This window comes from Pelmatolapia mariae, linkage group LG18, assembly GCF_036321145.2.
Source record: "Pelmatolapia mariae isolate MD_Pm_ZW linkage group LG18, Pm_UMD_F_2, whole genome shotgun sequence".
Lineage (NCBI taxonomy): Eukaryota > Metazoa > Chordata > Actinopteri > Cichliformes > Cichlidae > Pelmatolapia > Pelmatolapia mariae.
The window spans coordinates 14,225,591-14,297,679 of NC_086243.1; the positions used below are offsets into that span (position 1 = coordinate 14,225,591).

The following is a 72,089-nucleotide window of genomic DNA, read 5'->3' on the forward strand; positions in this document are numbered from 1 at the left end:
TGATTTCAAGACTAAATTTCCTGTTTAATCTTATCTTAATGTGAATCACTGGAATTGTCTCTCAACTGACAATATCCTTTTAATTCAAATGGACCCACAAACTGCCATATCCTCGGAAAATAGCATGCAATTTTGCCATCTCTACATTATGTAAAGATAGGTGTTTATGGTTGCCTGAATTGATCCATCTTACCTGTGCAATCTGGGTTGCTTCCTCCTGTATTGACTGCATATGGGATGTGGGCAAGCCATTAGTTGAAGACAATGGGAGCAGGAAACCATCCATAGGTAATCCATTTGTGTCGGCATTCTGAGAAGGAAGTATTGCATTAACTGACAACAGACACCTTAACCCTTCAAGATTATAAGACTCTTCTTCAATCTTCTACCTTGGCCTATTCTAAATCATGAATGTTCTTAAAAAGTCTGCAAAATATGTCAATAGATCTTAAGAAATAGAAAAAAGATACACCTCTTTATTTTCAGCCTACATGTCTCACTTACAAGAGTAAAAAGACATATTACAGTGGAATTCCACAGGTTTTTATCATATCTTGATGTACTTCTTACTACTTAAAATGTTTTATTATTGCTGCAACAAAATCAAGTTTTAAACAAACAAGAGATGAATTCTGATTAATAGAAATCGAGCAAGTGTTTCACAGTACTGTAGGTTATTTCTTTTAAGATCCAAAAGAATAATATTACAGAAAAAAACATACATGCTTAAATTTTGTCAAAGCAAGAATGCATGATCAGCTTTTTTAAAGTCAGAACTATGCAAGTTATTGAATTTGAGTATAAATAAATTTCCATATTTTGTAACTTTTACATAAACCACATCAACCACAACTGTCCATGGTCTTACCTGTCTGAGATCCTCACTGTTGACATAATTCAGGGTTATCACGACTGTGTCATCACCATCTGCTCTGACAAGATCCTCTTCAGGATTCCATAGAACCGTATCCGCTTCGTCTATGTCTGGAAGACGAAATTCCAAATCTTCTGGAAGTTTGTGCCGGGACTCTAGTTTGAAGGATTTGTTAGGAACTATACTGGTCAGATCAATAATTTCAGAGCAGTGGTCAGGGAAATCATGATCACTTGAGTCAGTCTGCTGCCGCTGTCCCACGACAGTGTTTTTAATGTCTGTTGGGGTTGAATGCATATGATGTGATTTTCCTAGACTTTGTGTTGTCACTGCCTCACAGAGTGATTTCAGTTTTTTTGGATTGTGTTCCATCTGGAAATTGTGAATCTGTGAACCAGAACACAAACACAAGAAACAAACGAACATAATTCAATTCTTTTTTCAGCAGCCAATCATTTACTACATGTTAATGAATACAAAGCTGTAAGTCTTTCACAGTTGTATTAAATGTACCTTACCACACAAGTCAACAACAAATTCCTGGAATAATTTCATCCTAAAGAAGTGCAAGTATTCGTAGATGTACATAAAGCACTTGAATAAGACAACTCTTTATTGCCGTTGCACAGTCATACCTAGTACAATAGTACAACGAAATTAGAAAATGTCCCAGGTTACCACCAAGCACTACTAAACAACAAAAAACAACACAACAAAATACAGTAACTTTAAAGTGATCATTATTTGTAATAATATCTTTGTTATTTTAACAAACCTGTTTGCCACTGTCACTGTCAGATGAATCTCCATGGTCAAGTAGATCTGGGACAAAATCATCTGTCTCACTGTCAGATCCAAGTAATGTCACCGGTGAATCTTCTTCAGTTATGCTGACAGAAAAATCCTCTTCAGATGAGGACTGAACTGTTGACGGTGTTTCATCTTTCGTGCAAATGTAAAATCTCAGGAGCTTCAATTTGGTTTGTTCATAAAGTTTGCCAACAGTGTCATCTAAAGGAATCGGATTTCTTTTAAAATCACAGACATCAATGACAAAGTCTTCAACTCTCCCTTTTGGCAAGTTCCCATCTGGAAAAAACAGGTCCTTTCCCATTTCCAAAATCATAGCTACAGTTGTAGTTTTTTCCACAGTTGCATGTCTTGTTCCTCCACCATTTCTGGTTCTCACTTGACGGTATTCATTACTGCTTAAATGAAGCCATCCGATTTCAATTTTTCTGCAGGTCTTCTCTCCTGCAGTATTTCTCTGTCTTGCCATCCCTTCACCTTGCTTGTAGAACACACCTGATGAGCCACACAGCACTCCTTTGGTTTTTGATCTTACTTTCCGTGCCGCAATTTTATCTCTTAGGTTCTGCAGAAGAGTCTCTTTATCTGTGCTGTACTTAGTTTGTTGACAGAAGGACTGGACAGCTACTCTGTCACCATATGTACTTATGTATTGTGCCATTTGTCCATCAGTCATGACGGACAGCACTGCCTTATCCACCTGCAGACATAAAACATTAGAGAAATGCTATTAATGACATCGAGTTTATACTTTTATTCTAGGAAGCCACACTAGCACACATGGAATACTAACTGTATTAGAAATAGAGTTCTTAATCACTGTTCATGATCATTATCAAAAGTTACTTTGTCAATTTGTGTCTTATTACTTTACTGTTGCTGTGTTAGTATTAGTATAGTAATAGTAGTAGATATTTATATACTACGTTACTAAAAACTATTTTGCTAGTAAGGTATAAGTAAGGTAAGTTCCACCAAGTATTTTGTGCCATGGTGTCCATGTTACCATGGTAATGGCACAGCCAGATAACAACATCCAAATTCATGGGCTGCAACCTCTTTTTTAAAAAAAACAAAAAAAAAAACAAAACAAAACTTTATTTATCACATTTTAGACATACAAGCTGTGTCCAAATTCATGGGCTGCATCCTCCTGAAGACGCTTTTGTAGACCGATTACGTCACAGCGATGCGCCGATGGCTGTCCAAATTCGTAGACTCCTCCGAATGCAGCCGACAAATGCGTCCTCCTTTTCACCGAATTTGAAGGATGGGTCGGGCGTGTGCTTCGTGGCCCACCATATCCCAGAATTCATAGCGTGGCCCAGCCAAACTCCAGTTTCCTGCAATGGTGGCCGCTACTAAGTTTTAAAATTACTGTTATTAATCTTTCTGGGTCACAAAATAAACTTTTAACATATTTTCAGGCGAGAACGTGGGTGTGTAAACTTGAAATATCTGCTTGGTTTATCAAGATATCACATATTTGCAAGTGCTTCGACGTTTTCGGAGACGTGTGTTACCCGCCAGCTCGATAGCTAGCCGAGAGCTCGAGGGTCACTGAAGCCACCGAGAACGGCACAACTCCCGGCACATCATTTTCAGATCACCGCGGACTTTTGCTACTCAGGTTAAACGTAATATATAAAACACTTAGACAACCTAAAAATGTTATTGTTGTCTTTTTTCAGTGTTTTATTTGTTTGTGAGTAAACCGGTTTGGCTGAGATTAAAGTTATTAGATTAAATTTGATAAAATAAAACTTTATTAATCCCCCGGGTGGGTTCCTCCTTGGTTTTTACTAGAGATGGCACGATACCACTTTTTTATGTCCGATACCGATACCGATATCAAAAATTTGGATATCTACCGATACCGATATGAATCCGATATAGTGTGTTTTTTAATCAATAAAACTGTTTTTTAATATATTGCTGCATTTTGTATAAGTTTATACTCAAGTTTAAATAAACAACAACACTAAAGCTATTCTGTTATACCTGTATGTAAAAATACACTGCACCCAAAATATTTCATAGTTCAGCAACACTGATCAATCTAATAAACTTAAACCTACTCCATCCTCCCTATTCTGGTATTTTAAAGAGTACGTAGCAGAAATATTAAGCAAACTAACAAATAGGGTTGCAAACTCCCAGCAAAAAAAAATAGGGAACCACCCCCCACCCTCCACCTCATGATGCTTAATCGAAGTAATCAACTTTTATTTGATGCAGTGTGAAAAAAATGCACAGAATTAAATTATTTTTCAAGAATAATTAAATAGATTCAATATCTTTCTTCAACAGAATTGCAAACTGCACAGATGGTATCTTCCCAAAGGAAAAAGTGCTATAGCTTACTAGGGTATATTAGACTTAACAGTTAGTATATACAGTAATGGACTTCTATACATTTTACATCAGATTAAAACTTTGGGTGTAAGATTCAGATAATTATTTATTAAAAGCTAGACATTTTAAATGAGAATAAGAAAGATAAGTATGTCTTTGTGCCCCCCTTTTCCCTGTTCATGCCCTATCGGCCCCCCTGGCTAAACTTTGCTAGATCCGCCCCTGCACAGTTACCAGCCGTCAGCTACGTAGAAAAGGATCCTGGTGTAGAAAGTAATATTAAATAAATTCTAACAACAGCTTATCAAGGTTAAACGTGCTGCTGTTGTTCCGCCGCTGGTTTCCTCTTTCTGGTGCAAAGTGGGCCAAAAACAAAGAAGAGAGACGGACTCGCGACAGAAAAGCCGATCAGCTGATCATTAAGCAGTTTCATGAAGTAGCGGCAGGAGAGGGAGTGAGAGAGAGAGGCAGTCGCTAAATATATCGGTTGTTAAGCTTAATGTGGGAACGCTTTACGAACATTCAGAGATGAACTTACACACTTGCTTTACTTCTCTCTGGAATAACTTCCTCGGAGATGAAATGCTGGTTTGCTAGCGAGGCTACAAATACACACAGCCGCTCTATCACGTGATGCACACTGCTCCGACGTGCTACGGTTATTAGCCAAGTTACGCCATGTCGCAAGTTTTGTGAGGTGTTTTTTGATATTTAATGGATCGGATTACATTTTTTATTTCTCGCCGATATCCGATCCAGTAATTTAGGTCAGTATCGGACCGATACCGATACGTAATATCGGATCGGTCCATCTCTAGTTTTTACACCGCTGAATAAACGTCAAACAGAAAACTGATCAAACAGAAGTGTGAGATGGTCGAGAATTTACTCCAGTGTCCTGTTATATTTTAGATAGCAAGGAGCAGACGGCCGAGTTTATTAAACTCCACCGAGACAGCGATGACGCTAATCAGAAGGCTAGACCGTCCAATTTCCCCAGCCGTTTACTTCCGGCCTACCCGACCTTCTGAGGACCCGGCCCACGTAGACCACGAAGCCCGGGTCCTCAGGAGGATGCAGCCCATGAATTTGGACACGATTTGAAATTTCAAAACATATGTGCACTTCACGAGTTATGTTTACTGAACCTGAACATATTTACAAGAGTTAACATTAAAGGCCTGTATATACAACCGAGGTTTTTCAACAAGTTACTCGCCTTTTGAACCGCGGTGTTTATTGCTTTGTTGTTTATACATACTTTGTCTTGTTGCATGTGCATGATGTCCTCGTGTGGGACCTCTCTTGACCGCAAGAAATGTTCTAAATCCTCCTCCATGTCTGCTCCCTACCGTACCGCACCCTTCAACTGAACCGCTATCAAAAAGGAGCGGGATCTTTTGCGAGATCTCGCAAAACTTTTGCGAGATCCCGAGTTTGTTTTGCGAGATCTCGCAAAAGTTTTGAGAATTGAGACCTGAAATTTTTTGTCTGATACCTGACGACTTTTTTCCTGAGAACTGAGACCTGACATTTTTTTGTCTGATACCTGACGACTTTTTTCCTGAGAACTGAGACCTGACATTTTTTTGTCTGAGACTGAGACCTGACATTTTTTTGCCTGATACCTGACGACTTTTTTCCTGAGAACTGAGACCTGACATTTTTTTGTCTGAGACTGAGACCTGACATTTTTTTTGCCTGATACCTGACAACTTTTTTTCTGAGAACTGAGACCTGACATTTTTTTGTCTGATACCTGACGACTTTTTTCCTGAGAACTGAGACCTGACATTTTTTTTGCCTGATACCTGACGACTTTTTTCCTGAGAACTGAGACCTGACATTTTTTTGCCTGATACCTGACGACTTTTTTCCTGAGAACTGAGACCTGACATTTTTTTGTCTGAGACTGAGACCTGACATTTTTTTTGCCTGATACCTGACGACTTTTTCCTGAGAACTGAGAATGATGTAGAGGGCTCACCGAAGGGGGGGTGTTCGCGTAACCGGCCCTCCGGAGACCTAAGCGTACGCTAGCAAGGAGCATCTGAATGATGTAGAGGGAGCAAGGATGAGGAGGAGGCAAGGAGTGTCTGAAGTCCAAACGGGGGATGGTGTTCGCGTAATAGGCAGGCCAAGCAACTGCTCTTTCACTAGCGAGGCACTTGAGAGCACTGTAGAAGGGGCAAGGAAGACGGGGAGCAACGGAGATCCCAAGGTCTTCACCGAAGGGGGTGGTCGCGAAACCCACCCTCTGCAAACCTAAGCGTACTCTAGCAAGGAGCGTGACAGGGACGTAGAGGGAGCAAGGAGGACGAGGAGGCACGGAGAGCCCGAAGTCCAACTGGAGGGCGGTGTTCGCATAATAGGCAGGCCAAACAGCTGCTCTTTCACTAGCAAGGCGCAGGAGAACGATGGAGAAGGAGCAAGGAAGACAGGGAGCAACGGAGAGCCCGAGGTCCTCACTCAGGCCCATTTACGCGTAACCCAAGGCCCATCCGGCAAAGCGCTCACCTGCGAGGAGCAGGAGAACGGAGCAGAAGGAGGTCGCAGGACTAGGAGGCAAAGAGAGTCCGAGGTCCTCACTTAGGCCGGTTTACGCGAACACTGCCGAGAAGGAGACGACGATGATGATGATGATGATGATCTAAAGTTGAGAGTTGTTTTTCTCCGGCGGTTCGGGGTCCTTCCAGACCCCAGTGTTTGTCATTGTAACTTACGAATGTGCATTGGGGTTGCGAAATACCCCATCGCCATTACTAAGGGGTCACAGTGTACCCACGGAGTAGAGAGCACTACCGGTCCTTACTTAGGCCGGTTTACGCGTAACCCGGGGCCCATCCGGCAAGGTGCTCGCCTTCGAGGAGCAGGAGAACGGAGCAGAAGGAGGAAGGAGGACCAGCAGGCAGGGAGAGTCCGAGGTCCTCACTTAGACCGGTTTACGCGTAACCCGGGGCCCGTCCGGCTAAGCCCTATCCTGCGAGGAGAGGGAGAACCGAGGAGCAGGAGGTAGGAGGACTGGGATGCAGGAGGCGTCCGAGGTCCTCGCTTAGGCTGGTTTACGCGAACACTGCCCTCTGCAAAGCTAAGCGTACTCTAACGAGGAGCGTGACAAGGATGTAGAGGGAGCAAGGAGGACGAGGATGCACGGAGAGCCCGAGGTCCAACTGGAGGGCGGTGTTCGCGTAGTAGGCAGGCCAAACAGCTGCTCTTTCACTAGCGAGGCGCAGGAGAATGATGGAGAAGGAGCAAGGAAGACGAGGAGCAACGGAGAGCCCGAGGTCCTCACTTAGGCCCATTTACGCGTAACCCGAGGCCCATCCGGCAAAGCGCTCACCTGCGAGGAGCAGGAGAACGGAGCAGAAGGAGGTCGCAGGATGGAGAGGCAGGGAGAGTCCGAGGTCCTCACTTAGGCCGGTTTACGCGAACACTGCCGAGAAGGAGACATTGATGATGATGATGATGATGATCTGAAGTTGAGAGTTGTTTGCTCCGGCGGTTCGGGGTCCCTCCGGACCCCAGTGTTTGCCATCGTAACTTTCGAATGGCGGTTCGGGGTCCCTCCAGACCCCAGTGTTTGCCATCGTAACTTACGAATGTGTATTGGGGTTGCGAAATACCCCATCATGGGTACGCTTTGACCCCATAGTAATCGTGGAGTAGAGAACATACCTGCTCCTGTCGAAGGCCGTTTTACGCGTAACCCGAGGCCCATCCGGCTAAACGCTCCCCTGTGAGGAGCAGGAGAACGGAGCAGAAGGAGGAAGGAGGACTTGGAGGCAGGGAGAGTCCGAGGTCCTCACTTAGGGCCATTTACGCGAACACTGCCGAGAAGGAGACGACGACGATGATGATGATGATGATCTAAAGTTGAGAGTTGTTTCCTCCGGCGGTTCGGGGTCCTTCCAGACCCCAGTGTTTGCCATCGTAACTCACGAATGTGTATTGGGGTTGCGAAATACCCCATCGTGGGTACGCTTTGACCCCATAGTAATCGTGGAGTTGAAAACATCCCTGCTCCTCTCGAAGGCCGGTTTACGTGTAACCCGAGGCCCATCCGGCTAAACGCTCCCCTGTGAGGAGCAGGAGAACGGAGCAGAAGGAGGAAGGAGGACTTGGAGGCAGGGAGAGTCCGAGGTCCTCACTTAGACCCGTTTATGCGAACACTGCCGAGAAGGAGACGACGATGATGATGATGATGATGTGAAGTTGAGAGTTGTTTCCTCCGGCGGTTCGGGGTCTCTCCGGACCCCAGTGTTTGCCAACGTAACTTACGAATGGCGGTTCGGGGTCTCTCCAGACCCCAGTGTTTGCCATCGTAACTCACGAATGTGTATTGGGGTGGCGAAATACCCCATCGTGGGTACGCTTTGACCCCATAGTAATCGTGGAGTAGAGAACATCCCTGCTCCTCTCGAAGGCCGGTTTACGCGTAACCCGAGGCCCATCCGGCTAAACGCTCCCCTGTGAGGAGCAGGAGAACGGAACAGAAGGAGGAAGGAGGACTTGGAGGCAGGGAGAGTCCGAGGTCCTCACTTAGGCCGGTTTACGCATAACCCGGGGCCCATCCGACAAGGTGCTTGCCTTCGAGGAGCAGCAGAACGGAGCAGAAGGAGGTAGGAGGACTAGCAGGCAGGGAGAGTCCGAGGTCCCCACTTAGGCTGGTTTACGCGAACACTGCCGAGAAGGAGACGATGATGATGATGATGATGATGATATGAAGTTGAGAGTTGTTGCCGTGGCGCTTGGGGGTCCTTCCAGACCCCAGTGTTTCCCATCGTAACTTACGAACGTGCATTGGGGTTGCGAAATACCCCATCGCCATTACTAAGTGGTCACAGAGTACCCACGGAGTAGAGAGCTACCCCAGTCCTCACTTAGGCCGGTTTATGCGTAAACCGGGGCCCATCCGGCAAGGTGCTCGCCTTCGAGGAGCAGGAGAATGGAGCAGAAGGAGGAAGGAGGACCAGCAGGCATGGAAGGTCCGAGGTCCTCACTTAGGCCGGTTTACGCGTAACCCGGGGCCCGTAAGGCTAAGCCCTACCCTGCGAGGAGCAGGAGAACCGAGGAGCAGGAGGTAGGAGGACTGGGATGCAGGAGGCGTCCGAGGTCCTCACTTAGGCCGGTTTACGCGTAACCCGGGGCCCGTAAGGCTAAGCCCTACCCTGCGAGAAGCAGGAGAACCGAGCAGAAGGAGGTAGGAGGACTAGCAGGCAGGGAGAGTCCGAGGTCCTCACTGAGGCCGGTTTACGTGAACACTCTCGAGAAGGAGACGATGATGATGATGATGAAGATGATGATGTGAAGTTGAGAGTTGTTGCCTTGGCGCTTGGGGGTCCCTCCAGACCCCAAGGTTTGCCATCGTAACTTACCCGATCGATGGAGGGTTACAGCCGATTAGGTGCCTTTGTCCGACGCTGTGACGAGACCCGCTATAGCAGGGGGTCCACCTGACCCCCATCCGCCCCCACCCCGAGCCGGGGCCCTGTTTCGCGACGAGACCTGGGTCTGCGCTGCCGGGGTCTGTGTGACCCCCCCCCTTTTGTTTTTTTTTTTTGGTCCAGGCCGCACAAGGGTTAAACAAATAAGCAGGCAACACGCCCACCTGGACGGCGTAAACTGCACGCCAGTCTCCCCACACATTCCTCTCTCTGCTTCTCAATAATTCTCCACTACACACCTCTTACTCTCTCTCTCCTTTTTTAATTTTATTTTTTATTTTTATTACACCACAGAGTAGTACACCCAATTATGCCCGTCTATCTCTATGTGGCTCCAAATTCCCTCTTTATTTAATTTCACACTCGTCAGGGGACAGGCACACAACAATTTCAACCACTGAATCGAGGACTTTCACACTTTTTATCTTGACTACTATAGAACTCAACCTTAGATTTCAAAATATTCTCTTGTTCTATTCCAGAATAAATGTAAACCCGTGATTACACGGCCGTTCCAGTGTTATTCTGTAGCTATGCGGGAGTCCTCAGTTCCCAAGTCGCCACCTCGGCACCCAGACGACGCTGGACCGGCCTGTGCGTCCACAGACAGGGGGGTCACCACACCATGAACCAAATTAATTTCCACAGGTACACTAGGCGTCAACCTTTGATCTTAAAGCATTTTCTTCGCACTAATGTCCTCCTATTCACACATCAACCGTCACTGTCACTGTGTTCACGCTTCACACACAAAAACACACAAAGAGCGCATCTCACACACAGAAACACACCCAGAGCGCGTTTCACCAGCAGTAAGACACACAGAGAGCACTTTTCACCAGCGGAAGCTTACACAGAAACCTCTGAGCTCAATTTTAAAACTATTCAGAAGCACAACCGCATCATAAACCAGGTACCCCTTTCACTGCACTTATGGCCGCCACAACGGGGCAAAATCGCATCATAAAACAGAAGTGATGCATACGTCCCCGAGGCTCAAAACCGCACCATAAACCAGCGTCTGCTTTACCTTTAATCGGGGTGAAGTAAATATTTTACTTATAATTTTATGACCGCAGCCCTCGAGGCACAACCTCACCATAAACCACCGTCTAGCCTCTATTCAATGTGCTGAAACCAGCCACCACTCATGCTGCACTTATGGCCGTATCACCAGAACACGGCCGTATCATAAACCAAAACCTACGGAACGCGTCACTCGCGCACAACCGCACCACAAGCCAGCATCTGCTTAACCTTAATTTTATACTAATTTTATGGCTGTATCAACGGGGACTCACCGACACCATAAACCAACTTCAAAACCTCTATTCAATGTACTGGACTCATGGCCGCATCAACGAAAAATTCTAATATCTATTGCTACAGAAGCCAGTCTTAGACAAAGTTAAATGTGGAAGGTAAAGTGGGCTGCAACTAGCTCAACGTAGTATATTATTAGTTTCTTGGTAGAAGCAGTTTATCTGCAACTAGCTCAACGTAGTATGTTATTAGTATCTTGGTAGAAGCAGTTTATCTAACACACTGGAATTCAGCCTCAACTTATGTTGTTAGTATCCTGCGCCAAAAACCAGACACCGACAAATTTAATGTGAAAATACGTGTAACTCAGCGAACAGATTAATTTGGAAAGCCCAATATGCACATTTGGTATTTATAATACAACAGGCTGTGCTTACCTTTCTGTCTAGGCCGGCCCTCTGTTCGCCTCACCCCACGATCTCACCACAGGCCAAATCTGCACCTCCTCAGCACACCAAAGATCCGGGTCACGGCACCAAGTTGTTAAAATCTCCCAGTTGTTTTAATCTTTGGGCTGAAGGAAGGACAATACTCGGTGTATAAATGCTCAATCAACAATCATTTATTTCCATACAATTCAACACTTAAGAGCATAAGAACCATCATGATGGGGAGAGATGCTTGAAGAGGGTCACAGCATGTCTCAAAATGGTGACGGGTTACTCAGCCTTTTATAGCCTCTAGTAGCCCCCACCTAGTCGTAAAAGCCTAAACATTCACGTTTTCTCTCTTATGGCGCCTGAGTCATGACCTCGGCTCCTTGTGTCTCTGCTCTCTGTAAAGGTGGGGGTATGGAATGTGGTCTATCTTCTCCTATCCTAGACACAAGGTCTCCTGCATACAACATTTCTTTTTATGATTCAGCAGTAAAGCATGTCAAGAAAACAGTGTAACACATTCACAGCAGATCAAGGATACAGAGTGATGCACACCTATCTAATGAACTACAAAATGATTATGTTCTTTTAACACAAAAGTATAATGGGAACTAAACTATATACACAGCACACAATCTAGACTAAAGGATATTATATGATCTACAGCAGTTAACATAATTGAACTACTTTAACTACAGATATAACATAGCCTATAGCATAATAATCTCACACCATCACCAGTGTGTGAATGGGTGGATGGCTGAATGTGGTGTAAAGCACTTTGTGGTCCATATGGACTAAATAAAGCGCTATACAAATACAGGACATTTACCATTTTACCATTATGATCTCTCAGTACAATCATATTCTGGTTAGAACTGCATTAAAAACTATTGAGCCAATATTTTCAGCTTATATGGCTGAAACATTTTCAAATGATGAGTGAAACAGTAAGAGCATGTGGAGATTTTGGAAACATCCCATTAAGAAAGAGAAATCAAACATTTGAATTCATTTTAATGAGCTCAGACTTGTTGAAAATGCAGATGAGCTGGTTGTGAACTGAACTTCAGAGAAACACAACATACTGAGATTCACTGTGAAGCTTTGAGTGGAAAAAGCCAGAAAAACAACATGTGGATCCTGGAATAATGGGAGCTTCCATCTTTAAAGGACTGAAGAGGAAGAAGTTTACAAGGAATCATTTAGAAGAGTTTCAAACATCAACTGATTGAATCCATGAATGTGAAAACGTGTTTGTGAGTGAAAGAGACAGACATGTACAGACTGAACTATCTGTTCAACAGTCAGAGTGTTTCTCTAACAGGAGACACTCTTTACACTCAGCAAAGGGACACTGAGGAACCAGATGCTAACCAAAATCCAGCATAAAGAGTTTCAGTGAATGTGGTGTTGAAGGTGTGGAGGTGGATCAGAGTGTCAGAGGAGACTCCGTAAAAGGACAGAGTGCCAGCAGGACAGTCCACATACACTGCTACTCTGTTAGAGGCAGAGGAGGAGGAGGAGGAGGAGATGAGTGTTTCGCTGTTATTGTGCCAGACGGAACGCGGGCCATCATCAGAGCAGGTCAGACTCCAGGACTGCTCATTGTGTCCAAACCAAGAGTCCTTACCCTCTCTTTTCCTTCTGATTCTTGTGTAACTTGCAGATATATAAATGTATCCTTTCCACTCGACCTCCCAGTAACAGCGACCAGTCAGACCATTTCCACACAGCAGCTGATGACAAACATCAAATCTGTCTGGATGATCAGGATATGACTGAACCTCCTTCACACGTGTCACCTTCCTGTTGTTGTCAGACAGTTTGAGGTTTGTGTGCACTGTGTTTGTGTCGATTGTGAGTTGACAGGAATCTGATGGAGAGAACAAACACAATCCAGCTGCAGTTATTGATCCATCATCTGTTCATTGATTGACACTTTGATGATGACTCCTGACATGATGAAGATGGTTGAATGTGTGCTGCTTTGTTTTCATGAATCAAATTAAAAACACACTTACACTTCCTCAGACCTGGTCTCAACCATCGGACTCCAGCAGGCTCCACCCTGAAAGGAGGAGGGGGGTCAGAGCAGCACAGTCAGCATGCACACATGGACATTACATGGCTCTCATACACACACTGTTACACACTGATAAAGGAACAGTCCAACATTTTTACAAATAAATATAAATAAAGGAGCAATCCAAAATTTTCACAAATACACTTCAATCCATATGTGGATTAAACTGCTGATGATTTCAACTGATCCTGGATCTGTCAGTACACCACTGTATTGAATGAAATATAACTGATTCAAACTGTACATCGTGAGAGTTGCAAAGCCGTTGCAATTTGGGAACATTGCATACAAAAATTGTCAAGTCAAGAAATACACTTTCACAGATTGGAGAGTGTTACGACCCCTGGCCTCGGAAGAAGTGAGCCAGCCTTCCTCCAAGCTACTTCAAGCGTGCCAACACCCACAGACGATTGGCTGGGACCCTGTGGTTTGCACCTCTAGGGAGAGGGACCAATCAGCGGCTGATTGGTAACTAAGTAAGTAAGTAAAATTTATATAGCACTTTTTGCAGATAAAAATCACAGTGCTTTACAACAAAGAAAATGAAAAATGAAAAGAATGTGAATACAGCAAATAATGTAAAACAGTAAAATACAACAAATTAATTAAAAGCTTGCCTACGTAAAAATGTCTTCAGCTGCTTTTTAAAAGAATCAATTGCTTGCTTTATTGGCCATATGTAGGTTGCCCCACAGAGGAATAGAAGGAATAGTAGTCCGAAGGAAAACACAGCAGTCGTCCTGCACAGCGCTACCATTCCAGCGCGGCGCGCAGACCCGCCGTCTTCCCCCACAGGAAAAAAAAAGCATCGAAGGCGTTTGGAAAGGGAGGGGGATGAATGCGTGCTCATCAGTGTAAGTGTGTGTGTATGCGTGTCCAGAGTTCAGCGGAGACAGTGTCCTTCGCCCTGCCAGGCCAAGTAAACAGTCTACCAGCCAACCCAGGTGGCCTTGCATGGAATGGGGAGGAACAGTCTAAACACAGTCTTATCTGGGATTGTTTTGATCGGCTCCAGCCTTGAGCCCGCAGCTGGCGCCGGAGGGGTAGCCGCATTAAGATGGCGATTTCTTTCCAACAACTCATGAAAATTTCGAGCTGTTTTAGCTTTAGCACCTCGACACCGACACTGGTCTCTCCATCTCCCGTTGGATAGCCGCCAGTTTCTCCATGATGTTGTTTACCTGCAATTCCGTGGTCTTGTCAATCCTTTGCTCACAAAGCAGATTCTGAGACCTCACGACCACAGCCAACTGATCCGTGATGTTTTCCAGCTTCCGCCCATAGTTGTTGATTTGAGCTGATTCTTCCCTGATGTGTCCCAGTATCCGCTCAGAGATGTTATTCTGAGTATTCACTGCAGCCGCAATAGCCTCCAAGCTTTTGACCATGTCCCCGTCTGTGAGCCTTTTCTGAGAAGCCGCGTCTCGTCCAGTCAATCCAATCTCAGCGGGCAGCTTTGTGGGGGTTTGAGCAGCCGGTTCCGCTGTCTTAATTCTCCGATAAGCCAGGGCCAAGCCAGCTCCGATCAGCAAGAACCCTGTTATCATGGTTCCGAATAGGTAGATATCTTCAGCGTCCTCGATCGACAGTCCCGCCAGGCACACGATCCTCCATTTCTGCCACCCGTCCATCGTGTATCCAGCAGGGAAAGTCCCTCCAGGGCACTCAGGCTCTCCCGAGCCCAAACTTCTCGTTGAGAAGAGGGTGTCAATAGCATTCAGAGACCAGTTGATCAAATCCATAGTTCTCTTTAGGTTTTAGACACAGACTGTGAGAGAGTGTTCCAGGGAAGTAAGAAACTCAGACAAGACAAGGACACAAGAAGCTAAGCAGGGAAGATAAGGGCAGGAGAGGAGAAAAGTGCGACCGCCTTCGTTGAGAGCTGAGAGTCAAGATGGGGTCTGTACAGCATAAAACCAGTGGGAGAGAATTCCACTGACTGAAAGGCCCAATCACAACGAGTTATAAATCTAGTGCGTGGGGTCACCAACAGTCTCTGACCTGATGACCTTAGAGCTCGGGAAGAAGAATGCGGTTTCAGCATGTCAGGTATGTAATGGGGGGATCTTCCATGTAGGGCCCTAAAGGTTAAAACTAAAATTTTAAAATGAAACCTAAAACTTACAGGCAACCAGTGAAGGGAGGCCAAAACTGGAGCGATATAAGATCTTCGCTTGGTGCCTGTTAAAAACCATGCTTGCAGTGTTCTGCACAGTCAGGGATCCAGGGTATAATAATAATAATCCATATTATATCCACAGCTACTTTCACCCTGGAGAGAAACTAGTGAGGGAGACCATCAGGACCAAGCTGGGGGTCCTGGGTCCAGAGGTTTGGAGAAACTTCTTCCCTTTCTTTCATCACAGCTGTCCTGTGCCAGAAGTTCTGTTGACCCACTGAGAGAGGCATCATTTAAGAAACAACAGGAAGACCGAAGCTCATCGCATTGATCAAGCAGGACTCATGATCTTCACCAGCAGCTCCCTCACAGGGAAATCTTCAGCACTCCTCCGTAGGCCCGCCCCAGGAGATGGATAAACCCAGCATTTCATGAACACTGTGATGGAGACCTTTGGTTTGTGTAATGTTATAAATACTCGGATACTCCCCAGAGGCTCCAGTTTTTTACATAAAGATATTATATTCAGTCCTGTAGAAAGTTATATATTTAAAAATATACGATGCTCTCTGGTTACTCTGGTATGAATAACTCTGAATCACTTTATGGTAAATAACACACTATCTGCAAAAAACTGTGAAAGAATTCCAGAAGACAAGTTTGTAGTTCAACATACAAGTGACGACCTTTGACCTTCATCAGGTTTTATTTAATTGTGTCCGAGAAAATCTCATATGCTCTTCATGCAGCTGAGTACATCAAGTGTTTAAAACGGAAGCTGTGCAGGTCTGAGATCAGCAGCTTTGTGAAACACCAAACTGAGGTCCTGTTAATGCTGATATATAGTGACACTGTTACATGAGTGATTAATCCTTTTATTGATAAAGCTAAAGACAAAAAAACAAAACAGCTGCAGCTTTCACTGACAGCACATGTGGTACTTTAACCTTTGTACTGTTTTCATCAGTTAATTTTGCAGTTAACATGTGAACATGTTGGATGATCTGTCTCACTTGGTGGTGCTGAGGTCTGAATCTGAGGGCAGCTCCTCTAATCACAAAGAGAACAGAACCATCAAACTCAAATTTTATCCCTCAAAATTGAAATAAAGCTGATTCTTCTGTCCTCACACACTCACGATCTGAAGTTCTTCTCTTACATTTTTTCAGTATTACAGTACACTACAGTACTTTTATCCATAGTTTCTGATTAATGAGGAGTTACTGAAGTACAAGCTTTTAAAAAAATGTTACTGTCTTTACAGATGTGGCAAGACACTGAAAACATGCTGTTGTTTGCACATATTTAATATTCAGCTCTGCACAGGAGCTGCAGCAGGGTGCAGCCTGTTGTTTTTAAAGTATAATACTTGTAATAAAAGTGCAGTAAGAGTAATTAGTGACTGAGCAGCCCGGGGCGTTTCTCTTGATTTCTTTAGTCAGGGTAAATTCATTCACCTGCACTGATTAGCTAAACGAACCCTGACAGCCGAGTGCTCATTTTAGCTAGCTAGGTCTCAGGAGGTAGCTAAGGACAGTAGTTACGGATTAGCTTACAAACACGATTAACTTACCGAAAAAGTGCAGCGGGGCCTTGGGTCCTTCGGTCGGGTAGTCCAGTTTTCTGAAGAACACCTCAGGCTGTCAGGTTAAAACAGTCGGTCGTGTTTTCGTAACGTAAACGCTGGTCCTGCTCCCAGAGCCTACGCTCTATCTGCTATTCCCGAACAGAGATACGCAAGTTTCTCCGTGACTGCAGCTGCCAGTCAAAGTTGCTATGATGACGTTTCACCCCAATTTAACATCACCGCGGTAGGAATTAGAATCAAACTTGTGGGAAAGGAGACTCCTTGGACATCAATCAGCGTGATGAGAACTATTGATAACAGAATCTTTGGAAAAAAATTATCAAAGGAGAATAAATTAATTTTAGTCTGACCCCAGTCCCATCCGCTGTCGCGTCGTCCATGTGTTATACAGTCAATGAGTGTAACCCATATCAACTACACACTGTCACATGACCCACGTCAGCTGATTTGAGGTCCCGCTCCTTCCAGGTTCGACTCCTGCTGTGGCTGTAAGCTTATGGCGTTTAGAACGGCGTTGGAAAACAAAGCGTTTTCTCCCCTCAATTTGTATATGAAATCTTTTCACCTCACTGGTAAGTGTCTTTAACATCTACCAAAACCAACCTTTTAGTTGTCAGTAACGTGTCGATTGTTTCTGCAATTAAAAAAATGACTTTGTTCGGCGGAGTTCCCATCGTGAGTATAACTCCTGTTCAAAAACTTCTGTTTTTGAACACTTTTATTTATTTAAGCACTAAAATGGGCTTTCTTTGAAACAAAGTGCAATTGGCTGATTATTGGTATGTGTTGCCTTGAATTCGGCTATGCTTGTTTTTCTTTATTGTCGTTTTGTACTTGTTTGTAGTGAACGCTACTGGAATGTATAGATTATGCTACGTAGCCAAAATGATTAGTAACTTGTACCTTTGTGAAATATGATGATGATGATTCTTCACATTGTTGCATAGAATTGCAGAAAACTGTATTTGTTTACCGGTAAACTGAATTGAACTTGATGTGCTAATGGACATTTTTCTGGCCAACAGGTCAGATTTTTTTTCACCTTGAATTGATCTTCTTCATATTGAAGTGGCGAGCCCGTAGGACCATTCTTTTCCCCTCTTTTCCCCCACTTTGCAGTCTTTGGATTAGGGACATATTTCCCCATTACATGAAGCTGGAACCTAAGGAGGAATTCCTTAAAAGCCAACTTTAAAAAGAAACTTTAAAAAAAAAAAAAAGGACGAAAAGGACTCTTAACAAAAGGACTCTTGCACAGAGAATCACAGCATTAATTTATTAATTAATTGTGGGTAATTATGTTGTGTTTTGTATTTATTATTTTTGTTCCATTTCCCATTTTTATTCAATATATTTTTAGTTTTTCCTAAACAAGAATTTGCAGTCTCTGGTCTCGTCATTCACACCATCTAGCCCTTAATAACTTTGTGTTACACGTGGCGAGCCAACCAGGAGCCTGATGTGTGAATGAGTGTTTTTTGTGTTATTTGATTTAATTGAATATTTGGTATTTTCTGTAGTTTTGAGAAGGTCCGCGACAAGCAAAACATGAAGTTTATTCAGAAAATTGGGGTCAATGTTGCACATTCTGTCATTGTTTCTGGTGCCACAAACACTGAGAAAGATGAGGAAATTCTTAATTATTTGAAACAATATGGTTGTATAAAAAAGGTTATTTTCATGGATGACACGAATAGCGTGTTTTACAAAAACCTGATCGTTGAATATTTTGATAGTTCTGTGTTAACTGCTCTCAATACATTTTTCCCGTATACTCATCAGTCAAAGAATTACTCTGCTTTGATGTTTTGTGTAAAATCGCTTGCCGCGGAATGCACAGCCACAGCGGGAGTCCAGACCCCTGCAGATTACCTCGGCGAGCTCAAGCCACTTGCACGCCACAGTGGCAGGGATTTTGCAGATATTCTGAAGGAAATGATGGGACAAATCAGTGAGCATCTGGAAGGAATGGAATAAGACAGTGACTTAGAATCATGGAGCCTGCACCATCTCTGCCTGGGCAGCAGGGGTTGCCAATACTGATTGGTGCAAACACACTGGACTTGGATTATGAGAAAGCATTCTCAGACCAACAACCCTCCTTTCCAGCCCCACACGAAGGAGCGGGGGGGAAAGGAGGGGTGCTGAAAATTCTCGAGCAACGATGACGGACCACAGACCATCCCAGCTGGAAAAACTGTTGCCTTGGAGGGGTCAATTTTCGGACATTGCCTCCAGGCCGAGAAGGCTGTTTTGGTGGAACATCTGACTTCGTTGCCTCTGCCAGGTGGCTTAATGGTCCCGTCTTGTGTCATGGATTTCCCTTCTCAACAGCCATACCACTTACCTGTGGTAATCTGCAGCCAGTCTGATCATGATGTAACCCTCCCAACCAAAGTCATCATTGCTGAGATCAGTGCCATTCAGTCCATTCAGTGTCAAAAAAGGAGTCATGACAGTATGCCTCCTAACCCTGTAACTTCTGGATTCAACTTCAACTTTGTTAACTCCCCCTTAACATCGGAATGGAAGAGTCGTATTGCTGAAAAGTTAAACGCCCTCCATGATGTCTTCGCCAAACACAACCTTGACTTTGGGAAAACCGACAAAGTAAAACATCAGATCAAGCTCTCTGACCCTACTCCCTTCAAACAGCTCCCAAGACCAATCCATCAAGATCTAGATGTCGTGCGCCAAAACCTGAAGGAGCTGGTTGAACCTGGGGTCATCAGAGAGTCAGACTCACCCTTTGCATCACCCATTGTCGTGGTACGAAAGAAAAATGGGAGTGTGCGGCTCTGCATTGATTACTGGAAACTAAATCTGCAGACCATCAAAGATGCATATGCATTGCCAAAGTTGGAGGATACCTTTACAGCTCTCTCTGGATCAGAATGGTTTTCAGTCCTTGACCTTAAATCTGGTTATTATCAGATTGAAATGGAGGAGGCAGAAAAGAGCAAAACAGCATTTGTATGTCCACTTGGATTCTATGAGTTCAACAGAAAGCCCCAGAGAATCACAAATGCACCCAGTACCTTCCAACGACTAATGGAAAAGTGCATGGGAGAAATGAACTTGAAAGAAGTCTTGGTCTTCATTGACGACTTGGTTATTTTTGCACCAACGCTTGAAGAGCATGAGAGGAGACGACTGAAAGTTCTTCCGTGTCTGAAGGAATTTGGACTCAAGCTCTCAGTTGAAAAGTGCATGTTCTTCCAGAAATCCATTAAATACCTGGGGCATGTTGTGTCAAAGGACGGTGTGCAGACAGATCCAGATAAAATCGAGACCCTTAAGTCCTGGCCAGTTCCAAAGAACCTTAAAGAACTCCGCTCTTTCCTGGGTTTTGCAGGATTTTACCGCAGGTTCATCCAAGGCTACTCCAACATCGTCAAACCTTTGCATGACCTTACTGCTGGATATCCTCCATCTCAGCTGAAACTCAGAGCCACCATCAAGTGAGACCAATATCTGGATCCTAATGAACCACTTGCCAGTCGCTGGACTCCTGCATGTCAACAAGCCTTTGCCACCATTATCAAAAAACTCACCACAGCACCAGTACTTGCTTTCGCCGATCCCCAGAAGCCTTACCTCCTCCATACAGATGCTAGTTCTACTGTGCTGGGAGCTATTCTGTACCAGGAGCAACAAGGACAAAACCGGATGATTTCCTATGCAAGTCGTGGTCTGTCGAGGTGTGAGTCAAAATATCCAGCTCACAAACTGGAATTTCTGGCTCTTAAGTGGGCTGTTACGGAGAAGTTTCACTCCCAGAACTGCCCCTTCTACTCCGAGACCAACATCGCCTGGAGCTCCAAAATGCCATTGTCGTGAGAAGGAGGCAAGTTGGGGATCAGCTCTATTACCAGCTAGTGTTAGAACTGCATGACAAGATGGATCATTTGGGCATCGAACGTACACTCGTCCTCGTACGTCGAAGATTCTACTGGCCAAAAATGGCCAATGATGTGTGGAACAAAGTGAAGACATGTGAGAGATGCACCAAACAGAAAGCCTTACCTGAAAGAGCAGCACCCCTGGTGAACATTCGAACTTATCGAAATTTGGAACTGGTTTGCATGGATTTTTTATCACTGGAACCTGACAGGAGCAGAACCAAAGACATCCTTGTAATAACAGATCACTTTACCAAGTATGCTGTCGCTGTCTCCACTCCAAACCAAAAAGCAAAGACTGCCGCCAAATGATGTCTCTGGGACAATTTCCTGGTACATTATGGTATCCCAGAAAAGCTCCACAGTGATCAAGGACCTGACTTTGGGTCACGCACAATAAAAGAACTCTGCAAAATGGCTGGAATTCACAAAATCCGAGCTACACCATACCATCCACAAGGTAATCCAGTCGAGCGTTTTAACAGAACACTCCTGAATATGCTCGGAACGCTCACCACTGAAGAGAAAATTCAATGGAAATATTTTGTTATGCCCTTGGTCCACGCATACAACTGCACCCGGAGTGATATTACTGGCTACTCACCATATAAGCTCATGTTTGGTCGACAACCTCGCCTCCCGACTGACCTTGTCTTTGGTCTGCCTGTGGACGATGATCAGCCCACTCATTCACAGTATGTCCAGAACCTGAAGTAAAATCTAGAAAACAGCTATGCCATTGGAAATGCAGAGAAGCTCATGGGAAGAAACAAGAGCCGTTTCGACCAACATATCACCCCCCCCCCCCCCCACCCCCCCGAACTAGATGTTGGTGACAGGGTGCTGGTACGTAATGTGAAACTCTGGGGCAAACACAAAATTGCAGACAAATGGGAACCAGACATGTACATGGTGGTAAAAAGAGCAGACAATCTTCCAGTGTACACTGTCCGACCAGAGAACAAATCCAAACCAATTCGTACTCTACACAGAGATCTCCTCTTACCCATGTGGATCCTTGCCGGATTCCGCTGGAACCAACCGAACAACTGTAAAACCAACCAGTAAGCAGTCACTCAACCTTTCTGATGAGGACCGTGCACAACCTCAGTCAGAACATGAGGACGACATTATACCGCATCAATGGTTTGATCCTGTCTCAGAGCCTTTGCAATTCACCACTCTCAGCAATCTGCCAAAACCTTCCTCTACCGTTCCAGCCACTGAAACTTTACCATCTGATACGCCATTCAGTGAACCTGCTACGCTCCCTTTGCCTCCTGTTGAGCCAGCAGAGAGCGAGACCCCTGACTCAGAAACCCCTGTCGAGAAGGAAGCTCCTGATACTGTGGAATCAGAGGAGAGTCTGTCCTCTGCTGAACCTACCAATGTTGAATTGCCAACTGAGCCCAATATGTCCTCTACTGCTGATCTACCACCTGCTCTGAAGTAGAACCTGTGAGAACATCAACTTGGACCAGGAAACCACCAGACCGGTTACAATACTCTAAGCTTGGTCAGCCCATCTTTAAGACTATTCAGGCACTAGTCCATAGCTTAACCACCACCTTCACTCATGCACTGGAGGAGGAAGATGACCATCTACTTGCTGCCACTGAGCAACCTGTCATCCGGAACTAGCCACCATGTACAGGGACGTACATGAGATCGAGCCCTCATGTACGTCCCTGTACATGATGGCTAGTTTTTTGTACAGCATACACCACATTGTTAAGTTTGTGTTTAGGAGTTTTATCTTTGGGATGAACCAGTTTCTGTCTGGGTGTGTTGCTGGGTCTGAAATGCACTGTGATGTCGTGCTTGGAGAAAACTCTCCTAAGTTTTTCTGATACACTGGCTACATAGGGGATGACAATGTTGTTGCGTTTGTCCTTCTTATCCTCCCTAGTTTGTGTCTGATCTTCTTTTCTGGGAATCTTTGCAGACTTGATGAAAGCCCATCTAGGATAGCCGCATGTTTTAAGCGTTTCCTTTACACGTGTTCCTTCTTTTTCCCTTCAGGCTTAGAGGGAACATGTTCTGCCTGGTGGTGTAGGGTCCTAATTACTCCAAGTTTGTGTTCCAGAGGGTGATGAGAGTCAAAGAGGAGGCACTGGTCCGTGTGTGTGGGCTTCCGGTAAACTTCAATGTTGAGGGTTCCATTCTCTTCACTGCGCACAGCGCAGTCCAGGAAGGGCAAAAATTTCTGCATGTATGGTTGTTCATTTCATATCTCCATGAAGCAAACAGGAAGTGAGTAAAAAACACAAGAAAATATTTCCAGCTCTTTTATTCGACATTCTCTCCATACCTGAGAGTGTCCAGTCTCCAGCGTGGATCCTTCAGTCCAGCTGAAAGCAGCTTCATTCCTGAGTCTCCTGGATGATTGTAGCTCAGGTCCAACACTGTAAGATGGGAAGGGTTGGAGCTCAGAGCTGAGGCCAGAGAAGTACAGCCTTCCTCTGTGATCAGACAGCCTGACAGACTGCAGACACACAAAAACACTTCACTTTAGGTTTGTGTTTTCTTGTCCTTTTTTTCAGATATGACCCTCATTCATTGCATCCATTCAATTCAAGTTAGCTTTATAAAGCAACAACTGACAGCAGTGGTTTCATGTTGTACAGAAGTAAACTCTACAATATTACAGAGAACACCCATACAATCTGACATTTTCTTAGAGCAGCACTTGGCTTCAGTGGGAAGGCAGAATTGCCTTTAACCACAAAGAGACCCCCAACAGAATTAGGATGAGGGAAAAGAGAAAAAGAAAAAAAAATAGATTTGTTCTCTTTGTATATCAGTGCTGACCTCAGGAAGAGTTTACTGGTGACTAGTGGTGCAACGGATCACAGTTGATCTGTAATCCAAACCGATCCCACTCCACGGTTCGGCACGCACATGAACCGAAGATTTGAAAAAGAAGAAAAAAAAAGTATGTGTATGGTGCGCGTGGTGGGTCTGTCAAGCGATAGTTATGGCCAGCGCTAACGGTCCAAGTGGAGGAGCAGAGGTGTTTGCGGTATTTAAGCAGCCCTTTGCTGCCCGATCTGACCGGGCTAAAACTATTACAAAAGCTATTGGGGTGTTTAGCTGCAGACGGGAGGCCGTATTCAGTTGTGCAAAACAAGGGGTTTAAACTATGATGAACGTGCTTGAGCCACGCTATGATACCCCGTTAGCATCCACTTTAGTGGCAAGATCGTTCCAAGCATGTATGAGTAGGAAAAGATTTAAGTTGTGGCTGAACTGTCCCAGGCATCTTCTGTTTCCCTAACTACTACAAATTGGTGGACCTCCAGGGCAAGCTACGTGACCGTGACAGCTCATTATATGACAGCAGAGTGCGATATAATGAGCGGTATGTATTATTGTAGGGTCTACCTTACAATATAAAGCGCCTTGAGGCGACTGTTGTTGTGATTTGGCACTTTATAAATAAAATTGAATTGAATTAAATTGAGTGGTAGATACAAAGACTGTACTGCCCTATATTGTACCATAATTTTTTTTTTAAATAATTGCGTGGAATAAGTCTTGAGTTGAATGTTTTTAACAGGCAAAAAATACTTCAAGAAGTAAATAAGTAAATGTTAAATTTGTCTTTTTTCTTTTTTTGCTGATCCGAAAATTGATCCGATCCGTGATTTAAAATTAAAACCGCAGCTTTACGTGTTCACTTTTTTTTTAAACTACTGGTCATACAGACAATATTGATTTGTAAATGATTAACTAACAATCTTGTCAACACAGAGTTCTTTATTTTGAGCTCATTTCTACAAGAAAGTTAAGTTACCGTATTTTTTAGACCATAAAGCGCACCGGATTATAAGGAGCATTAAGCAAAACAAAACAGTCAGATAAGTCAAACTTTACTCAACTCATCCTTCTTCCTTCCTCCACTTCCATACCATTGAATTATTAATTTTGAATTCTCTCGTAGCTGCTATATTCCCATGTTCTACTGCGTGAATGATACAGTTTCAAATCTGCTTCGTAAGCATGTCTCTTAACAGGTGACATTTTGGTTTCCTTATAATATTACCGTATTGTGTGTGTATGTTAGAGCACATTACATATTATTCAGTTAGGTTCCTGACTACAGTAGCCTTAATGCTCCGACAATCCATCAAGGGGTGTGGCTTCATACCTTACCAAAGTCGTACTAAAACATTTTGACAGATTTTTGAGCGCCGTGTACCACATAAAATCGGTTCGCGGTCAGTAAGCACAACCAGAATTCATACATATGGCGCACTTTTGAGAAGATTAAAGGATTTTAAGTGCGCCTCATAACCCAAAAAATACGGTACTGAAAAAGTTCTTGTGCTTAAAGTGCTTCACTGAGCTGAAATTTAAGCTTAAAATATCTCAAGATATATAAAATAAAAAGAAAGTCTGAATTAAAAGTGCCTCAAAGGCTTTGAACTGAACATCTCAATATCTGAACATCTTACCCTCGGCATGGGCATCTGAGAGGTTTGCCCTTGACTATCTCCGATTGGTTTAAACCATGATATCGGCATAATGTTGTCTGTTGTTGACTACACAGAGACTTTCAGAGTTGCGGAGACAGTTTTTTTTTGTTAACTCGAACGGCTGGTAGTACCGGTGCAAACTAGGACTTTTAGGGGAGGAACATTGGCGTAATGTGCAGGTGTCGCCTCGTGCTGTTGGACTACTGTGGGTATTCCCTATATCCTTCCCCCTTCTGCACGTCTGTGCAGAGACAAGTGCGTGACACACAAATCTATAGAACAGCAGCAGAGCAGAGTCGGTGCATTTAGCTACTCTAAGCAACACCTTCATGATTGGTTTAGGCCACGATATGGGCATAATGTTGTCTGTTGTTGACCACACTGAGACTTTCAGAGTTGCAACCTAAGTTTTTTCTTCACACCATTGAGAAATAAGGGTCGCATATTCGACCAAATTGGTCGCACTCTATTGCCTTGTGGTATCATGATATCTTTAGCATATGATGGAGCATAAATAATTCAATTCAATTCAATTCAATTTTATTTATACAGCGCCAAATCACAACAAAAGTCGCCTCAAGGCGCTTTATATTGTACAGTAGATCGCACAATAATAAATACAGAGAAAAACCCAACAATCATATCATATGACCCCCTATGAGCAAGCACTTTGGCGACAGTGGGAAGGAAAAACTCCCTTTTAACAGGAAGAAACCTCCGGCAGAACCAGGCTCAGGGAGGGGCGGCCATCTGCTGCGACCGGTTGGGGTGAAAGAAGGAAAACAGGATGAAAGACATGCTGTGGACGAGAGACAGAGATTAATAACAGATATGATTCGATGCAGAGAGGTCTATTAACACATAGTGAGTGAGAAGGTGACTGGAAAGGAAAAACTCAATGCATCATGGGAATCCCCGGCAGCCTACGTCTATTGCAGCATAACTAAGGGAGGATTCAGGGTCACCTGGTCCAGCCCTAACTATATGCTTTAGCAAAAAGGAAAGTTTTAAGCCTAATCTTAAAAGTAGAGATAGTGTCTGTCTCCCGAATCCAAACTGGAAGCTGGTTCCACAGAAGAGGGGCCTGAAAACTGAAGGCTCTCCCTCCCATTCTACTTTTAAATACTCTAGGAACAGCAAGTAAGCCTGCAGAGCGAGAGCGAAGTGCTCTAATAGGGTGATATGGTACTACAAGGTCATTAAGATAAGATGGGGCCTGATTATTTAAGACCTTGTAAGTGAGGAGCAGGATTTTGAATTCAATTCTGGATTTAACAGGAAGCCAATGAAGGGAAGCCAATACAGGAGAAATATGCTCTCTCTTTCTAGTCCCTGTCAGTACTCTTGCTGCAGCATTTTGGATTAACTGAAGACTTTTCAGCGAGTTTTTAGGACATCCTGATAATAACGAATTACAGTAGTCCAGCCTGGAAGTAATGAAGGCATGAACTAGTTTTTCAGCATCACTCTGAGACAGGATATTTCTAATTTTAGAGATGTTGCGCAAATGGAAGAAAGCGGTCTTACATATTTGTTTAATATGTGCCTTGAAGGACATGTCCTGGTCAAAAATGACTCCAAGGTTCCTCACAGCATTACTGGAGGCCAAGGTAATGCCATCCATAGTAAGGATCTGCTTAGATGCCATATTTCTAAGATTTTCAGGACCAAGTACAATAACCTCAGTTTTATCTGAATTAAGAAGCAGGAAGTTAGCGGCCATCCAGGTCTTTATGTCTTTAAGACATTCCTGCAGTTTAACTAATTGGTGTGTGTTACCTGGCTTCATGGATAGATAGAGCTGCGTATCATCTGCATAGCAGTGAAAATTTATGCTATGTCTTCTAATGATGCTGCCTAGGGGAAGCATGTATAATGTAAATAGAATTGGTCCTAGCACTGAACCCTGTGGAACACCATAATTGACCTTAGTGGGTGAAGAGGACTCTCCATTTACTTGAACAAATTGGAGTCTATTAGATAGATATGATACAAACCACTGCAGTGCAGTACCTGTAATACCTACAGCATGTTCTAATCGCTCTAATAAGATATTATGGTCAACAGTATCGAACGCAGCACTAAGGTCTAGCAGGACAAGCACAGAGATGAGTCCACTGTCAGAGGCCATAAGAAGATCATTTGTAACCTTCACTAAAGCTGTTTCTGTGCTGTGATGAGCTCTGAAACCTGACTGAAACTCTTCAAATAAGCCATTCCTCTGCAGATGATCTGTTAGCTGTTTGACAACTACTCTTTCAAGGATTTTTGATATGAAAGGAAGGTTGGATATTGGCCTATAATTAGCTAAGACAGCTGGGTCTAGAGATGGCTTTTTGAGTAAAGGTTTAACTACAGCCACCTTGAAGGCCTGTGGTACATAGCCGATTATTAGAGATAGATTGATCATATTTAAGATTGAAGAATTAATTAATGGCAGGACTTCTTTGAGCAGTTTTGTAGGAATGGGGTCTAAAAGACACGTTGATGGTTTAGAGGAAGTAATTATTGAAGTTAACTCAGAAAGATCAATTGGAGAAAAAGACTAACTTAACATCAATGGTACTAAAAGTAGCTGTAGATAATATTACATCTGTGGGATGATTATTGGTAATTTTTTCTCTAATGATAAAAATTTTATTTCTGAAGAAGTTCATGAAGTCATTACTAGTTAACGTTAAAGGGATTGTTGGCTCAGTAGAGCTCTGACTTTTTGTCAGCCTGGCTACAGTGCTGAAGAGAAACCTGGGGTTGTTCTTAAAGGTTAAAATATCAATACTACAGTCTAAATATCAGGAGAGCAAATCAATATGCTTTCAGATGTGTGGCTACATGTTGGTGACCTTTTCCTGGATTCTGGAATCCAGGAAAAGGAGGGGATTAACAACCCCAGGGATTAATAAGCAGGGCTTTGTATATGGGAAAAATTATTTGAAATTTAACTTTCAATTAGATGGTGAATCAATGAAGAGAAGCTAACGTGGGAGAAATCTGGTCACTTTTTCTAGTATTTCAGCACTCTTGTTGCACCATGTTGGATGAACTCAAGGTTTAAGCCTGTGAGTAACAAGTGTATGAGTTTCTCAACACCACTCTCAGAAAATATTTTTACATTTTTATCAAAACTGATCACAGAGAGAAGAAATTACTAGTTTTTATCTTTAATGTGCACATTAGATGACATAGCATGATCAAAAGGACCCCAAGATTCATGGACTGTTATGAGAATCTTCACAGAAAACAACAACAACAAGTTTTCAATAACAAAATAAACATGAATAAAAAGAAGGAGGGTGTGTTCCAACTACAGGAGAATCACACTCCTCAGCCTCCATGGGAAAGTCTTTGCCAGGGTGCTGGAAAGGAGAGTCTGTCTGTTGCTCGAACCTCAGATACAGGTGGAACAATGCGGTTTTCGTCCTGGTCGCGGAAAACTGGACTGGCTCTTTATCCTCTCGAGGATACTTGAGGGCGCATGGAAGTTTGCCCACCCAGTCTACATGTGTTTTGTGAACTTGGAGAAGGCATTCGACCGCGTCCCTCTGGGTGTCCTGTGGGAGGTGCTGCACGAGTATGGGGTGTCTGGCCCATTGCTACGGGCCATTCGATCCCTATATAACAATTGCAAGAGCTTGACAACAATAATTTGGACTGGTTCATGGTGGGTGATGGGTTCCGCCAGGGCTACCCTTTGTCACTGATTCTGTTCATAACTTTTATGGACAGGATTTCTAGGCACAGCAAAGTGGTGGAGGCCTTTCACAAAGGTAGCCTCAGAATCTCATCTCTGCTTTTTCGCGGAAGATGTGGACATGTTGGCTTCATCTGGTGATGGCCTCCAGCTCGCATTGGAACGGTTCGCAGCCGAGTGTGAAGCAGCGGGAAAGAGGATCAGCACCTCCAAATCTGAGGCCATGGTTCTCAGCCAGAAAAGCGTGGAGTGCCCCCTCTGGGTCAGGGACGAGTTCCTGCCCCAAGTGGAGGAGTTTAAGTATCTTGTGGTCTTGTGCAAGGGAGCGGGAGATCAACAGACGGATTGGTGCTGCGGCTGCAGTGATACGGATGCTGTACCAGCCCATCGTGGTGATGACAGAACTGAGCATAAAAGCTAATGTCCCTACTGTCACCTATGGTCACGAGCTGTGGGTAGTGACCAAAAAAAACGAGATTGTGGATACAAGCAGCGGAAATGTGCTTCCTCCGAAGGTTGGCTGGCCTCTCCCTTAGAGATAGGGTGAGAAGTTCAGCCATCCGGGAGGGGTTCAGAGTAGAGCCGCTGCTCCTCCACATTGAAGGAGTCAGTTGAGGTGGTTCGGGCATGCGCCCAGGAGGCATCCTTATCAGATGCCTGAAGCAAAGAAGCCCAGACCTCCCTCTCCCCAGCCCCTCCCTCTTGCCTGGCCTGGGAACGCCTTGGTGTTCCCCCGGACAAGCTAGAGGAGGTGGCTGGGGAGAGGGAGGTCTGGGCTTCTTTGCTTAGGCTGCTGCCCCCATGTGCGAGCCCAGATAAGCAGAAGAAGATGGGTGGGTGTTAAAGGAAGCTGACAATTCTGTAACCTTTAGCCATTCATTCAAAATGTAATACATATTCTAAATAATACTGAGTAAAAAAGACTGATCTCTGACCTCAAAGTTTCCAGTGTACAATGTGGACTCTTCACTGTGGCAGACAGAAGCTTAACTCCTGAATCTTTCAGGTCATTGTCACTTAGGTCCAGCTCTTTCAGACAAGATAACTGGGAGTTGAGAACCGAGGACAGAGTGTCACAGATTCTCTTTGAGAGGTTACAAAGAATTAGCCTAGAAATATGAAAAAGACACACATAAATAGGTGAATGTAAAGTATTGATAGTACATTGATGAGTTACAAGGTCTGGCAATATTGAAATGGTTCAGGACTGACTGGAATTGCTGTCTATATTTTAAAGACCTAAGAAATGTGACAATTTACTGTGATTTAAAAATTACGAAAATACTAAAACAACAAAAAATGGATGTCGCTAACATTTATTAGCTAAAAGGTTTGATTGGTTACTTCTGTAATTTGACGAAAAATAAATATCCATTTGTTTTGACCTCAGAGTTTTCAGTGTACAGCGTGGACTCTGCAGTGCAGCAGACAAAAGAAAAACTCCTGAATCTTGTATGTTGTTGTTACTCAGGTCCAGCACTCTCAGGCAAGAGACCTGGGACCTGAGAACTGAGGACAAGGCTTCACAGCTTCTCTCTGACAGGAAACAGCCACTTAGCCTAGAAATAAAGAACACAAAATCACACACACGCACGCACACACACACACACACACACACACACACACACACACACACACAGATAGACAAGGCCAAATTTAAATTGTATTCATGGTGCACTGATGAGTTACAAGGTTGGTAAAATGTAGTAGTTTTTCAGGACTAGCTGGAATTGCCATTTTAAATGCCCCACAAATGTGATGATTTACTGTGATTTAGAAATTAGGATAAAACAAAAACAGATTAATGAAATTCCTATTCATAAGCTAAAGATTTTAAGTGGTTAATTATGTAATTTGATAAAAAAAAAAAAATTTAAATATCCGTTTGTTTTGACCTCAGACTTTCCAGTGTACAGCGTGGACTCTGAAGTGCAACAGACAAAATATTAACTCCTGAATCTTGTAGGTTGTTGTTACTCATGTCGAGAAATCTCAGGCAAGACACCTTGGACCTGAGAACTGAGGACAAAGCGTCACAGCTTCTCTCTGACAGGAAACAGCCACTTAGCCTAGAAATAAAGAAAACACACACACACACACACACACACACACACACACACACACGGCCAAATTTAAATTATATTGATGAGCCTGGTAAAATGTAATGTTTTTTCAGGACTGGCTGGAATTGCTATCTTAATTTTAAATGCCCCACAAGTTTGACAAGGACAGGACAGGAAACAGCCACTCAGTCTAGAAATAATAAACACACACACACACACGTTTAACTTGAAGAAAACTAATATCAGAGTGTAGTGCAATTCATAGTTCACAAAATAGCTTAAAATTTAAGCAGAGAACAAATAAAACAACTTAGAAATTGCTCAGTAAAATCACAATTGTAGCTCTTAAAGGAAATCAGTAAGCAGCTGATGCATTTAATGACACTAGTTCAGTACCTACTGGCACAGACACACAGGACTCTTGGTCACTCATCTGTGATTATTGTTGTTAGATACATTTCAAATTAATCCTGTTTTTATTTCAAATACTGGACCCTAATGCAGACCCTCAGTTCATCCTCTATCTGAAACAAGTTTTAGCTCCTTTCCCTTTAAGCCCCACCCCCTCCAGTTGCTAGTTTAGATATTCTGTAAACCTAAACTTTAATCCTACGAAAAACAAAATTTCTAATTTCCTGATAGTCAGATCTATCTGTACATTTTAGCAGCAGGATTCACTGTGGTATTGTTTCAACAAGCTTCTGCAATGTCACAAGATTTATTTGTAATTTATTAGTAATTGTCCAATAGACCCTGTGGACGAGAAAATGCTAACTTCCTGTCTTAAGACCGGATGTTAGGGCTGCCACAAACTACTATTTTGATAGTCGACGAGTCACCGATTATTTTTGCGATTAGTCGACTAATCAGATCATGCATCCATTGGACGTACAACGTACAGCTTATTGCACCAGTATGCATCTGCTCTTATATAACTATCATTAGCTTTCAACTGTGTTTAAGGTCTATGCTAACTAAAAATAAAGACAAGACGACAGTTTATTAAACTTTTAATGAAATTTGCAGTTTGTTTCGGTGGAGTTAAATAAACTCAGCCGTCTGCTCCTTGCTATCTAAAATATAACAGGACACTGGAGTAAATTCTCGAGCATCTCACACTTCTTATAATCATTTGTATGCTTGACGTTTATTCAGCTCTGTAAAAACTATAACTTTAATCTCAGCCAAACCGATTTACTCAGGAACAAATAAAATACTGAAAAAAGCCAAACAATAACATTGTTATTGTTAACAACACAGCATGTCAACAAACCGTGAAAAAAAAGCCACAGGATATTAAAAAAAAAAAAAAAAAAAAAAAAAAAAAAATAATACATGAATGACTGCTGGTAAGGGTCTTCTATATGTTAGTATTTAAGAAGGGTATGTTGTGACTTATCTTCACAATTACAGTGGTTCCTGATAGGGCTGTTCGATATAACGATATATATCGGGTGACCATATAAAAACGTCTATCGTTTCATTTTACGCTATCGTTTGTTTCGTGGTATCGCAAAATAAACTGTTTACCGCAATATTTTTTCATCATTTTGATGGTCACTGTAGTGGCTATTAATTTCTTAAAGTTTTCTCTTTCTCTTATATTTAAAATAACCACACTACGGACGGACAAGCGCTTGTTTTTATACGTTTTCGTTAGCAACAACGACGGTAAAACCACGGCGTGTCCGCTTGTTTATTTTCCACATAAACCTTTCACAATAAAGCTCAAGAGCCTGTTGAGACTTTTCAAAATAAACTGAATCACGTGAAAGACGCAGAGTATTTACGGATGAGAAGCAAAAAAGAGCCGTCAGGTGCTAAAAAATAAACCTTAGACTCAAACGTTAGAACAGGCTTTTCCCCGCAGCACGCTGTGTAATAAATACTCACAAAGAAAACGGCGGCCGTTACAACTTATGTCTAAAAATGTATCGTTTCATGCATCAGTTAAAACACTCGACTCCAGGTACGCGACGCCCAGCTGGAAACACTTCACGCAAGTCGAGATGCCCGAGATTCACAGAATTTACAGAAAATGTTACATTTTTGTAATTTATATCGTTATAAATTAGATGATAGATGTCTTAATATCGGGATATGAGATTTTGGTCATATCGCACAGCCCTAGTTCCTGACTATAACACGGTTCACCTTTTGCAGCCTCAAAGATTCTTTTAGTGCAATTTTGCATGCTGTGTTTTTTAAAGCACATTGTTTTCTACGTCCTGATCGGCTGTAGACCATTGTTGATCTCCTCCGTGCCGTCTCTCCTGTACAATACAGAATCGCTACATCAATCGCTAGCAGTGTGACTCTGACGTGCTGTATGTTTGCAAGTTTTCTCCCCAACAAACACAACAATGTCGACAAAACCTTTTGCACTGTCATAGGCATCTGCGGTAGCACCCAAAAGGCAGAGGAAGATGACCATCACACAAAAAATGTTGGACTTCTGGGACCATACGGTGCACCGGATTATAAGGTGCATTGAGCTTAAATTAAGCAATTAAGCTTAAAGTTAAATTTATTAGTTCTAAAAGCCGTCATTATTATTTATAGGAAAACAAATATACTGTATGTTTATTTTTCAAATAAATGTTTGGGACTGAAAACAGTTTTTGATCTTCGGTTTCAATCTATAATACTGGACTTTTTTTTTTTTTTTTTTTAACGAAGGTTTGAACTTTGAGAGTGTTTAAACGAGAGAGAAAAGTGGGAAAATGTTGATGCCTGTCTGAGAAAAGTGTATAAAGTGTGTAGTGAGGGGTTTTAAAACATATAAAATGGTTGTTAAAAAAAAAAAAAAAAAAAAAGATAAAGTTGGCTACTTTGCGGATTTCACCTATTGCTGGTTATTTTTAGAACACAGCACCTGCGATAAAAGAGAGAACACTATATACAAATACTGAGAAATATAAAATTTGAATCCTTTCTCAATTTTGCTCTGAGGCGAGGGGGAAAAATATCGACAAGTCAATGAACATCATCTACAAATATATTCAGTAAATGCTCAAGACATCTTGAGAAATGTAAATCACCGCTTGATTCATCCATTTGGTTGGCTTTTTTTGGAAAACCCCACCATAAACAAGGTGCCAATATCACATCGGAAACGAAGCGCCTTACAGGAGTTTCCCCACCGGAAGTAGCATATGCTAAGGTGCACATAGTCTATAGGAGGCTTGTGCCTATTTGCTTAGTTAAATCCAGGTGGTGACTCTTTTTTTGGCCAGGCAGCGTATATGTGTGAGGAGCTGTGAGGGCACACACAGCACGCTCTGATCAGAATCAGAACCAAATGTCTGACTTTTAAAGTGTATGATTTAGTAAAAAGGGGGATTATATTAAATATATATGAATAATTTATGACTGAAAGTTTTAAAAAGAAAAGTATTTGGATTAAAAGGGATTATGCCAAAGTTAAGTGTTAATGAAATCAGAAATGAATGAAGACATGAAATGAAATAACCTTTGTCTTAATTGAAGCTGGTGAAAGTATAAGTATAATTTGGGATGCCTGGAAGTGCCTCCGTCAGTCTCTGACAAAGTACACAGAAAAGCAGAACTGGCCACCTCCTGCACATGTGAGTAGCCTTATTAGCTGATCACTTATCCCTGACTCTTATGCTGTAAATTAGAGACTCCAAGGGATCAGCGAATCAAGAAGACAAAACACTGCAACTAGAAGTGATTAGAATTGGAAGGATGACTTCTAGTGGTAGAGGTACTTGTCAGAGGAGGGGGGAGCTAAAGAAATCCAGTGAATGAGTAGTGACTTCATCTTCACTGACTGATGGAGCACAACATGAACCTGTGGAGGCTGAAAAACTGTCCTATCAAACATCTCCCCGTCAACACTCCACTTCTGTCAGCCTTTAAATGAAATCTGCTGAAGTCTGTCACGTTGTTTCCTTTTGGAGCCAAAAGGAAAACCTGTTGTTCAGTCATTCGGAAAGAGACAATATTTCTGAAAAGCACTCAAACTCACCTCAGAGTCTCCAGTTGACAGTTTGGACTCTCCAGTCCGGCACACAGAAGCTTCACTGATGAATCCCGCAGGTTGTTTCCATTCATGTCCAGCTCTGACAGATGAGAGGGATTGAACTTCAGAGCTGAGGCCACAACTTCACAGTGAGTCTCTGAGAGTCCACACAGAGTCAGTCTGTGATTGTAGAAAATATAAAATGTTTTATTATAAAAGCAGAAAATCTGCATTATAAACACAGACTGAATGTATATGAAGACAAAACAAAGTGCTGTCATAATCTGATGAACATCTTCTCTTCACATCTGTGCTTCAGCTCCTCTTACAGTGTTTGACATAACACAATGATTGAGTCTCTCTCACACCTGCAGACTTTTAATGAGAATCTTTGTTTTGCTTTAATCTGCAGATGAAGGAGGAAGATGGGATCACATTTAGGCTTCCATAATGTCCACAGTCTGTCAGTGAGATCTGATAAATCGACTAAGGAGTTTGGAAAGAAAAGCGTCTGGACTTCTTGAGTTGCTTGAAGACGTTTCACCTCTCATCCGAGAAGCTTCTTCAGTTCTAAGGGTCAGTGGTGGAGAGTCCCAGATTTAAACCTAGTGGGAGTTTCCCCCCCAAAGAGGGACAAAGGACCCCCTGATGATCCTCTACCTAATCACATGAGCCAAGGTGTGAAAGTGGGTGTGGGTCCTAAACAGCCAGAGTTTCGGGTGAGCTCATTGTGAAACCTGGCCCCACCCTATCATGTGATTTCCTGAGGTCAGATGGCCCAGGATGTGAGTGGGCGTTAAGGCGTCTGGGAAGGGATCTCAAAACTGGATTATAGATGGCAGACAGTTGGTGTCGTAAACCACCGCCTCTGTTCAAAGATGGTCGCTCACAGTAGACGTAAATGGCTTCTTTCACTCCTCTTTCAAACCATCTGTCCTCTCTGTCCAAAATGTGAACGTTGGCATCCTCGAAAGAGTGACCTTTATCCTTTAGATGCAGATGAACTGCTGAGTCTTGTCCAGTGGAGGTGGCTCTTCTATGTTGTGCCATACGCTTGTGAAGTGGCTGTTTGGTTTCTCCGATGTAGAGGTCTGGGCATTCCTCGCTGCACTGTACCGCATACACCACATTGTTAAGTTTGTTTTTAGGAGTTTTGTCTTTCGGGTGAACCAGTTTCTGTCTGAGTGTGTTGCTGGGTCTGAAGTACACTGCGATGTCGTGTTTGGAGAAAATTCTGAGTTTCTCTGATACACCGGCTACATAGGGGATGACAATGTTGTTGCGTCTGTCCTTATCCTCCCTCGCTGGTGTCTGACCTTCTTTTCTGTGCCTCTTTGCTGACTTTATAAATGCCCAATTAGGATAACCACATGTTTTAAGTGCTTTCTTTACATGTGTGTGTTCCTTCTTTTTCCCTTCCGGCTTAGAGGGAACATGTTCTGCCCGGTGGTGTAGGGTCCTGATTACTCCAAGTTTATGTTCCAGAGGGTGATGGGAGTCAAAGAGGAGGTACTGGTCCGTGTGTGTGGGCTTCCGGTAAACTTCAATGTTGAGGTTGCCATTCTCTTCAATGTGCACGGCACAGTCCAGTAAAGGCAAACAGTTATCCTTTGTGTCTTCCCTGGTGAACTTGATGTTTTTGTCCACGGCGTTAATGTGCTCCGTGAAGGATTCCACTTCTTGTCTTTTGATTTTGACCCGGGTGTCGTCTACATATCTGTACCAGTGGCTGGGTACTCTCCCTTTAAAAGAGCCAAGAGCCTTTCTTTCCACTTCCTCCATGTAAAGGTTGGCTACAATAGGTAACACGGGGGAGCCCATGGCGCAGCCATGTTTTTGTCTGTAGAAACCCTCGTTGTATTTGAAATATGTACGTCCACTGTGAGCGACCATCTTTGAACAGAGGCGGTGGTTTACGACACCAACTGTCTGCCATCTATAATCCAGTTTTGAGATCCCTCCCCAGACGCCTTAACGCCCACTCACATCCTGGGCCATCTGACCTCAGGAAATCACATGATAGGGTGGGGCCAGGTTTCACAATGAGCTCACCCGAAACTCTGGCTGATTAGGACCCACACCCACTTTCACACCTTGGCTCATGTGATTAGGTAGAGGATCATCAGGGGGTCCTTTGTCCCTCTTTGGGGGGGAAACTCCCACTAGGTTTAAATCTGGGACTCTCCACCACTGACCCTTAGAACTGAAGAAGCTTCTCGGATGAGAGGTGAAACGTCTTCAAGCAACTCAAGAAGTCCAGACGCTTCTTTATTTTAATTCTTTATTTCGATGTACATGGCTCTTGTTGTCCTCCATATGATACACACTAATTACTGTAAGCTTAATTACCTATTGGATGTAAAAGAGGTTAACAGTGACTGATTCCAAATGACTACATACTAAAAATTAATAAACATGTGTGATGACAAAAGGGACACAAATACATGAAAAACTAGTCATAAAATGTATCTTAATGCTATGTATTCATATAATGTGAACTCACCGAGCCTTTCTGCAGTTCCTCACAGCTGGAATCAGTCTCAGTCGTCCCTGCCATGATGTGTTGTACTTCTGCAGGTCCAACTCATCCAGAACCTCCTCTGACATCTGCAGCATGAAGGCCAGAGCTGAGCACTGGATCTCAGAGAGTTTTTCAGATCTGTTCTCTGACTTCAGGAACTCTTGGATCTCCTGGAATAATGAAAGGTCATTCATCTCCATCAGACAGTGGAAGGTGTTGATGCTTCTGTCAGGAGAGATTTCATCACTGTTCATCTTCTTCAGGTTGTTGATGACTCTCTGTATGATTCCTGGACTGTTCTCTGTCTGACCCAGCAGACCTCTTAAGAGTGTCTGGTTGGACTTCAAAGACAGGCCATGAAGGAAGCGAACAAACAGGTCCAGGTGGCCATTTTTACTCTGGAGGGATTTCTCCATGGCTGTGTTCAGGAAAAAAATCTGATATGACTCATTGTAGTCTATCCTAAGGAAGTCCACCACCACCTTTGCCTTTGTGTTGGTGTGACAGTGGAACATGTAGACTGCAGCCAGAAACTCCTGAATGCTCAGATGAACAAAGCAGTAAACTGGTTTCTGGAAGATCACACACTCTCTTTTGAAGATCTCTGTACAAACTCCTGAGTACACCGAGGCCTCTGTCACATCCAGACCACACTGCTCCAGGTCTTCTTGGTAGAACATGATGTTTCCTTTCTCCAGATGTTCAAACGCCAGCCTCCCCAGCTTCAGAAGAACTTCCCTGTCAGCCTCCGTCAGCTCCTGTGCACTCGTCTCACGTACCTCGTGGTACTTGTTCTTCTTCCTCTTTGTCTGAACCAGCAGGAAGTGTGAGTACATGTCAGTCAGGGTCTTGGGCAGCTCTCCTCTCTGCTCTGTAGTCAACATGTGCTCCAGAACTGTAGCAGTGATCCAGCAGAAGACTGGGATTCTACACATGATGTGGAGGCTCCTGGATGTCTTCATGTGGCAGATGATTCTGCTGGACAGCTCTTCATCACTGAATCTCCTCCTGAAGTACTCCTCCTTCTGGGCGTCAGTGAAGCCTCGTACTTCTGTTAGCCTGTCGACACATGTAGGAGGGATCTGATTGGCTGCTGCAGGTCGGGAAGTTATCCAGACGAGAGCCGAGGGAAGCAGATTCCCCTGGATGAGGTTTGTCAGCAGCTGGCTGACTGATGACTTCTGTGTGACATCAGACAGCAGCTTCCTGTTGGTGAAATCCAATGAAAGTCTGCTTTCATCCAGGCCGTCAAAGATGAACAAAAGCTGAGAGACAGCCAGCTTCTCTGCTGTGACCTTCTGTAATGTTGGATGGAAAACATGGAGCAGCTCCAGAAGACTGTACTGCTCATCTCTGATCAGGTTCAGCTCCCTGAATGAAAGCAGAACCACCACACTGACATGTTGGTTCTCCAAGCCCTCTGCCCAGTCCAGAGTGAACTTCTGCACTGAGAAGGTTTTTCCAACACCAGCGACACCGTTGGTCAGAACCACTCTGATGGGTCTCTGTTGGTCAGGTAAGGCTTTAAAGATGTCCTGGCACCTGATTGGAGCGTCATGGAGGGCGTCCATCTTGGAAGCTGTCTCCAGCTGCCTCACTTCGTGTTGGGTATGAACCTCTTCACTCTGTCCCTCTATGATGTAGAGCTCAGTGTAGATCCCATTGAGGAGGGTTCTACTTCCTGTTTCATCACTTCCTTCAGTCACACGTTCACATCTCCTCCTCAGACTGATCTTATGTTCATCTAAAACCTCCTGCAGACCAACATCTGCTGAAAGAAAGAAAAACAATGAGACTAAAGAGAAAGAAAACTCTTCAATGTCTGAACAACACAAGAAGTCCAGTTTTCAGAAATGAGTCCATCAGCAGACAGATGTTCAGTCTTACTTTGTACACAGCTTGTCTGACTGGCTGTCTGCAGTCCAGCTCTGCTTCTGGATCTTTCTCCACACTGGGGACAGGACGAGTCTCCTGATGAAGCAGACTGGTCCCAGTATGAGCAGATGCACTGTCTGCAGAACCAGTGTCCACAGCTGGTAGAGACTGGATCCTTCAGGACGTCCTGACACGAAGCACAGCAGGACAACTGCTCCTCCTCACAAGCACCACTCCTCTTCCTCTCTCTGTGAACACATTTCTTTATCACCAAAATCATCTACTGACTGTTGCTAATGTGGCAGCACGAGGTGTAAATAAAGTAAATACGCTTCACAGTTTAAAAGACAATGCCACCCTGGGAATTTCACCCAGAGAATACTGGAGGTAACACTAATCACCAAGAAGGCAGTTAGGTTTGTTATACTCAGTACAGAGACGAGGTTCAATGATAAAATAAGTTGACAATTTATTAATTATTTAAAACAACGTATAAAAACACATCGAAAAAAATTAGTGTACAAATATGCTTAAAAAAAGGTATTCAGAGCTGAGGCTTACCAGTGGAGGGGCAGGGATGCCACGCACAAACTCAAAAAAAAGAGAAAAGAAAACACAACAAGACACAAGTGCATCACACTATCACACACTCACGCTAATAAACTAAGAAAGGCAGGTGTATACACACAAAGGATCCCACCACCAAGGCACCCTAGTCTCCTCCACGTCGGCACTCCGCATCTGAATAAAAGAAACAAAGAAAATTTAATATATTACAACAAAACTAATATTCACACGCTGGGGATAGCCCAACTGCAGGAACACACTGGTGATCCGCAGCTAGAAAAAAGGGCCTCCCACCAGTGGCGTAACAAAAACCCAAACTACAAATCAAAACAACGAAAAAAAAAAGAACAAACATACAGCCTAAATAAAACTTTAAAATATGGAGCAGATGGAATCGCTGTAGTACTCCAACTGGCCGTCTGCCCGACTATAAGTTAATCTTCCAGTCAGTCAATCAGTATGCACGCCAGCCGACTCGCGTGGCATGCATATGGCCGTTGTCCACGCCGACGTCCACTTTAAAGGCTGGCAGCAGTAGGAAAGAAAACTCACAGCCGGAACAGACAGTAAAAGCAAAGCAAAACAAAGCAGCAGCACTTCAGCTAGCGTAGCGTGGCGTAAAACTAAGGCCCACACTTCCTGCAAAGCATAATAAGTAATTACTATAAAAGAAAAATAAAAAGGCAGAGATCGTAACAAAATTGAATTACGTACCGAGTAAGCCGCGTCATGAAACATGAGCAGAATGGCTCAACGAAGGCTTCTACAGCTACGACCTACCTACACACAATGTCTGTTTACCACCAAGTAAGGTAATATACGCACTACAATGAGTAAACACCTACCAGCTGCGATGGAGGCTTCAGAAGTGTAACCCGCAAATGATCGCGGCAACCCCAAAGGGAAGTCAGGTGACCAAAAAGGAGATCACAGGTAAGCGATCCAGGGACGCTCAAATGGCCACTATTTATACTAGCGCCCCCCTAATGCGCCAGGCTGAAAGTGGGTTGAACCGAGGAATAACATTCAGCCTGCCACACTAAAATATCCAAATGTAAAAGATGGTGCAAAAGTTGTGATGAGAAGAATATATATGATACCTATTTGGGGGGGGGGGGGGGGGGGGGTCAGTTTCTCTTTATAGATGTCATAATGAACCTGGAGGTTTGTTTTTCTCCATCTGCGCTCAGCTTTCCTACACTCTCTTTTTTCATTTTTCACCAGTGTGGAGTTTCTCCATGGAGACTTCTTCCTTCCAGAGATAACCTTCACCTTAATGGGAGCAATAGTGTCCATTACATTTAACATTTTAGCATTGAAGCTAGTGACGAGCTCATTGACTGAACCTCTGGACAGGTCAGGTGTTAATGGGAAGACCTGGTTAAAGATCTCACTACTGTGTTCAGTTATACACCGTTTTGTGATCACTGCTGTTGATATATTTGTGTGGGCTGGGATTTTACTTTCAAAGAAAACACAGTAATGATCAGACAGGCCCACATCAGACACAGTAACCTTTGAAATGCTCAGGCCCTTGGAGATCAGTAGGTCAAGAGTGTGTCCTCTATTATGTGTGGCCTCTGTTACATGCTGAGTCAGCCCAAAGTTGCCCAGAGTGTTACTCAGGTCTTTAGTCCCTTTAGTCCCACACACACTCTATCATTCAGCTCAACTCAACTACCTCAAAGCATTGAGACTGGACTTACACATCAATCTGAAAATGCTCTTTTTGCACAATATTTTTTTATGTTTACTGTTGCTGCACTACCTACATACCAAGTATGTTTACGGTTTCCTTTGCACTACTTACCTAGTTAGAATAGTTAGTTGTAGTTAGATAGTTAGTTTTTGTTAATTTATGTTGTAATTTATGTTAGGTCAGTCTGCCCTGTCTCGAGTTAGCTAGTTTAGTAATTTTTCTGTTAATTTATGTTGTAAATTTATGTTGCATGTAGCACCTTGGCCCTGGAGGAACGCTGTTTCGCCTCACTGTGTACAACTGTATATGGCTGAAGTGACAATAAAGCCAACTTGACTTGACTTGACTTGATCTGCAGGTTTTACACGCTTACATATATACACACAGCTACTGTCCCTCTATTTAGAAAGGCAGAGGTGTCACGGTGTAATTATTTTACATGTAGTTGTTTTTTTTCCCTGTGTAATAATATTCAACATTGCTATCAATACATTTTTCAATCTGCAAAATCGGTTCAAAAACATAAACAACTGTTGGATGCTGTTTGTCCGTGATTTGAACAGGGGGAACAAATTGTGGCAGGATCAGCCTGATGTTATTTGTATCCCGCTGTAACTTTACTGTATAAAGAGCTAGCATCTCCAAAATGTCAGGAGTAGTTAGTCATTACAAAAAGTGTTTGTGAACTAAAAATCAAGAATGTGGGATACTGTTTGTCCGTGATTTGGAGAGTTTCATCTTCTGATTTGCGTTTGTGGAGGCACCCCATGCTAGTGTAACGCTTCCAGCTCTTCATAAATCACAGACGCTCAGAAAGGTTGGCTTTTCACGGTTTATTCTGCAGAAGACAAAGAAAACACTTAACATGTGTCTTCTGGTTGTACCCGCAATTATAGCTCCTACAATGTAAAACAACATCAAAAAAAGCACAGAAAAATAGTAAGTCCAAACACATTTCCTGCTATGCGCAGCAACCACTAGGGGGCCGACAAAAGCTTACTGCCAGAGAGCATAAATACAGCAGAAACACTGTTTAACAGCAACCAGCCATTGTTTCAGTTACACAGTAACATTCTAACATCAATATAAACCTATATACATCGACATGTACAAGTTAAATAACAACATTTACACCAGAAGCCATAAAAATGCCAGAGCCTTTCATTACAGAACTTACCCTCATAGTGCAAACGCGTGCTGTGAGGAGCATCCTCGAAAGAGTGTCCTTTATCCTTTTGCATCTTAAGGATAAAGGACACTCTTTCGAGGATGCCAATGTTCACATTTTGGACAGAGAGGACAGATGGTTTGAAAGAGGAGTGAAAGAGGCCATCTATGTCCACTGTGAGCGACCATCTTTGAACAGAGGCGGTGGTTTACGACACCAACTGTCTGCCATCTATAATCCAGTTTTGAGTTCCCTCCCCAGACGCCTTAATACCCACTCACATCCTGGGCCATCTGACCTCAGGAATTCACATGATAGGATGGGGCCAGGTTTCACAATGAGCACACCCGAAACCCTGGCTGATTAGGTCCCACACCCACTTTCACACCTTGGCACATGTGATTAGAGGATCACCAGGGGGTCCTTTGTCCCTCTTCGGGGGGATACTCCCACTTGGTTTAAATCTGGGACTCTCGGCCATTTGACCTTAGAACTGAAGAAGCTTCTCGGATGAGAGGTGAAACGTCTTCAAGCAACTTAAAGAAGTCCAGACGCTTTTCTTTGCAAACTCCTTTGACTACGGTGACCTGGATGACTGAGAACCTTCACAGATATGAAGGATATAAGCAGCACCCTCTGATGGAAGGCTTTTACTGTGAAGTCTTTCTAGGAAGTGTGTATTCACAGGGGGTCAGGGGAGGGGGGTTTTGCCTGTGGGCATTGCCCCCCACACCCCCTTTGCCGAGCTTAAAAACTGACATCTTGTGCACGTACGAGCACGCGCGCATGCACTCTCATGTACGCGCTTTCACTCTTCCGAAAAGGGACGCTTCCTGCGGTCCCACTGCGCATGCTCTGTCTCCTCCTAGCAGGGTGTTTTTTTAATTAAAGGTTCATCAACCGCTGTAGGCATTTCGGGCTTTTCACGGTAAATTTACACAAACAGGAATGACTTTGTCTTTTATTCTATAGAAAGACTTTTGTTGTCAGAAAATCAAGCTGAAACGTCAGTGTGTTTTATAAGCAGATTTTCTACAGTTAGTAGCTAGTTAGTTGGCTGTTTCAGACTTTAAGACGCTGTTTATCTCAAGAAATGGTGAATAAGGATGTGGAGAGAGACCAAACTTTTATAAGATAAGATAAGATAAGATAAGATAAGATAACCTTTATTAGTCCCACATGTGGGAAATTTGTTTTGTCACAGCAGGAAGTGGACAGTGCAAAAGTTATGAAGCAAAAATTAGAATAAAATAAAATAAGAATAAATACAGTATACAACTGTACAGAATAGAATAAAATAAAATACTATATACAGTAGAATAAAATAGAATAAAATATGCAATAAGATAAAAATAGAATACAAGTGCTATATACAACTCAGTAAAAATACAACGATACCAGAAAAGATTATTGCACATGTGTGAATGTGTGTGTTGATCAGTTGGAGTCTTTGTTGTGCAGTCTGACAGCAGTGGGGAGGAAAGACCTGCGAAATCTCTCTGTCCCACACCGTGGGTGCCGCAGTCTCCCACTGAAGGAGCTGCTCAGTGCTGTCACAGTCTCATGCATGGGGTGGGAGATGTTGTCCAACAGGGATGACAGCTTAGCCACCATTCTCCTGTCACTCACAACCTCCACTGGGTCCAGAGGGCATCCTAGAACAGAGCTGGCCCTGCAGATCAGCCTGTTCAGTCTCTTCCTGTCCCCAGAAGAGATGCTGCCGCCCCAGCAGACCACACCATAAAAGATGGCTGAGGCCACCACAGAATCATAGAAGGTCTTCAGGAGTCGGCCCTCCACTCCAAAAGACCTGAGTCTCCGCAGCAGGTACAGTCTGCTCTGCCCTTTCCTGTAGAGGGCGTCTGAGTTATGAGTCCAGTCCAGTTTGCTGTTCAGATGAACACCAAGGTACCTGTAGCTGTCCACAGCCTCAATGTCCATACCTTGGATGTTCAGTGGTTGCAGTGGAGGATGTTTGTGCCTGCGGAAGTCTACCACCAGCTCCTTTGTTTTACTGGCATTGATCTGGAGGTAGTTCAGCTGGCACCAGTCCACAAAGTCCTGAGTCAGTCCTCTGTACTCCTTGTCGTCCCCATCAGTGATGAGGCCGACTATAGCAGAGTCATCAGAGAACTTCTGCAGGAAGCACTGGGTGGAGTTGTGGGAGAAGTCTGCAGTGTAGATGGTGAAGAGGAACGGAGCCAGAACCGTTCCCTGTGGGGCCCCCGTACTGCAGACGACCCTGTCCGACACACAGCCCTGAGTCCTCACATACTGTGGTCGGTCGGTGAGGTAGTCCAGAATCCAGGTAGTGAGGTGATGGTCCACTCCAGAGTTCTCCAGCTTGTCCTTCAGAACCGAGGGAAGAATAGTGTTGAAGGCACTGGAGAAATCAAAGAACATGATTCTCACAGTGCTTCCAGCGGTCTCCAGGTGAGCGAGGGAGCGATGTAGGAGGTGAATGACGGCATCATCCGCTCCAATGCCAGGCTGGTAGGCAAACTGAAGTGGATCCAGTGATGAGCTCACAAGGCGCCGAAGCTGAGCCAGGACCAGCCGCTCCAGGGTCTTCATCTTTATCCCTTTCATTAAATAACTGCATCCCCCCAAAAAAAACCTTTCACCTAAGAACAGCGCCGTTAGTTCGCATTCATTTTCAGTTAAAATTTAAAATAATTAAAACAAAAATAGGCGAGGGCTTTCCCAGACATTCTTTAAAACACAGATGTGCAACGCATTATTTAATTAGTGTTTATCAGCCGATGCGTTTTAGTTTTCAGTGTGAATATATACAAACAGGAGTTACTTTTGCAATAGTGTTTTACACACTCTAACCGAAATGGTAGATTTTGTGTGTTTTTTAACAACTGCACTTTGGGGAGGGGGATAGTTAAGGCGAATTTGAGGTCTGTGCTTTGGGGTGGGGGAAGAGGCATAAAGGTTTATAAAAGCCAGCAAACTCTATCCTTGAGCCTGACACCCGCACGTTAGTTTGTGTATTCGACCGTAAATTTTTAGAGAAAATACGCATTGAATTTTGATGCAATTTTTAAAACATAGATGTGCAATACATTATTTTAATGTCGTTTATCAAACGCTGTGTGCGTTTTGGTTTTCACTGTGAATGATTTACTTTTGTAAATGCAGGATCACATTTTTTTAATGGTGCTTTTGAGACACTGATCTGAAAGATAAATGCTTTCGGTAGAAGCAGCTTTGCTGGATTTGTTTTTTAACTTGGTGAAACATAGTGCGAAACTTGTAATTTAGTATTTTTACAGGTTTTAACTGCGTTGTCTTTCTGTCTTTCTGGAAAATGTTGGTAAACTTGTGACATGAGAGCATGCACCGTACTCTTCAGACCTGTCAGCTTTGCTCGTTTCATAGATCCTCTGTTGATAAAACTGATAAAACTCTAGATGTAAAATTTTAAGGCTACATATTATTTATCTCGCACTAAGTCTGCTTGGCATATGCTATGTATAAAGGCTCTTTCCAAAAAAGTGTAGAGGCGACTTTAGCGTGATTAATTTATTACAATGTCAGTTTTCCCTCCTTTGTCTAGCTGGTGCAAGTTTTTTGTTTATTTGTGAAACTGAGCGCGGTTGTGGACAATTCCGACTGTGCTGTTTGATTTGTGTTTCGTGCTGGATCACTTTCTTTAATTGTTACTTCTCTGCGAGCAGTGAAGAACCAAACTAGTACTTCAAAGTTTAGAATCAGTTTTGCCCCAGTGGCCAGTGCGAAGTTGTGCTGCAGATCCCAGTATGAAAGCTGAGGGTCCAGCCAGCCGGCAGAAAGGCCAGTTGATGCCTCGATGGGCATTGGAACCGGTTTTGCCCGCACAGAGCGTTTCTGACATGCTGGCGTTGCTTATGCATAAGAGAAAAGCAACAATACAGCGTGTTCTCTGCTCCAGGACATCCTTTCACACGGTATGTATGTATGTCTGTCTGTCAGCGCTAATTATTCAAACCCTGTTTAAAAGGCGACTCATTTGTTGTCCAAAAACATTTCCTCTAAATTTGCAAAGTTACTGATTTAAAAATATATATTTTCGATTTTAGCTGGATGTCACACTCTAGACTCTTGAGCATATTTATATAGCAAAATTCACAATGGTATAACCATGTTAAATAAAAGATGCCCAAGTGTCCACCAATGCACTCTAATGCATGCCATTAATTACCTCTATAGCTGAAAAGAGTCTGTATCTATAATTTGTGGATCTGCTGATTTGTTTTTAATGTGGCACTTTTTTTTCCACGAAATGCAGATGATGAAATCCTCTTTATTTGAGAAAGTGTCCCTAAGCTATTGTTGTTCATACTTACTGAGTTCCCTAACCACTTCTTTGCTATGTCAGCAAACTTTCTGAACAGGAAAGGTATCGTAGATTTAAAGACACATCTTCATTGAAGCAAAGGCAAAAAATTGGAATGAATTTTATGTTCATATTAAAGAGTGAAAATCCAAAATCTGCTGCAATCTTTTGTATTAATGATCTCTCTCTCTCTCTCTCTCTCCCTGTGTGTGTGTGTGTGTGTGTGAGTGAGTGAGTGGGTGTGTATAATGCTGCGTGTGTGTGTGTGTGTGTGTGTACAGGAGAAAGGTGATGCCAGGAGCTTTTTTAATGCATTTCGAATCAACTTTTTTTTTTTTTTTTCACAAGAAGTGTATTTCATACATTGGAACAAATGTAATCTTTTCTATACTTTATAACTATGAAACTCTAAAGATTTTAAGTTCATGCACATTGTGAAACAAGAATCTAAATCTTTCTGTCACAATGATTTCTATAAACGCATGATGTTTATGGGGATAATGTGAAAAATCTTTTGTGGGCTCTAATAATGATCAGTGGTGATTGAAGAGGAAGCTTGAACCCTGGCTCTGGAGATTTTCATGACAAGTGACAGTGCAGACATTTGTTAATCAGAGAACATGTTTTATCATCATAACGACTGTGAATTTAAGCGTCGTTAAAGTGTCACTTCAGCAATGCTGCCAGGAGAAAGAAGTTTTGACTGATGTTTTTTTAATAGAAGACTTAAAACACTAAACTCTAATTTCTGGGGTTTATTTTAAGTTTACAGAATATAACGTCTGGTATGACAATGAGTTTTACTCCTCACTGTCTGTGTTATGTGTATCCATTTATCATGTATGCTACTTTGCTCTGTGGACTAAAATGTTTCATTGTATTCATGAAATAAACCAGAATTTCAATGTCCGAATCTTTTTACTGTTTTTCTGCTTTTGTTCACTCCAAGTTTGACGAAACCCACAGCTCACTAACAATGTGGAGCAGTCTCAGTGTATTTAGCTGCTTTTTCCCTAAACACAATCAGTTGACTGGGAGAAATGCCTGTAGTCCTCACTTTGGTCATTGTGAATGTTGAAGGAGATTTGTTTCATAGACACCTTATGCTAGTGTTTCCTACACTTAATCCAACACTACTATGTTCTATTTAAACCCAGATTCCTTTTATAGTTTGCAGTGAAATTTGTTAAACCGTTGCTTAATGGGACAGCAGTACAAGTCACTCTTTCCTAACACATTGTAGATAAGTTTATCGCTGGACAACACAGCTAGCAGTCTCACACACTCTTTAGGTTTTTGAAGTTTTGTGTGTAATGGTTTAGTCTATCACACCTTACCCTTTTCTCCCAGTATCACAACAGTATGACTCCCAAAGTACAGAGCAGTAAACAAGCAAGGACTCTGAAGTCAGAACAGAAAGATACAGTTGGAAGATGAATGATTGTGTTTTTATGATGCGTAGTAAACTACCCCGTCTTCTTTTTCTCTGTGTTGTTGTTCTTGTGTGTGTGTATGCTTTTAAAAGTCAAAGTATACATTAGCCACACTTACAAAAAACATTTTGAATTTCATTTAGAACTGAGATTCTACGTTGTAAGCAGAAATCTTATGCTCAGCCAGAAGCGTGTTTCCCCACTTTCACAATGCTGAGGTGTCAAATCCACAACCCCCAACAGATGGTTTGTCACACACTGGGTTCAAACACTCAAAAAGCAACACAACAGCAGGTTCATGAAGGACAAGCCCCCCTTTATTTGCACAGCCTCACACACTATAGATTTTTAAAGTTGTGGTGTACAATGGTATAGCCACAGATGTGACTTCTACTTTTGATAAAGATCACTCCACATGCATATTTCTTAAGAAATGAAGCGTCTTTATTAAGCTCTTATTTATACATGTCTACACAATAATAGACACCGTGTGCTCTGTGACATTATAGTCTTCTACTTCTGCGTCCATTGGTTTGCATTTTCAACTCCCAACCTTTCAGGTTGTTATGAACGGCTTATATTTCTAACATTTTGTGATGTAAAAGTGAATCATGCAGCTTTTTTATTTTCTGTCTGATGGAAGGACTTAAGACACGAGTTATTTAAACAATTCTAAATGACAGTGTGACGGCCATAGTACTTTATGCGGGTGAAATATGTTAAGGATAATGTTTCTCAATGTAACATGGCAAAGAACTTTTGGTTAGGATACAACATTTTGTAAACAGTTACCTCAGAAGCTGTACTGTCAGATCTATGTATGTAAGGTTAAACTTTCCACAGTACATCCACTTAAGTAAGTAACCAAACACATAAAGTCACCCTCACCAATAATCAACTGTTCCTTGAAAAAGGTAGCACAAACAGACAACTGACTCAGCAATGATAAGTAGAGCTACCCGAGGCCGATACTCAAGCAGAAGAAAATTAAAAGTTGTTTTGGCTCGAAAGATTGAAGAAAAATATGTTTAATAATTCAACAAGACCCTGCACCTTCAACACATGTGCATTCAAATTTTGGAACAGGCTCAACATTGCTGTTGTTCAATAGTTTTTATCCACTTTCAAAAGTCATTTTATGGTTTTAATATTTCCAGCTGATAAGGAGACTTACAGCATTTCAAATGCCCGTCCAAATGCTTTAAACATCCGCATTGTCTGTAACAACAGCATCAAACTGCAGAGCATTGTTTTTACTCAAATTCAGCATTTTCTGATGAAAATTTAGCTGCTTTTTTTTTTCACTGTAACACCCCCTCAGTGCCATTTTTTAGGATGATATTCTTGGAGATTCATTTTTTATATATATACACTTATGCTTTGGGAGTGAGGGTATCTAATACGCACGTTGTCACTGTGTTTTGTACTACCAACTGTGAGGGCTCTGCTTTTACTTTGAGAAGTCTGGTTTTATTTTGTCTCGTGAGTGTGTGTGTTTTTCAAAGGAGATCTTCATCAGTTTCATTTTGTTACCACAAACTTTGTGTAAAGTTCACAACAGAGGTAAAGAGATTTAAACACACCAGTTTAAGGAGGCATGCAGGGTTTTGGACCAGTTGCACAGGAGAGGTGAAGAAGAGAGTGTCAGCGGAGATGTGCAACAGAAGCAGAGGGAACATTTTACAAGATGATAAATGGCAGATTTAGATGATTACGAATTATGTTGACAAGATTAAAAGACACGTCCGTCAGAGTTCAGCAACATTTCAGTTTGATTAAATTAAAGTTGTTGTTTTTTTTTTGTTTGTTTTTTTTAACTACACAGGGTTTATTTTCTCCTTTGATAGTAATCATATTGAACATGTCAGTGATGGAAACAAAAATATAAAGAAATGCTAAACGTGTGTCTAATTAAACTGTTCCTGTGAACCATAAATCATCCTTTAGTATGTTCGGTGTTACAAACTTGAAAAAGCACAGAAAAGATCATCGGACATTAATCTAATCAGTTTTCAGCCTTCATTCATATTGAAATGTTGAAATCTTTCCTGCTAGACCGAAGTGTAGCGTTTGATACCGTTGGCCATTACATTTTATTACATCTATTATTAAATGGAGAGTCCTCTTCACACACTGAAGTCAATTATGAAGCTCCACGGCTTCTGTGCAAAGACTAGTTCTGTTTACATTATACTTGCTTTAGAAGGCATAGCATATATTTTTACTGCTATGTAGATGATACCCGCTTTTATTGGTTAAACTGCTGGTATGTCTTAGATACATAATGAGCTTTAATTTTCTGCTTCTAAATTCAGATAAAACTGAGGTTATTGTAATATGGCATAAAAATCTTAGAAACACTGTGGCTAACAAGATCCTTACTCTGGGTGGGATCGTCTGTTGTAGGGATTAGACACATTATAAGTAAAATTGAGGCACACAATCCCGTCGCACAACATCAACATTTATTTATATACAAAAATAAAAATGCTTTTTTTACATAAAAGAATTGTAACTTTACAATTCATCACCGATTACGTGGGTACATAGTCCTCATCCTTAACCCATAGTGGTAGTAAAATAGTAAAATAAGGCGGGCGTGGTCTGGAAGTGGGATGTTCTTAGAGGGGCAGGTAGGAGTGGCAGCGATTTTTAAAACCGGAGAGCTGGCCGTCAACTTTAGAAAAGAACAGTAATGTCCTTTCTTATCTGTTGGGGTTGAATATCTCCATGAAAAAATGACACCTTGCAGCCCTTCTGCTCAATCAACCATCAAAGTGGCAGAACTTGGTACATACTTGGTACTTGGTACTATCAGGGACGCTGGGCAATCTTTAGTCTCTGAAGATCCATCCACAAACCCTACATTTGAAGATTGGAGTGAAGACGCACCGTATTCACCAGTATCAGAGTTGAGCCCACCCCCTTCACCGCCACAAGTGTGGACTATGGACACCGACGACGAGGAAGATTTTTTGTATTTCGGCGACTCTCCCGACATTGATGAGATAGACTGGGCATGGCCGCCCTTCCTAGGCCCTGAGGAATTACCCGAACCACTATGGGTTAAGGATGAGGACTATGTACCCACGTAATCGGTGATGAATTGTAAAGTTACAATTCTTTTATGTAAAAAAAGCATTTTTATTTTTGTATATAAATAAATGTTGATGTTGTGCGACGGGATTGTGTGCCTCAATTTTACTTATAATGTGTCTAATCCCTACAACAGACGATCCCACCCAGAGAAAGGATCTTGTTAGCCACAGTATTTCTAAGATTTTTATGCCATATTACAATAACCTCAGTTTTATCTGAATTTAGAAGCAGAAAATTAAAGCTCATTATGTATCTAAGACATACCAGCAGTTTAACCAATAAAAGCGGGTATCATCTACATAGCAGTAAAAATATATGCTATGCCTTCTAAAGCAAGTATAATGTAAACAGAACTAGTCTTTGCACAGAAGCCGTGGAGCTTCATAATTGACTTCAGTGTGTGAAGAGGACTCTCCATTTAATAATAGATGTAATAAAATGTAATGGCCAACGGTATCAAACGCTACACTTCGGTCTAGCAGGAAAGATTTCAACATTTCAATATGAATGAAGGCTGAAAACTGATTAGATTAATGTCCGATGATCTTTTCTGTGCTTTTTCAAGTTTGTAACACCGAACATACTAAAGGATGATTTATGGTTCACAGGAACAGTTTAATTAGACACGCGTTTAGCATTTTTCTTTATATTTTTGTTTCCATCACTGACATGTTCAATATGATTACTATCAAAGGAGAAAATAAACCCTGTGTAGTTAAAAAAAACAAAACAAAAAAAAAAACAACAACTTTAATTTAATCAAACTGAAATGTTGCTGAACTCTGACGGACGTGTCTTTTAATCTTGTCAACATAATTCGTAATCATCTAAATCTGCCATTTATCATCTTGTAAAATGTTCCCTCTGCTTCTGTTGCACATCTCCGCTGACACTCTCTTCTTCACCTCTCCTGTGCAACTGGTCCAAAACCCTGCATGCCTCCTTAAACTGGTGTGTTTAAATCTCTTTACCTCTGTTGTGAACTTTACACAAAGTTTGTGGTAACAAAATGAAACTGATGAAGATCTCCTTTGAAAAACACACACACTCACGAGACAAAATAAAACCAGACTTCTCAAAGTAAAAGCAGAGCCCTCACAGTTGGTAGTACAAAACACAGTGACAACGTGCGTATTAGATACCCTCACTCCCAAAGCATAAGTGTATATATATAAAAAATGAATCTCCAAGAATATCATCCTAAAAAATGGCACTGAGGGGGTGTTACAGTGAAAAAAAAAAGCAGCTAAATTTTCATCAGAAAATGCTGAATTTGAGTAAAAACAATGCTCTGCAGTTTGATGCTGTTGTTACAGACAATGCGGATGTTTAAAGCATTTGGACGGGCATTTGAAATGCTGTAAGTCTCCTTATCAGCTGGAAATATTAAAACCATAAAATGACTTTTGAAAGTGGATAAAAACTATTGAACAACAGCAATGTTGAGCCTGTTCAAAAATTTGAATGCACATGTGTTGAAGGTGCAGGGTCTTGTTGAATTATTAAACATATTTTTCTTCAATCTTTCGAGCCAAAACAACTTTTAATTTTCTTCTGCTTGAGTATCGGCCTCGGGTAGCTCTACTTATCATTGCTGAGTCAGTTGTCTGTTTGTGCTACCTTTTTCAAGGAACAGTTGATTATTGGTGAGGGTGACTTTATGTGTTTGGTTACTTACTTAAGTGGATGTACTGTGGAAAGTTTAACCTTACATACATAGATCTGACAGTACAGCTTCTGAGGTAACTGTTTACAAAATGTTGTATCCTAACCAAAAGTTCTTTGCCATGTTACATTGAGAAACATTATCCTTAACATATTTCACCCGCATAAAGTACTATGGCCGTCACACTGTCATTTAGAATTGTTTAAATAACTCGTGTCTTAAGTCCTTCCATCAGACAGAAAATAAAAAAGCTGCATGATTCACTTTTACATCACAAAATGTTAGAAATATAAGCCGTTCATAACAACCTGAAAGGTTGGGAGTTGAAAATGCAAACCAATGGACGCAGAAGTAGAAGACTATAATGTCACAGAGCACACGGTGTCTATTATTGTGTAGACATGTATAAATAAGAGCTTAATAAAGACGCTTCATTTCTTAAGAAATATGCATGTGGAGTGATCTTTATCAAAAGTAGAAGTCACATCTGTGGCTATACCATTGTACACCACAACTTTAAAAATCTATAGTGTGTGAGGCTGTGCAAATAAAGGGGGGCTTGTCCTTCATGAACCTGCTGTTGTGTTGCTTTTTGAGTGTTTGAACCCAGTGTGTGACAAACCATCTGTTGGGGGTTGTGGATTTGACACCTCAGCATTGTGAAAGTGGGGAAACACGCTTCTGGCTGAGCATAAGATTTCTGCTTACAACGTAGAATCTCAGTTCTAAATGAAATTCAAAATGTTTTTTGTAAGTGTGGCTAATGTATACTTTGACTTTTAAAAGCATACACACACACACAAGAACAACAACACAGAGAAAAAGAAGACGGGGTAGTTTACTACGCATCATAAAAACACAATCATTCATCTTCCAACTGTATCTTTCTGTTCTGACTTCAGAGTCCTTGCTTGTTTACTGCTCTGTACTTTGGGAGTCATACTGTTGTGATACTGGGAGAAAAGGGTAAGGTGTGATAGACTAAACCATTACACACAAAACTTCAAAAACCTAAAGAGTGTGTGAGACTGCTAGCTGTGTTGTCCAGCGATAAACTTATCTACAATGTGTTAGGAAAGAGTGACTTGTACTGCTGTCCCATTAAGCAACGGTTTAACAAATTTCACTGCAAACTATAAAAGGAATCTGGGTTTAAATAGAACATAGTAGTGTTGGATTAAGTGTAGGAAACACTAGCATAAGGTGTCTATGAAACAAATCTCCTTCAACATTCACAATGACCAAAGTGAGGACTACAGGCATTTCTCCCAGTCAACTGATTGTGTTTAGGGAAAAAGCAGCTAAATACACTGAGACTGCTCCACATTGTTAGTGAGCTGTGGGTTTCGTCAAACTTGGAGTGAACAAAAGCAGAAAAACAGTAAAAAGATTCGGACATTGAAATTCTGGTTTATTTCATGAATACAATGAAACATTTTAGTCCACAGAGCAAAGTAGCATACATGATAAATGGATACACATAACACAGACAGTGAGGAGTAAAACTCATTGTCATACCAGACGTTATATTCTGTAAACTTAAAATAAACCCCAGAAATTAGAGTTTAGTGTTTTAAGTCTTCTATTAAAAAAACATCAGTCAAAACTTCTTTCTCCTGGCAGCATTGCTGAAGTGACACTTTAACGACGCTTAAATTCACAGTCGTTATGATGATAAAACATGTTCTCTGATTAACAAATGTCTGCACTGTCACTTGTCATGAAAATCTCCAGAGCCAGGGTTCAAGCTTCCTCTTCAATCACCACTGATCATTATTAGAGCCCACAAAAGATTTTTCACATTATCCCCATAAACATCATGCGTTTATAGAAATCATTGTGACAGAAAGATTTAGATTCTTGTTTCACAATGTGCATGAACTTAAAATCTTTAGAGTTTCATAGTTATAAAGTATAGAAAAGATTACATTTGTTCCAATGTATGAAATACACTTCTTGTGAAAAAAAAAAAAAAAAGTTGATTCGAAATGCATTAAAAAAGCTCCTGGCATCACCTTTCTCCTGTACACACACACGCAGCATTATACACACCCACTCACTCACTCACACACACACACACACACAGGGAGAGAGAGAGAGAGAGAGAGATCATTAATACAAAAGATTGCAGCAGATTTTGGATTTTCACTCTTTAATATGAACATAAAATTCATTCCAATTTTTTGCCTTTGCTTCAATGAAGATGTGTCTTTAAATCTACGATACCTTTCCTGTTCAGAAAGTTTGCTGACATAGCAAAGAAGTGGTTAGAGAACTCAGTAAGTATGAACAACAATAGCTTAGGGACACTTTCTCAAATAAAGAGGATTTCATCATCTGCATTTCGTGGAAAAAAAAGTGCCACATTAAAAACAAATCAGCAGATCCACAAATTATAGATACAGACTCTTTTCAGCTATAGAGGTAATTAATGGCATGCATTAGAGTGCATTGGTGGACACTTGGGCATCTTTTATTTAACATGGTTATACCATTGTGAATTTTGCTATATAAATATGCTCAAGAGTCTAGAGTGTGACATCCAGCTAAAATCGAAAATATATATTTTTAAATCAGTAACTTTGCAAATTTAGAGGAAATGTTTTTGGACAACAAATGAGTCGCCTTTTAAACAGGGTTTGAATAATTAGCGCTGACAGACAGACATACATACATACCGTGTGAAAGGATGTCCTGGAGCAGAGAACACGCTGTATTGTTGCTTTTCTCTTATGCATAAGCAACGCCAGCATGTCAGAAACGCTCTGTGCGGGCAAAACCGGTTCCAATGCCCATCGAGGCATCAACTGGCCTTTCTGCCGGCTGGCTGGACCCTCAGCTTTCATACTGGGATCTGCAGCACAACTTCGCACTGGCCACTGGGGCAAAACTGATTCTAAACTTTGAAGTACTAGTTTGGTTCTTCACTGCTCGCAGAGAAGTAACAATTAAAGAAAGTGATCCAGCACGAAACACAAATCAAACAGCACAGTCGGAATTGTCCACAACCGCGCTCAGTTTCACAAATAAACAAAAAACTTGCACCAGCTAGACAAAGGAGGGAAAACTGACATTGTAATAAATTAATCACGCTAAAGTCGCCTCTACACTTTTTTGGAAAGAGCCTTTATACATAGCAGACTTAGTGCGAGATAAATAATATGTAGCCTTAAAATTTTACATCTAGAGTTTTATCAGTTTTATCAACAGAGGATCTATGAAACGAGCAAAGCTGACAGGTCTGAAGAGTACGGTGCATGCTCTCATGTCACAAGTTTACCAACATTTTCCAGAAAGACAGAAAGACAACGCAGTTAAAACCTGTAAAAATACTAAATTACAAGTTTCGCACTATGTTTCACCAAGTTAAAAAACAAATCCAGCAAAGCTGCTTCTACCGAAAGCATTTATCTTTCAGATCAGTGTCTCAAAAGCACCATTAAAAAAATGTGATCCTGCATTTACAAAAGTAAATCATTCACAGTGAAAACCAAAACGCACACAGCGTTTGATAAACGACATTAAAATAATGTATTGCACATCTATGTTTTAAAAATTGCATCAAAATTCAATGCCTATTTTCTCTAAAAATTTACGGTCGAATACACAAACTAACGTGCGGGTGTCAGGCTCAAGGATAGAGTTTGCTGGCTTTTATAAACCTTTATGCCTCTTCCCCCACCCCAAAGCACAGACCTCAAATTCGCCTTAACTATCCCCCTCCCCAAAGTGCAGTTGTTAAAAAACACACAAAATCTACCATTTCGGTTAGAGTGTGTAAAACACTATTGCAAAAGTAACTCCTGTTTGTATATATTCACACTGAAAACTAAAACGCATCGGCTGATAAACACTAATTAAATAATGCGTTGCACATCTGTGTTTTAAAGAATGTCTGGGAAAGCCCTCGCCTATTTTTGTTTTAATTATTTTAAATTTTAACTGAAAATGAATGCGAACTAACGGCGCTGTTCTTAGGTGAAAGGTTTTTTTTGGGGGGATGCAGTTATTTAATGAAAGGGATAAAAGTTTGGTCTCTCTCCACATCCTTATTCACCATTTCTTGAGATAAACAGCGTCTTAAAGTCTGAAACAGCCAACTAACTAGCTACTAACTGTAGAAAATCTGCTTATAAAACACACTGACGTTTCAGCTTGATTTTCTGACAACAAAAGTCTTTCTATAGAATAAAAGACAAAGTCATTCCTGTTTGTGTAAATTTACCGTGAAAAGCCCGAAATGCCTACAGCGGTTGATGAACCTTTAATTAAAAAAAACACCCTGCTAGGAGGAGACAGAGCATGCGCAGTGGGACCGCAGGAAGTGTCCCTTTTCGGAAGAGTGAAAGCGCGTACATGAGAGTGCATGCGCGCGTGCTCGTACGTGCACAAGATGTCAGTTTTTAAGCTCGGCAAAGGGGGTGTGGGGGGACAAAGGACCCCCTGGTGATCCTCTAATCACATGTGCCAAGGTGTGAAAGTGGGTGTGGGACCTAATCAGCCAGGGTTTCGGGTGAGCTCATTGTGAAACCTGGCCCCATCCTATCATGTGAATTCCTGAGGTCAGATGGCCCAGGATGTGAGTGGGTATTAAGGCGTCTGGGGAGGGAACTCAAAACTGGATTATAGATGGCAGACAGTTGGTGTCGTAAACCACCGCCTCTGTTCAAAGATGGTCGCTCACAGTGGACATAGATGGCCTCTTTCACTCCTCTTTCAAACCATCTGTCCTCTCTGTCCAAAATGTGAACATTGGCATCCTTGAAAGAGTGTCCTTTATCCTTAAGATGCAAAAGGATAAAGGACACTCTTTCGAGGATGCTCCTCACAGCACGCGTTTGCACTATGAGGGTAAGTTCTGTAATGAAAGGCTCTGGCATTTTTATGGCTTCTGGTGTAAATGTTGTTATTTAACTTGTACATGTCGATGTATATAGGTTTATATTGATGTTAGAATGTTACTGTGTAACTGAAACAATGGCTGGTTGCTGTTAAACAGTGTTTCTGCTGTATTTATGCTCTCTGGCAGTAAGCTTTTGTCGGCCCCCTAGTGGTTGCTGCGCATAGCAGGAAATGTGTTTGGACTTACTATTTTTCTGTGCTTTTTTTGATGTTGTTTTACATTGTAGGAGCTATAATTGCGGGTACAACCAGAAGACACATGTTAAGTGTTTTCTTTGTCTTCTGCAGAATAAACCGTGAAAAGCCAACCTTTCTGAGCGTCTGTGATTTATGAAGAGCTGGAAGCGTTACACTAGCATGGGGTGCCTCCACAAACGCAAATCAGAAGATGAAACTCTCCAAATCACGGACAAACAGTATCCCACATTCTTGATTTTTAGTTCACAAACACTTTTTGTAATGACTAACTACTCCTGACATTTTGGAGATGCTAGCTCTTTATACAGTAAAGTTACAGCGGGATACAAATAACATCAGGCTGATCCTGCCACAATTTGTTCCCCCTATTCAAATCATGGACAAACAGCATCCAACAGTTGTTTATGTTTTTGAACCGATTTTGCAGATTGAAAAATGTATTGATAGCAATGTTGAATATTATTACACAGGGAAAAAAAACAACTACATGTAAAATAATTACACCGTGACACCTCTGCCTTTCTAAATAGAGGGACAGTAGCTGTGTGTATATATGTAAGCGTGTAAAACCTGCAGATCAAGTCAAGTCAAGTCAAGTCAAGTTGGCTTTATTGTCACTTCAGCCATATACAGTTGTACACAGTGAGGCGAAACAGCGTTCCTCCAGGGCCAAGGTGCTACATGCAACATAAATTTACAACATAAATTAACAGAAAAATTACTAAACTAGCTAACTCGAGACAGGGCAGACTGACCTAACATAAATTACAACATAAATTAACAAAAACTAACTATCTAACTACAACTAACTATTCTAACTAGGTAAGTAGTGCAAAGGAAACCGTAAACATACTTGGTATGTAGGTAGTGCAGCAACAGTAAACATAAAAAAATATTGTGCAAAAAGAGCATTTTCAGATTGATGTGTAAGTCCAGTCTCAATGCTTTGAGGTAGTTGAGTTGAGCTGAATGATAGAGTGTGTGTGTGTGTGTGTGTTTATCAGTCCAGTTCCTTTTTGTTGAGGAGACGGATGGCTTGTGGAAAGAAGCTGTTGCACAGTCTGGATATGTGTGCCCTAATGCTTTGGTACCTTTTTCCAGATGGCAGGAGTGTGAAGAGTGTGTGAGAGGGGTGTGTCCGATCAGCCACAATGCTGGTGGCTTTGCGGATGCAGCGTGTGGTGTAGATGTCCTTAATAGAGGGGAGAGAGACTCCGATGATCTTCTCTGCTGTTCCCACTATCCGCTGTAGGGTCTTGCGGTCCGATATGGCACAGTTCCCAAATCAGACAGTGATACAGCTGCTCAGAATGCTCTCAATAGTTCCTCTATAGAAGGTGGTCAGGATCGGTGGTGGAAGCTGGGCCTTTCTCAGTCTTCTCAGAAAGAAGAGACGCTGTTGGGCTTTCTTGTGCAGGAAGCTGGTGTTGAGGGACCAGCCGAGGTCCTTCTCCAGGTGGACTCCCAGGAATTTGGTGCTGTCGACGATCTCCACAGAGGAGCCGTTGATGCTCAGCGGTGAGTGGTCGCCTCGTGTTCTCCTAAAGTCAACAACCATCTCTTTTGTCTTGTCAACATTCAGAGACAGGTTGTTGTCTTTACACCAGATAGTCAGATTACCATTTTTTTGTCTCTACCTGCTATTCTGCAATTCATCTCATGTAAGCAATAACGTGCGCACAGTGTGACATGAAAAAAGGCACATACCTTTGACGTTGCGTGACGAACTCTGTATTCCTCGTCCACACGTAAACGCAAAAAAGGAGTTTTAAAAAATTGTTGTTTTCAGTGATTCAAAACGTCGTTTACGTGTGGACGAAACAGCTGCGTTTTCAAAAATACCCGTGTAGGTGTGGACGTAGCGTAAAAGAGTTAGTAGTTTATTTTCTTACTACCTGTAATTTATTGCAGATTACTCATATTTGCTTAATTGTTTACTAAATGTTTGAGGTGTGAAATAAACTGCAATGGAGCAAAATATGGTAAATGGCCTGTATTTGTATAGCGCTTTACTAGTCCCTAAGGACCCCAAAGCGCTTTACATATCCAGTCATCCACCCATTCACACACACATTCACACACTGGTGATGGTAAGCTACGTTGTAGCCACAGCCACCCTGGGGCGCACTGACAGAGGCGAGGCTGCCGGACACTGACGCCACCGGGCCCTCTGACCACCACCAGTAGGCAACGGGTGAAGTGTCTTGCCCAAGGACACAACGACCGAGACTGTCCAAGCCGGGGCTCGAACCAGCAATCTTCCGATTACAAGGCGAACTCCAAACTCTTGAGCCACGATCGCCCGGAGCAAAATATGGGTGTGTGTGGCAGCTACAGCGTAAATATCAGAAATCTGGTTTAACTGTTGATTCAGAAATCTATAAATGCCATGTACTTCAGTATAAAGACTCCATCAGCAAGGCCAAACAAAGCTTCTACTCTGCTATTATCAGTTCTTATGAAGGTAATGCAAGGACTCTGTTTTCAGTTCTCAACAAACTAATTCAACCCCGGTGTGCTTTACCATTAGCATTAGCGCTAGGTGGAATGTACACTCCGATAATGAAAACAGTGGTGAATTCCCGTGGTAAATAAAAAGGTCTGCATCTAACAGTCACAAACTCCACCAGCGATGAGCAATAGCTAGAAACTAGCACAGAGTTCTTGCACCATTTCGCATTGATGTAAATACACAAGCCGCCACCGCGAGTCTTACCGCACAGAGCTGCGTTTCTGTCGGCACGAAACGAGGCCAGCCCGGTCAGCTGAATAGCGGTGTCCGGTACTCTGTCGCTGAGCCATGTCTCTGTGAAAATAAAGACACAGCAGTCTCTAACCTCACGCTGTGTAGCCTGCTGGAGTCGGATGTAGTCCAGTTTGTTATCCAGGGAGCAGACGTTGGATAAGATGATGGACGGGAGAGCCGGCCGGCTAGGGTTTGTTTTTAGCCTAGCACAGACTCCCGCCCGCTTCCGCTTCCTCGCGCACTGCTTCCGATGTCCCCTCCTCCGGCCGCCGGCATCAGTCAACGACGAGGCTTCGAGGCCTGGTTCGCTGAGCAAGCCGAGTTCGCGTAGCGTTTTCCGCAGCCCTTCTTGGATGTCGTTAACCGGGTTATTTAGGTTGCAAAGTGTCTGGCTGTTGTATGTACGGACACCAGTTCCGACGATATCCATACATGGAGTAAAAAATAAAAACACGATACACACAAAAAACGTAAACAATGTAGCACCATTTTTGGCTCCGGAGTGGCCGCTGCGTGCTACTGCCGCGCCGCCATCATCATTACTAACTGATTCAACCCCCCAACACTTTACCACCACATCTATATTCTTCTGAAACCTGTAAATCCTTGATGCTGTTCTGGACTACGAAAATCAATAACATCCACCAGCATCTCAGATCAAATGTTGTGTCTACGCCCTCTCCAGTACCTTTTCTCCTTTTTGAGCCATTTTCCACTTTTCATCTTCCTGATTTATCCGATATTTCCGAGTTCACATGTAAATCAAAAGCCTGCCACATGTCACCTTGACCCCATGCCCACAGGGCTTGTGAAATCCTGCCTCTCTTTTTTACTCCCACTCATCCCTGCTATCATTCACTCTTCTCTCACCACCAGTATCGTTCCCTCATTATTCAAGACTGCTCTAGTCACTCCTCTACTGAAAAAAAACCTTATTTAGATCCCAACAACTTTAACAACCTCCGTCCGATTTCCAATCTACCCTTCATTTCTAAAATGCTCGAAAAAGTGGTTGCAGCTCAACTTCATTTACACCTGGTTAATAATAATATCTATGAGAGATTTCAATCTGGTTTTCGTTCATGTCACAGTACGGAAACTGCTTTACTTAAAGTCACTAATGATCTTCTAATCGGAGCTGACTCTGGTCTTCACACCATTCTCGTCCTTTTAAATTTGAGCTCAGCCTTCGACACCATCTCTCACTCTGTACTTCTAAGCAGACTTTCCTCTCTCGGCATCTCTGACACAGCCCTCGCCTGGTTTCAATCATATCTCCTCGACCGCTCCCAGTTTATTCAACTAAAATCATTCCGCTCTCGTCTATTCCCCGTCACCTCTGGTGTACCCCAAATCTCAGTCTTAGGCCCTCTTCTCTTCATAATATATCCTCCCTCTATGTACCATTGTCCGCAAATTTGATCTTCACTGTTTTGCTGATGACACCCAGTTATATCTCTCTTGCAGACCTGATTCCTCCCTCCCACCTTCCCCCCTTTCAGAATGTCTATCCAAGTTAAAATCCTGGTTTACCTCTAATTTTCTAAAGCTCAATGAGGATAAAACTGAGATCCTCCTTATTGGCACCAAATCCAACCTTTTGAAGGAGAACCATTTCTCACTCACCATCAGTAACTCCACAGTTTTTCCTTCTCAGGTTAAGAGCCTTGGTGTCATCCTAGGCAGTTCACTTTCCTATAAATCTCACATCAATAATCTCATCCGTTCTGCCTACTTCCATCTACGCAACATTAACAGATTACTTCCTTCTCTTTCCACCCAGTCTACATCCATTCTTGTCCACAGTCTCGTTACCTCCCGAATTGACTACTGCAGTTCTCTTTTGCATGGTCTCCCCCAAAAATCCCTCCATAAGCTTCAACTGGTTCAGAACTCTGCTGCTCACATTATCACCAGAACCCCCTCCTACCAGCACATCACCCCTGTTCTTCAGGAACTTCACTGGCTCCCTGTGAAATTCCGGATAATATTCTAACTTCTTCTGCTCACCTTCAAAGCCATTCATTACCTCGCTCCTCCTTACCTTTCTGACCTGTTAAGCACTACCTGTTCTGCCCGTTCACTTCGATCTTCTTCTTCTATCCAGCTTGCTGTACTTTCCTTCCGCCTCACCACCATGGGAAGTAGAGCTTTCAGCTGCTGTGCTCCCAGGCTGTGGAAATCTCTACTCCCAGAAATAAGAAACATTGGTTCTCTCCCCCAGTTTAAATCCTAACTCAAAACCCATCTGTTCAAATCTGCATATTCACTGTGAATCCACTGTTTGTTAATTTTATCTTGTGCTTCTGTTTTATTGTTCTTGTTTTGTCATTGTTCTATTATGTGTTTTATCCTATTGTAAAGTGTCCTTGGGTGACTTGAAAGGCGCTCATTAATAAAATTTATTATCATTATTATTAAAGAAAACGGCAGCCATTACTACTTATGTCTACAAACATAGTTTCATGCATCGGCCAAAACACTCGACTCCAGGTACACGATGCCCAGCTGGAAACACTTCACACAAGTCAATTTACTCGAGATTCACAGAGTTTACAGAAAATGTTTGTGATTTATGTCGTTGTTGGGATGATAGATGTCTTACATCGGGATATGAGATTATGGTCATATCGCACATTCTCTACCTCGTCCCTGTACGCTGTCTCATCTCCATCAAAGATTAGCCCAAACACGGTGGTGACCACCAGTCTATAACAGCATACATGATGATGACATTGGTCGAGTGGTTGGTGTGCAGTCATAGGTTGTACAGGGCATACAGCAGAGGGCTGAGAACGAGCCCTGTGGACATGCAGTCCTCAGCCACAGTGGGGGGAGATGTGGGTGTTGAGTCAGACTGATTGAAGCTGGTTGGTGAGGAAGTCTTAGATCCAGGGGGGGTTTCGGGTAGGATCTGAACTTATCAGAGCTCTGCTGATCAAAATACAAGATTACAACTAAAGACTGATAAATACTATTTTTGGAAACTTGCTCTCAGAGAACAAATTGACAGATTATTGTGATTTTCAAAAGTCTTTTAGTAATTATTATTTATTAATGAGTCATATCCAGGAAGCAGCTAAAAAGAAAACAAAGAAACGAGACAAGAACATTTAACTTAACAATTCATTGTGTAGCCCAGCTAGGAAAAAAAGAGCAGTGGAAAGTAGTTTTTTTGGTGTATGATGTAAACAATTTAGTCATTTCTTTTTCTTTCTTTTTTTGTTTAAAGGAAGATGTGGACAAATAAGATTATCTGTTGTCGTTTAACTTGGCAAATCAGCAATGAGCTCCCAGCGACCCTTGCTGTTAACCTTGATCACATGACTTTCTGTAGTTGCCATTTCGTTCCTGTTCATACAATGCCATGTGCCAGAGAAACCTAATGCTCCTGAAGTCGAATTTCTAGGAGTTAAAAGCCAGTCTGCTGCAGTTGTTTTTGGTCGTTCAGAGTTTCACCCTGTCATCGGTCAGGTTTTTTTTTGTTATCTGGTAAAAGGATGACTCGACAGACGGACCCAGTCTGAAGCAAGCCCCATCGAGGAGCAGTGATTCCACAGTTCCAGTTAACTGGATGGCGAGCCAACCCAAAAGTGAATAGGATTTGCTGAGGTTTTATTGAAGCCAAAGTTTCGTTCCCATTGAGGCTTCAGATACCTGCAGGACTACGAACTTTCTTCCTTCACCGGAGTGTGGTAGGACAAACGTTAAACAAACTTAACGGACCCCAACGATCCAACGTTCACATCAGTTTGAGGTTTTTTGGTAAATCACAAGCATTTTATTACACTGGAGGTGTTAAACGTACGTGTGCATGTGGTTTATTGGTTTATTTCTCGCAGGTTGTTTTGGACATAAGACAGAATACATTTTTTGATCAGAGACACTGACATATTTGCATCATAGTGTCTCAGGCTACATCCCGTCCACACTGAGATGGCATTTTCGCTCAAGGAAAACGCAGTGTTTTGAAAACGCTCTCGAAAACGCATACATCTGAAAACGGAGCTTTCCCGTCACAGTGTGGACAGCAAAAATGCATACTTTCGAAAACTATGCCACATGTTAGTCATGTGATGCAGTCATGTGACCAATTAAACTAAGCTAGCGGAGGGTATTATGCAGTTGTTTTGTTTGCTCTGACAGCCATATTAAAGATTAATATCAGTCTGTACATGGTTCAGATAGCTTCTCTTCGGATTCTTTAATTGTCACTCGCTTTTGCATCTTTGTACCTTTGTGTTACTTGCAGCAACAACTCCCCCTCATTGTTAGTCCATTAAAAAACTTGGTGTTTTTCCTCGACATTTTGCCGCAACATTTCAAAGAGCCGGAAAGTAAATCAGCGGCAGACAGAAATGACGCAGGCCGAATCTTCTTGCGTTTCATGCATGTACAGTACTGGAAAGTAAGTGTTTTTGGGCGTTTCAATGTGAACGCACAACTCTGTGAAATCGACTAAAAATGATAGTGTGGACGCGGAGCGTTTTGAGACGAAAACACCGTTTTCAAATCTATCCGGGCTACTGTGGATGTAGACAAAACCGAATGAAAGCTGTTAGGATTTGGCTTCCTAAGCAGTTGGGATGGACTCTGTGAAATCATTCCTTTTTCCCCCCCTAAACCCACAAACAGATTAAAAGTTTCAATAAAACCAGTGTTAGCAGCTCTGTACTCTGGAGCCAGGTGCTGACACTAAGCAGTCTGCTAAAACACCATCATTCAGAAAGAGCTCTGAGTCCCTCTGTGACAACCACCCAGGACCACTAACGTGGAGGTGTGGAGCAGGAGGACAAGGACAGGTGGAAGAAACCAAACTAACATCAAAGAGTTCATGTTACTAACAGCTTACCTCTCTGCAGCAGACAGACGCTGGGCTTTAAAATGAAGGGGCAACTCTTTAGACGTCTCACTCTTCAAGGACACAGAGCTGGGTCCAGGTCCAGTTTCCGGTTCAGATTTAGGTTTACATTTTCTTTTTCTTCTATGTTTTTTCCTGTGAATAATGATGGAGCAGTGATGTGAGTGCTGAGCTGTGACATGGAGAAGAGTCATGGACAGTTAGAGATGGTCATCTCACCTCTGAGCTTTGGTCTGGCTCTCATGTTCCCCACACAGAGTGCTTTTAGAGGGAGGGACTCCCTCCTCTCTGTCCTCACACTGATCCATGCTGCTCAATTCAGCTCACACACACTTTCTACCTTCACCTGCAGAGGAAACACAAATCATTCATGTGCACATCAACTGAAATCCTCCTTTCCATCATGTGTGCTGTCCAAATATCAGCTGCTTCTTTCCTGCTTCATCTCAGTGTCAGCTGAATGCAGTCAGACAGCAGTGTGAGGCAGAGGAAGCTGCCATCAACTGCTCTGCTATCAGTCCACTAGATGGAGCCTGAAGCACACATGATGAATTCACTGACACACACTGATTCACTGTGACTGCAGGCTTCAGTCAGTCCAACACGTGTGAACAATATTTTAAACATTTCAGCTGATCCATGATTCAAAGAGGATCAGCAGAGTTAAAGCTTCACACTAATTATTCCTGCTGAGTTTGCAGAGAACTGCACACACACTGATTCACTGCTAATGAGAAGCTTCTTCCATCCAGTAATTCATCATCCACCAGCTCTGCTGCTGCTCTCAGTCCTGTATTCTGATCACAAACTAAAAGCAGCTTTTTAACTCTTTAAGAGCTCTTAGCGTTAGCTTGGCGTTAGCATGCTGTGTGGCTCGCTTAGCATCAGAGCTCTGCAGGTGTCTCGTGTGTAAATATTCGTAAAGGAGGTAAAGGGCTGTGACGTCATCACGTACGCTGCGTCCTCTGTGGACTCTGAGTGAACTTACAAAGTACAAACTACAAGTACACAAACACGAACGTAGCTCAGAGTGGCAGACACACTCGGCCTCGTTGGTCCAGCTGTGAGTCCGTTACCGTGAACTATGGAGTGGCAGATTTGTGCTGAACTAAGCTGCACACAGCTGATGTTAGCCAGGAAAACATTACACACTGACTTTAATGGAGAGACCGGAAATACAAACACACACAGTTTTTGTGTGAAGAACTCAAACATGAGCTGAACAAACAGTAAAGTTCCTAAAGACAAACTGTTAAAGGAGGAAACAAAACAAACTTACAGTTTCTTTAAACACACCAACAACAAGCTCCACTCCACAGCTGGACACTAAACACGGACACACAGGTGAGCTGCTTCCTGGAAGGAGGCGGGACTCCACCTGAAGCTCAGCACAGGTGGGAGGGGCTCAGCTGTGTGTGTGCTGATGTGTTAACTTTAAAAATATGCCGTCTGACTGCTCAGACTGAGTCAGAGTAAAGTTCACATGCTGACGTTTGGAGACATGAAACCTTGTTGTAGCTGCAGGTGTGAACACACTGATCCCAGATCAGCTCTGCTGTATTTGTAACATGAACATTTCTGCTGCAAAGCTTCAAATGTTCAGCATGTTTCTCTGTTTCCAGTCTATAGATCCAGTCACACTTTCTACCTTCACCTGTGCACTAAAGACTGAGAGACGAGCTGAAACCCACCGTCCAATCAGTGAGCAGCATCAACACCTGAGCTTCATTCAGACTCTGTTATTGACAGTGATGGGAATAATGGCGTTACAAGTAACTGTGTTACTAACGGCGTTACTTTTTTCAGTAACGAGTAATCTAATTACTATTCCTATTGTTACAACGCCGTTACAGTTACTAACAAGAAAACGTGGTCCGTTACTATTTTTCAACAAACAGACGGTTGAAGCTGTGTTCAGCCTCATCTTATATCAGCTGCAGGAAGTAGCTGTAAGTAATCTGGACGCTACAGCTTTAATTCAATTCAATTCTTTTTTTCTTTTTTTTTCTTTTTTTTTTTGCCTGTCCCGTTTGGATCTTTTGCCATCAGAATTATTGTCTAAAGGCGAAGAAAGATGCCCAACGGATTTACTTTACCAAATGGACCATCCCAGCCTTGCCGTAATGGTCTATTTGATTCCCCTTTAATTGTTTATTTTATTTTCACTTGTTGTATGCGGGACAGACTTTACTGAGGGAAAGAAAGGGGAGAAGGAAGGAGGGAAAGAAAAACAGCTGGGAAGAGGGACGGGGAAAAAGGGCAAAAAACAAAAACCAACAGAACAAGCAGACCAAAAATACATATTGACCACCTGGATCACCTGTTGAGAAAGAAAAAAGAAAACAAGCAGGAGAAAACAAGAGTAATAGAATAAACAACATCACAATGATATATGGGAATATGGCAGTAAATACTAAATGTTAAACGTTATTGTGCAGCACGTAGGATCGACAGCGCACAGTGTGCTTTGAGGTAGGAGCCAAAAAGGGTGTAGTTTGTGTGTGTGATCACCCGTGTGTACACCTGTGAGCATGGACGCGCTTGATTTTTTAAAAGGTTCCTTCATGTAATGATCTGCTAGAGGGTGTGGGGGGCCACTGCCCCGTCCTCCAGGGCATGAACCAGGTATGGAGGAGATCAAAACTCCAGACATCCAGAGGCCCCCAGAACACAAGAGACCAAAGAAGACCAACAGAGGGGCAGCCGCGCCACTATCCCAGAAAGAGCTGAGGAGAGTCCCAGATGAGCGGTCACTCAGCAGCCGTGGAGCAGAAGCCAGGGGGGGTTGCAGTGACGTGCCCGTGAGGGACTCTCGGTCGGGACTCTCGGTCGGGAAAACTTTCTCGGTCGGGAAAAGTCTCTCGGTCGGGACTCTCGGTCGGGACTCTCGGTCGGGACTCTCGGTCGGGAAAACACTCTCAGTCGGGACTCTCGGTCGGGAAAACTTTCTCGGTCGGGAAAACTTTCCCATTTTCATGGATTCTGTGTAATGTACGTGAAATGGCATGGATTTTGTGTGATGCAAAAGAAATAAATGTCAAGTCAAAGTTATACTTTGGATTTCTTTTTTTTTATTATTCTCAACACATTCATCTACATTTTACATCTTTTACAATGTTAAAAACGATACAGATACAAAAGTTGACCATGATTTCCTACAAATGCCTGTGTGGCGTTCAGGACTCATATCTGGCTTAGCAATCATCATTGTGTAAGATGAACCACGGCACTTCACATACCCATGATAAAATGAAACAATGAAAATGACAGCTGATCTGAAAATACCAGCCTGAGTTTGTGAAACACACTGCCTGTTTGAAAACTTCCTCATTTGGACTCTCGGTCGGGAAAACTCTCTCGGTCAGGAAATCTCTCTCGGTCGGGAAAACTCTCTCGGTCGGGACTCTCGGTCGGGAAAACTCTCTCGGTCGGGACTCTCGGTCGGGAAAACTTTCTCGGTCGGGACTCTCGGTCGGGAAAACTTTCTCGGTCGGGACTCTCGGTCGGGAAAACTTTCTCGGTCGGGAAAACTTTCCCATTTTCATGGATTCTGTGTAATGTACGTGAAATGGCATGGATTTTGTGTGATGCAAAAGAAATAAATGTCAAGTCAAAGTTATACTTTGGATTTCTTTTTTTTTATTATTCTCAACACATTCATCTACATTTTACATCTTTTACAATGTTAAAAACGATACAAATACAAAAGTTGACCATGATTTCCTACAAATGCCTGTGTGGCGTTCAGGACTCATATCTGGCTTAGCAATCATCATTGTGTAAGATGAACCACGGCACTTCACATACCCATGATAAAATGAAACAATGAAAATGACAGCTGATCTGAAAATACCAGCCTGAGTTTGTGAAACACACTGCCTGTTTGAAAACTTCCTCATTTTGACTCTCGGTCGGGAAAACTCTCTCGATCGGGAAAACTTTCTCGGTCGGGACTCTCGGTCGGGAAAACTCTCTCGGTCGGGAAAACTCTCTCGGTCGGGACTCTCGGTCGGGAAAACTTTCTCGGTCGGGACTCTCGGTCGGGAAAACTCTCTCGGTCGGGACTCTCGGTCGGGAAAACTTTCTCGGTCGGGACTCTTGGTCGGGAAAACTTTCTCGGTCGGGAAAACGTTCCCATTTTCATGGATTCTGTGTAATGTACGTGAAATGGCATGGATTTTGTGTGATGCAAAAGAAATAAATGTCAAGTCAAAGTTATACTTTGGATTTCTTTTTTTTTATTATTCTCAACACATTCATCTACATTTTACATCTTTTACAATGTTAAAAACGATACAGATACAAAAGTTGACCATGATTTCCTACAAATGCCTGTGTGGCGTTCAGGACTCATATCTGGCTTAGCAATCATCATTGTGTAAGATGAACCACGGCACTTCACATACCCATGATAAAATGAAACAATGAAAATGACAGCTGATCTGAAAATACCAGCCTGCGTTTGTGAAACACACTGCCTGTTTGAAAACTTCCTCATTTGGACTCTCGGTCGGGAAAACTCTCTCGATCGGGAAAACTCTCTCGGTCGGGACTCTCGGTCGGGAAAACTCTCTCGGTCGGGACTCTCGGTCGGGAAAACTTTCTCGGTCGGGACTCTCGGTCGGGAAAACTTTCTCGGTCGGGAAAACTTTCCCATTTTCATGGATTCTGTGTAATGTACGTGAAATGGCTTGGATTTTGTGTGATGCAAAAGAAATAAATGTCAAGTCAAAGTTATACTTTGGATTTCGTTTTTTTTATTATTCTCAACACATTCATCTACATTTTACATCTTTTACAATGTTAAAAACGATACAGATACAAAAGTTGACCATGATTTCCTACAAATGCCTGTGTGGCGTTCAGGACTCATATCTGGCTTAGCAATCATCATTGTGTAAGATGAACCACGGCACTTCACATACCCATGATAAAATGAAACAATGAAAATGACAGCTGATCTGAAAATACCAGCCTGAGTTTGTGAAACACACTGCCTGTTTGAAAACTTCCTCATTTGGACTCTCGGTCGGGAAAACTCTCTCGGTCAGGAAATCTCTCTCGGTCGGGAAAACTCTCTCGGTCGGGACTCTCGGTCGGGAAAACTTTCCCGGTCGGGAAAACTTTCTCGGTCGGGACTCTCGGTCGGGAAAACTCTCTCGGTCGGGACTCTCGGTCGGGAAAACTTTCTCGGTCGGGAAAACTTTCTCGGTCGGGACTCTCGGTCGGGAAAACTCTCTCGGTCGGGACTCTCGGTCGGGAAAACTCTCTCAGTCGGGACTCTCGGTCGGGACTCTCGGTCGGGAAAAGTCTCTCGGTCGGGAAAAGTCTCTCGTTTGGGACTCTCGGTCGGGAAAACTTTCTCGGTCGGAAAAACTTTCCCATTTTCATGGATTCTGTGTAATGTACGTGAAATGGCATGGATTTTGTGTGATGCAAAAGAAATAAATGTCAAGTCAAAGTTATACTTTGGATTTCGTTTTTTTTATTATTCTCAACACATTCATCTACATTTTACATCTTTTACAATGTTAAAAACGATACAGATACAAAAGTTGACCATGATTTCCTACAAATGCCTGTGTGGCGTTCAGGACTCATATCTGGCTTAGCAATCATCATTGTGTAAGATGAACCACGGCACTTCACATACCCATGATAAAATGAAACAATGAAAATGACAGCTGATCTGAAAATACCAGCCTGAGTTTGTGAAACACACTGCCTGTTTGAAAACTTCCTCATTTTGACTCTCGGTCGGGAAAACTCTCTCGGTCGGGAAAACTTTCTCGGTCGGGACTCTCGGTCGGGAAAACTCTCTCGGTCGGGACTCTCGGTCGGGAAAACTTTCTCGTTCGGGACTCTCGGTCGGGAAAACTCTCTCGGTCGGGACTCCCGGTCGGGAAAACTTCCTCGTTCGGGACTCTCGGTCGGG

General features: G+C 42.6%; 2 protein-coding genes across 4 annotated transcripts in view; both read right to left on the reverse strand.

Moving 5' to 3' along the window:
- LOC134617283 (uncharacterized) overlaps window positions 1-1,190 on the reverse strand; it is a 2,590-nt gene extending 1,400 nt beyond the window's left edge. Inside the window, exons 1-2 of the mRNA XM_063462491.1 lie at window positions 869-1,190; window positions 194-310 (exon numbers count right to left, since the gene is read on the reverse strand). Coding sequence (XP_063318561.1) covers window positions 194-310; window positions 869-1,171 — 420 coding nt within the window. The 5' untranslated portion in view covers window positions 1,172-1,190. The remainder of the gene's footprint in view (window positions 1-193; window positions 311-868) is intronic.
- A 10,956-nt stretch (window positions 1,191-12,146) lies between these two features.
- Window positions 12,147-40,998, reverse strand: LOC134617125 (protein NLRC3-like). 3 transcript variants are annotated; one of them, XM_063462314.1, is made up of 11 exons: window positions 40,904-40,998; window positions 40,180-40,232; window positions 39,504-39,739; window positions 37,599-39,387; window positions 35,102-35,275; window positions 30,943-31,116; window positions 30,433-30,606; window positions 29,983-30,156; window positions 23,190-23,363; window positions 13,208-13,254; window positions 12,147-13,059 (listed from the first exon to the last, which is right to left on the reverse strand). In XM_063462314.1, the coding sequence occupies exons 2-11, from the start codon at window positions 40,230-40,232 to the stop codon at window positions 12,527-12,529; spliced, it is 3,528 nt and encodes a 1,175-aa protein (XP_063318384.1). In that variant the 5' UTR covers window positions 40,904-40,998; the 3' UTR covers window positions 12,147-12,526. The 3 variants fall into 3 exon arrangements, with proteins under 3 accessions (XP_063318384.1, XP_063318383.1, XP_063318385.1); XM_063462313.1 differs by lacking the exon at window positions 40,904-40,998 and adding an exon at window positions 40,773-40,823 and having other exon boundaries at window positions 40,146-40,232; XM_063462315.1 differs by lacking the exons at window positions 40,180-40,232; window positions 40,904-40,998 and adding an exon at window positions 40,773-40,815 and having other exon boundaries at window positions 12,148-13,059.
- Between the last annotated feature and the right edge of the window lie 31,091 nt (window positions 40,999-72,089).

What these genes read in the sequence shown, in the direction of transcription:
- LOC134617125 (XM_063462313.1), bottom strand. An exon ending in TGTACACTGGAAAGTCTGAG is followed by an intron (nt 30,607 to 30,942) that starts GTCAAAACAAAC and finishes CTTTATTTCTAG; the next exon opens with GCTAAGTGGCTGTTTCCTGT. An exon ending in GAGACCAGGTCTGAGGAAGT is followed by an intron (nt 13,060 to 13,207) that starts GTAAGTGTGTTT and finishes TCTCTCCATCAG; the next exon opens with ATTCCTGTCAACTCACAATC.